General features: G+C 43.2%; 1 protein-coding gene, 1 non-coding gene and 1 pseudogene across 3 annotated transcripts; 1 reads left to right on the top strand and 2 right to left on the bottom strand.

Annotated features, from left to right (window-relative positions):
- Positions 1-16,322: 16,322 nt before the first annotated feature.
- LOC127322611 (protein LSD1) lies at positions 16,323-20,984 on the bottom strand. 2 transcript variants are annotated; one of them, XM_051351164.2, is made up of 6 exons: positions 20,721-20,984; positions 20,388-20,565; positions 17,754-17,867; positions 17,407-17,556; positions 16,777-16,886; positions 16,323-16,654 (listed from the first exon to the last, which is right to left on the bottom strand). In XM_051351164.2, the coding sequence occupies exons 2-6, from the start codon at positions 20,452-20,454 to the stop codon at positions 16,619-16,621; spliced, it is 477 nt and encodes a 158-aa protein (XP_051207124.1). In that variant the 5' UTR covers positions 20,455-20,565; positions 20,721-20,984; the 3' UTR covers positions 16,323-16,618. The 2 variants fall into 2 exon arrangements, with proteins under 2 accessions (XP_051207124.1, XP_051207125.1); XM_051351165.2 differs by having other exon boundaries at positions 17,407-17,520; positions 20,721-20,980.
- A 5,734-nt stretch (positions 20,985-26,718) lies between these two features.
- LOC127322595 (E3 ubiquitin-protein ligase KEG-like) lies at positions 26,719-39,126 on the bottom strand (annotated as a pseudogene).
- A 44-nt stretch (positions 39,127-39,170) lies between these two features.
- On the top strand, positions 39,171-39,242 carry TRNAD-GUC (transfer RNA aspartic acid (anticodon GUC)). The gene has a single exon. It is a non-coding gene; the product is annotated as a tRNA-Asp (tRNA).
- Positions 39,243-55,703: the final 16,461 nt, after the last annotated feature.

The following is a 55,703-nucleotide window of genomic DNA, read 5'->3' as shown; positions in this document are numbered from 1 at the left end:
TGTGGTGGATGGCAGGAGGTGTTGCCGCGGCATGGCCGACGCCGCCCGACTCTTCCTGTTCCACCAGCTGCTCAGCGTCATGTCCCCGCTTGGCTCAAGGGGAGATGTTGCATATGCTTAGCTCCTGGTCACCCTGCTGCTCTTTGTTGTGATCCCTTCAGGTGCCCTCGTTGCCTTGAGAATGGACATCGGGCACGTGATTGTCGTAACGCTTGGCACCCTCTAAGCTCGTTGGCAGGCCCTGTCGCGTCACAGCCCCGTCAAGCGCATGCTCCTCGCCGAGCCTAGGTTGAGGCCTCCCTCCCATCCAATGTGTCTCACCATCGGTCTTGGCATGATAGTTGTTTCTGCTCCTGTTGGCTCTTTGGCCTCGACGGATAGGCAATCCGCTTTGAAGAAGCAGGATGAGTTGTTTCAAGAGGCCTGATGACCCATAGGTATAGGGGATCGCAATAGTCTTCGAGGGAAGTAAAACCCAAATTTATTGATTCGACACAAGGGGAGGTAAAGAATACTTATAAGCCTTAACAACGGACTTATCAATTCAGCTGCACCTAGAAAAACACTAGTAACATGGGTGATATGAAAGCATCAGTAATATGAGAGCAATGACAATAATAACACAACAGCAGTAGCACGGTGAAGATAGCACCAGAAAGTACTCCAGTGCGGAGTTGACTGTAGAGCAATGATGATGACAGAAGGGCCGGGGTTCCCAGCTATCTACACTAGTGGTAACTCTCCAAATAACATGTGTTGGGTGAATAAATTACAGTTGGCAATTGATAATTGTGAAGGCATGACAATGCATGCTATGATAAGATAAAGGTTACTATAGTATTTAATTGGGCATTACAACATAATACATAGACCGTAATTTAACTACGTCTATGACTAATAATCCACCTTCAGGTTATCATCTGAACCTCTTCCAATATTAAGTTGCAAGTAATAGATTATCGCATTAAGCACTGTGTGTAAAGTAAATAATATAATCATCCTTACATAAAACATTGTTGTTTTCTCCCTAGTGGCAACAACACATCTACAATCTTAGAAGTTATTGTCACTCTTTCAGAAAACTAGAGGCATGAACCCACTATCGAGCATAAATACTCCCTCTTGGAGATACATGCAACTACTTGATCAAGGTAACTACAAGTATCGGAGAGCATGCAAGATATTAAATAACAGTAGTATGATAATATGATGAAAAATTTGATCACAATTCCACAATTTATCGGATCCCAACAAACACAACACCGATTACATCATATGGATGTCAATCATGTAAGGCAGCTCATGAGATCATTATATTGAAGTACACGAGAGAGAGTACCAACTAGCTACAGCCGAGAACCCGTAGTCCAAGGGGGAACTACTCAAGACCATCATGGAGTCGAAGTGGAGGCGGTGAAGTCGATGAAGATGGCTCCGGGGGTCAATCCCCGTCCTGACAGGGTGCCAGAACAGGAACTTCTGACCCCCGAAACTCGTCTGGACGATGACGACGGTGACGGAACTTTTCGTGGACGGAGGCTGGATTATTCAGGGTTTTCTCGTCGAAGGGAATTTATAGGCGGAAGGGCGAGGTCGGTGGGCGCCAGGTGGCACCACACCACCCCTAGGCGCGGGCCAAGGCCATGCCGCGCCTAGGGTTGGTCTGGTCGGCTCCTGGCCCCCCCCCCCCCCCCCGTCTCTTCTCTGGACTCCGTCTTCGTTTCGGTAAAATAGCAACTTCGGCTTTTGTTTCATCCGATTCCAAGAATATTTCCTGTACAACTTTTTAAAAATACAAAATAACAGCAAATAGGGAACTAACACTGTGGCATCTTGTCAATAGGTTAGTTCCAAAAAATGTATAAAAGTGCCACGAAGTGTAAGCAAACATATACAAATTGGTGTAAAACAAGCATGGAGCATCAAAATTTATAGATAGGTTTTAGACGTATCAAGGCCATCCGTCCTCTCCACGAGGCTATTGACTTCTTGCACGGATGGTTGCTACTGTTTGGCCATTTTCCAGAGCGGGAAAAAGCTATGTTGGGTAGGCTCTCTTGGACGCCTACCGATCCTTTGGTCCCGCCTGATATTGGTAAAGTGAGTGCAAGCGGAGCGAGCCTTTATGGTTGTTTCTCTCCACACACTAAGGTGGGCTCGGTGGTCAAGGCTCCAGTCATGCAGATCATGCCCGAGCTCTTGGATTTGTGTGGTGATGTGGCGATGCCTTCTTTTGTCACTGAAGCGAGGTCTGACTCACATGAGATCTCGAATGTGGCTCCTTCGAAGAGTCATGCACTTCGCTTTGTGAGTAGTGTTGTTGTTGGAATGTTGGCGATGATGTCTCTCTTTTTCCTCGGATCGACATGCAAGTGCTTGCTATTGGTATTGGGGTTGCTGATATGTCTCAAACGTATCTATAATTCCTTATGTTACATGCTAGTTTTATGACAATACTCACATGTTTTATACACACTTTACATCATGTATATGCATTTTTCGGCACTAACCTATTAACGAGATGCCGAAGCGCCCGTTCCTGTTTTGTGCTGTTTTTGGTTTCAGAAATCCTACACAGGAAATATTCTCGGAATTGGACGAAATTAACGCCTAGGGTCTTATTTTTCCACGGAGTTTCCAGAAGACCGAAGGAGATACGGAGTGGGGCCACGAGGTGGCGACACCACAAGGCGGCGCGGCCAAGGAGGGGCCCGCGCCGCCCTATGGAGTGGGCCCCTCGAGCGCCCCCCGACTCTGTGCCCTTCCGCCTACTTAAACTCTCCATCGCGAAAACCCTATTACCGAGAGCCACGGTACGGAAAAAGTTCCAGAGACGCCGCCGCCGCCAATCCCATCTCGGGGGATTCAGGAGATCGCCTCCGGCACCCTGCCGGAGAGGGGAATCATCACCGGAGGGCTCTACATCACCATGCCCGCCTCCGGATTGATGCGTGAGTATTTCATCCTTGGACTATGGGTCCATAGCAGTAGCTAGATGGTTGTCTTCTCCTCATTGTGATATCATGTTTAGATCTTGTGAGCTGCCTATCATGATCAAGATCATCTATTTGTAATGCTACATGTTGTGTTTGTTGGGATCCGATGAATATTGAATATGTAAGGGTACATTGCCCCTATGTGTGGTTTCGGTAATTAATGACAACCCCTATGGACTAATGTTTTCATTGAGTTTATATGAAGGAATATTCCATAGGTACTACTTGTTCTCCATGTGTTGGATTCAAGTATGGATGCCATGAAGATAAATGTATACCTCGTGTATTGGATCAAGAACATCGTATGAGAAGATACAAGGTTGAGTTGGACAAGTTCAAGATGAGTATCTTGAGTGGATCACATGCTTGAAACTTGTCGTCCATTTGGTGATAATGGACATGTGAAGATGTGCATCAATGGGGCTTTCCCATCATAGTGTATGGGGGAGCATTTGTGAGTCTTCACGAAGCAACATTGGTCAAGTGTGGCATTCCGGCTTGAGTGAAGCTTGAAGAGTTATCATCAAGATCAAGCGGGATGCGCAAGGCAAAGGTATGACCTTGCTAGGTTTTCCTTTTACCGGTCTCAAGGTGGATGTTGGGAGACCGGATTATAGGATAGATAGCCGCACTATTAAGAGGGGCTTTCGGTTGGGTAACTTGATCACATCGTCTTAGGGAGCTCAATCCTTTGCATACTTTGCATATCCTTATTGTTTCTTGGTGTTTCTCTATGTGAGGTTCTTGAGCTTGTTGCTAGCTTTACAACAAGCCCAAGTTCATCGAAAACGGAGTTCGCATGCATCTTCTATTGCGTTTTCGAGGTTGGGTGATTTTACCGGGTATTCATGATATAAGGTTCTACCCTTTTATATTCATGATAAAATCCCCTCCTACAGGTTCTTGAGTTTGCACTTTCTATTGGATAGTATTCGTCGTTATCTTTCCAACAAAATTGGTTTCATGTTAATCGGAGTTCGGGAGCAATAGTTATTAAAGAAAAGGTAAAAGAGAAAAAGAAAAGGAAAAAGAAAAAAAGGGGGGGAGGCGGCCGGTTGCCGCCCGGCCTGCCGGACCGCATGCCGGCCCACCCGGTCGACCGGGCGGCCACCGGCCCAACAGCCGGGCAGCCCAGCCAGCCCTCCGGTCCGACCGGACCATAACCGGGCCGCCGCCCCACTCCGGCCCAGGCGCCGCTGCACCGAGCCGCCGGCCACCTCCGGCCCGGCCAGGGCCTGCTCGGACCGAGCGCCCCTAGCCTTACGCGCCGCCCACGCGCGGTCCACGCGGCCAGCTCGCCCCGCCTGGGCCTGGCGCCTCCACGCGGCCCATGCGCCCCGCCCGATCACTTGCTCAGTCCCGGGCCAGGCCGGCCTGCACCGGCCTGTCCAGCCTGCTGAGTCCGGTCAGCAGTGGGCGCCAGTGGGCTCCGTTCTCTGCCCGTTTTCTTCCTTTTTAATGCGTTTTTCTCTTAGTTTTTCCCCCAACGGTTATTTCTCTTCTTGGACTATAAATAGGTCTTCTTCCACCTTTAGACAATAAGTTCTTCACTCTCTCTCACCTCCATTGTTGCTATTTGAAGAACTCTCTCTCTCCCTTGATTCCTCCAATCAATCTTGCTCATATTTGAGGATTTGAGAGAGGAGATCTAGATCTACACTTCCACCAAACCGTTTCTTCTCTAAGTGAGGGAATCTCTTGGGATCTAGATCTTGGAGTCTTTGGTTGACTTTCCCCCTTGTTCTTCCTCTCCAATCTCATCCTAGCATTTGTTGCTTTGGTGGGATTTGAGTGTGAAGGATTTGAACACCACCGGTGTTCTTGCTTTGCATCATTGCATAGTGTTGAGCTCTCCACCACGATTTGTTCGAGTGAGAGACCGTGAGCTTGTTACTCTTGGAGGGTGACCTCCTAGATGGCTTGGTGATTGATGCTCCGGTGATCTCTTCAAGAAGATTGTGAAGAGGCCGGGCTTCTCCTTCGTGGAGCTTGTGAAGTGGTTGTGGAGCTTGCCATCTCGGAGCGGAGGAAAAGCTAACCATAAGGAAAGGGCCATTATCCTTCGTGGGTGTGGTTCGGAGAATAGGGTGAGCCTTCGTGGCGCGGGGAATCCTTCGTGGGACCTCCACTCCTCCAAACGTGACGTACCTTGTTGCAAAGCAAGGGAACACGGGAATACATCCTCGTCTCTCCGCGTGCCTCGGTTATCTCTATACCCGAGCTCTCTTTCCTTGTGATAGCCATCGTGCTTGAAGTATATATATATATATATCTTGCTATCACTTGTGCTACATATATCTTATGCCTATCTTGCTTAGCCTTGTGCTACATATATCTTGTGCCTATCTTGCTTAGCTCTAGTTGCCATTGTTATACTTAGTTGAGCTTAGCATATTTAGGGTTTGTGCTTGTAAACTAAACGTTAGTTTAATTCCGCATTCTTACAAGACAAATCCGCAAGAGTTTGTAATTGCCTATTCACCCCCCTCTAGGCGACATCTCGATCTTTCAATTGGTATCGAGCAAGGTCTCTCCTTGTTTAAGGCTTCACCGCCTTGAGAGTAAAGATGTCGGCTAGTATAGTGCACAATGACACAATTGTATTTAATGGCACAAATTATCTTTTGTGGCGAAATTGCTTGCTTTGTAATCTTCGGACCTTGTGTCCACATATAGAGCAATTTCTAGATGTTGGTTTTTCTCCTCCGATGGATTCTCAAAATCTATCTTTAGAGGATGAGAAAAACTTACATCTTGAAGCTCAAGTATCTAATGAGCTTTTATTCTCCTTGAGACCCGATTTTCGTAGGTTCTTGATATATATAAAGAGAAAATCGTCTCATGAGATGTGGATCAAGCTTAAGGAAATGTTTGGTGGATCCACTTCTAAATTGGTCGGTGGTGACTCCGAGGAGCTCTCTTCCCCTTCACATCATGAAGAGCTCCAAGTTGCTTCCACCTCCTGCGTGATGATATATCATCTTCTTCCACTTCACCAACGTGTTGCAAGACACAAGGTAATGATATGGTGAGTGGTGAGGGAAATTGCAATGTTGATATTGTGCTCAATAGTGATGACTCTTCATCTCTATCTCATTGCAATGTTTCCTCTTTGGACTTAAACACATCTTGCATTGAAAATAATCTACATGCTTGTGTTGATAGTCCTTGCATATCATGTGTAAATTGCTTACATAGATCTCATGAGGATATGCTTGCCTTGTCTTGCTCCCATAATCAAAATGTTTCTATTTCCTCTAGTTGCTTGTTGACTAACATTGTAGAGGAAACCGAACACTCTATGGATCAAGACATGATTTCAAATGAGGATTCAAGAATATCTTCATCTTCATTCTCCGATATGCACATGTGCCTTATGGCAAATGGATCAAAGGTATCCCCTACTTTGACTCCTAACACTTCCTCTAATGATGAGAGTGATGATGATGATAATGATGAAGAATATAATACCTTGGTGCATAATATGGCAATGATATATGCTTCTCTTCATGGTAATAAAGAAGCTCGTGCTAATCTCGAATACTCTATGGATATCTTGAATAAATATAAGGAAACCATAGTGAAGTTGGAATCCCATGTTGAAAATGAGGAAATGAGATTCACTCTCCTCAAGCATGAGCTAAAAGATGAGAAACATGCTAATTTCATGCTTACACAAAAAGTTGAATCCTATATGCATGAAAATGAGAAAACTATTGTTGATGCTTGTGCTACTAACTCTAATTCTTGTGAAGCATCGACCTTAAAGGAGAATGTTGAGCTAAGGGCTCAACTTGAGTTGCTAACTAGCAATTATAGGGAATTGGAAGAAAGTCATAAAAAGCTCTCAAGCTCTCATGATGAACTTCTAATTTCCTATGATGGGCTAAAGTTAGCTCATGAGGCTAGTATCACTAAGGTAACATCTTGTGAGCCTCATATGGACATTAGCACAATCTCTACTACAAATGCTATATCTTCATGTGCTAGTCCTTGTAATCTATCTAGTCAAACTAGTGATACACCTTGTGTTGGATTACTCACTTTGCCTTGTTGCTCTAACAATGAAGCTTCTACTTCCTCTAGTACTTGTATTTCTACTAACCATGTAGAGGAAATAAAAGAGCTCGAGGCCCAAGTCCTTTCTTTGAAGAAAGACTTGGAAAAGCGTCATGAAGGAAATCCGCACTTGACAAGATGCTAAGTGTGCAACAATCCCCCAATGACAAGAGTGGACTTGGATTCAACTCCAATAACAAGAATAAGTCCAAGAGCAAGAGCAACAAGAAGAAGGGCCAAGACAAAGTCAAGGATTCGGCCAAGTTGGTTTGTTTCAAGTGCAAGGTTGAAGGGCATCATGTTAGATCATGCCCATTGAAGAAGAAGAAGAAGCACTTGAGTGAGAAACAACAAGGGAAACGGCCACAAGGTAAAGGTCAAGCTCATGCTCGACCTCAAGTTGAAGATAGGCCACTTCCCAAGAAGAATCAAGATATTGTTCCCCAAGAGAAGAAATCAATAAAGAAGAGAAAGGGGAACACTTGCTACTTATGCCGTGAGAAGGGGCACTTTGCTTCTTCTTGCTTAGGTGGTACCTTATCTAACCCTATAATTGTTGATAATGATTATTCTCTAGGGAAGGATAAGGATGGCAATGTGTTTGCCAAGTTTGTTGGAACTCAAAGTGGTTTCAAGAAAAGAACCATTTGGGTTGCCAAGCCTATTGTGACTAACCTCCTAGGACCCAACTTGGTTGGGGACCAACAATCTCAAACTTGATCAATAGGTACATGAGGAGGTCATTGGAGACTTGGCTACTTCATGAAGAATTAAGGGATCTTCATATATTATATTTTGACCAAGCCAAGTCATATGGATTATCATCTATATCTTATATCCAATGTTCCTCTTTGCGGTAACTTATACTTCAACTCATCATATTTATTGTAAGTTACTTGCCCCTTTGCATGTTTGGTTTTGTACCAAATATGTGTATGTATGTGTTGTGTCTTACTTGCTTATTTGTGTATTCAAGTATGTTTGTTTGACTCACCATATACTTGTGTATTGCCTTGAGCCTAATGCATCTTGATGATATCTTATTTGGCTCTCTTGAAGTGATTAATGGAACATCCCATTTTGGGGGAGTGATATGCTTTGTGCATCTCTCTTTCTTTAAAATGTGTGTACATGGGTACCACCACTTAGTATTGATATTGCAAGATTATCTAGTCACTATGTGGTGTTCCATACTCATGAGAAATTCAAATTCTAAATATCCATTAATCATCTCTAGTTGAATTTTAGTTGCCTCTTATTTAGAAGAAATGTTTTATCACATTATGGGGGAGTAATATGTTTTGTACATATCACAAGCCTAGAAAATGTGAACATATGAGGTTATGCCACTTAGAGTTGATGCTCTTAATTATTCTTGTTCCTAGGTGGCATGTTTGCTCAAACAAGCTCCACTTCTATTAAAAAGCTTTTATTGGCTCATCTTATGGACTCTTGTTTGATTAAGAAATTCTTGGTACGGTTTTTCCTCAAATACATATCTCTATATCTTATTTGGGACACCGTTTGCTTCAAGTTATTCTAATCATTGCCGTGCGTGATTGTTTGACTAGTTGAAGCTATCAAGAATCTTAATCCGTGCATAGTGCTTAATTCGATATACTTATCCTATGCCTTTTATTGTGAAGTTGATCCTTACTATCATTATAATTTCACCACCGGAAATTATTTCCAATATACTCATTGTCTTTGACAATTGATAACCTTGTATGTGGTTGAATTCATGGATCATCTTCACCTTGGATTGCTTCTTACTTCCTTATTTTATTTCCAAGAAATCTTTATTGTTCCCTTATGTCTTCCTTGTCCCTTTGAAAAATCTTTTGATAAATCCTCTTGATTCATATCAAGTGTTTATTTTGGAATACATACCTTTTCCTTACGGTACATTGTGCCATTGTGAAAAGTGAGGGTTTGGTTTATTTGTTCGAACCTTGCTCTTTTGGGGGAGTTTGCTATCTCATTCCTTCTTGCATATTTTATTAGCTTGAATGAGATAAATCTTTGAGCATGTTTGCTTTATTTCATCCTCTATGCTCAATGGTTTCTTCTTAGTTCACTTGTTGAACTTTGTTGAACAAATCTTTTTGTGATTTGCTTCTTAGATATAACTTGGACAACAAATTTGTTTTGTGGCACCTCTATGCCTTATCTAATTCTTTTGGTGTTTTGTCCAAAGTATATCCTTCTTGGATTGTTAAAGGTTTTGGTGCATGCTTATATGTAATTTGTTTATACTTGTAGTATGCTTGCCTTCTTTTGATCCATTATGTAGGATATACTCCATCAAATCCTAAATGGCTAAGATGTGCATGAAATTCAAACTTCATCTAAATATGCACATGTTTATATGGAGTGTGTCCTATATATTGTGGTTAGTCTAACCATGTTGGACCCAATAAGTTTGGGGACCAAGATGTACTTGAATGATGTTTTAGGTACATTGGAGATGCAATGGAGGCTTGTCTCATCTATAAGGAAGGTGTTGTCACCATATGAGGATTGAGTCAAGCTAGGATGATCGATGAACTCTTATCTACTACATCAAGCCATTGCCATCTCGGTAACAAGTATCTTATTCATGCACTCTCATATAGCATCCAACCTCTTGTAGGTTGTATCTTGGCATGAAATTATTTATTTCGAAAATATTGCGGTTCTTGAAAAACCCATTTAAAGTAAAACTTCTTATTGAACATTTGAGTAATTTGAGAAGATGCATATGATAGGTTATATATATATATCATATTTTATGATTCACCTATCACAAATATGCCCTCTAGCAATTTATTGCGTATCAATTCCTCAAAGAGCTCTTGTGTGCAATATTGATGAATTTGTGAAATAAATCCGTATTTGTGATACTTGTTGCCTTTCTCAAAACACTCCAACTAGCCCTACTTCCTTTATTGTTAGTTGTAATGTTTTTGAGGTTTAACTTAGTTGAAGTTCATTCATATATACCATAAGTGAAAATTGGAGCCATAGGCTATATATGCTTCTTAAGCAAACATCCTTTGGTATATTTTATGACTTCATATTGGATATCTTGTTTTTATCTATTTTGTTAACCTCTTGTGTGTGCATGTTTCTTTATGGATCACTTTGTCCACTTTAGAAACTTATATACATAAGAGTGTTAATCCATCACCTTGATATTCTTGATCTTTGCCGAGCCATCTTTTACCCCTTTTGTTTTTAGTGGGTTGGTAAAGAAAACTTATGAGTGATTGGTTTATTTATTCTCTTCATGCACTCATATCTCGTAATTGTTGGATTAAAGTTGTTCTTGATAAGCATACTCTCTTTATCCTAGTTGTGTTCTAAATGATATATAGGGAGTGAGGATTCCATGTTTGTGCATATTGTATTCAAATGCAAACATGATAAATTGTGCACGAACCTTGGGGAGCTTTCTTATTTTTAGAGCACTATATTTCTCTTATCATGATATCTTTGTTTGTCCAATTGGATCTTTGATTGCTTGCTTTATTTGTTGAAGCTCACTTCACCATGTTATCTTTATGCAATCTTTGATCCTCAATATAGTTTGACTTCCTTCAAGTATTCATCATTGGATATGTGCACTTGATTTCACTCAAATTATGAGAAGTGCACACTTTGGGGAGGAACTCACATTATATTGGCCTTCTAAATTTTTCACCCATTTTGACAATCGATGCCAATGGGGGAGAAGTTTAGAGGGTTTAAGGGAATGGTTTTATACTTAAGTTTGGTTTGTGCTTAAGTGTTTTGCCTCTCATGCATTCCATATTTATATGTCTTGCATGGTTGTATATATATAGTGGAAACTATCCCAAAGGTTAATCTTGACAATATATGCAATGAATTCATGTTCATCACACGTGCATACATTGTGGGGGAGTTTTCTCTATATATATTGGTTCTACTCACATCTCTTGCATTTGTTGTAGTTGTGTGAGTAGAGCCGGTTTTTGATATGGACTAGTAGCTTTGTGTTACTTGACCATATCAAATACAACCTCTTGTATACAACTTATTCTCGGATAAGTTGCGTACTTGTCACTAATATTCATTATATAAACCCTCTTATTGTGGTTGTCATCAATTACCAAAATGGGGGAGATTGTAAGGGTACATTGCCCCTATGTGTGGTTTCGGTAATTAATGACAACCCCTATGGACTAATGTTTTCATTGAGTTTATATGAAGGAATATTCCATAGGTACTACTTGTTCTCCATGTGTTGGATTCAAGTATGGATGCCATGAAGATAAATGTATACCTCGTGTATTGGATCAAGAACATCGTATGAGAAGATACAAGGTTGAGTTGGACAAGTTCAAGATGAGTATCTTGAGTGGATCACATGCTTGAAACTTGTCGTCCATTTGGTGATAATGGACATGTGAAGATGTGCATCAATGGGGCTTTCCCATCATAGTGTATGGGGGAGCATTTGTGAGTCTTCACGAAGCAACATTGGTCAAGTGTGGCATTCCGGCTTGAGTGAAGCTTGAAGAGTTATCATCAAGATCAAGCGGGATGCGCAAGGCAAAGGTATGACCTTGCTAGGTTTTCCTTTTACCGGTCTCAAGGTGGATGTTGGGAGACCGGATTATAGGATAGATAGCCGCACTATTAAGAGGGGCTTTCGGTTGGGTAACTTGATCACATCGTCTTAGGGAGCTCAATCCTTTGCATACTTTGCATATCCTTATTGTTTCTTGGTGTTTCTCTATGTGAGGTTCTTGAGCTTGTTGCTAGCTTTACAACAAGCCCAAGTTCATCGAAAACGGAGTTCGCATGCATCTTCTATTGCGTTTTCGAGGTTGGGTGATTTTCTAGGGTATTCATGATATAAGGTTCTACCCTTTTATATTCATGATAAAATCCCCTCCTACAGGTTCTTGAGTTTGCACTTTCTATTGGATAGTATTAGGTAGCTATCTTTCCAACAAAATTGGTTTCATGTTAATCGGAGTTCGGGAGCAATAGTTATTAAAGAAAAGGTAAAAGAGAAAAAGAAAAGGAAAAAGAAAAAAGGGGGAGGCGGCGGTTGCCGCCCGGCCTGCCGGACCGCATGCCGGCCCACCCGGTCGACCGGGCGGCCACCGGCCCAACAGCCGGCAGCCCAGCCAGCCCTCCGGTCCGACCGGACCGTAACCGGGCCGCCGCCCCACTCCGGCCAGAGCGCCGGCTGCTACCGGGCCGCCCGGCCACCTCCCCGGCCCGACCGGGGCCTGCTCCGGACCGAGCGCCCCTAGCCTTACGCGCCGCCCACGCGCGGTCCACGCGGCCAGCTCGCCCCGCCTGGGCCTGGCGCCTCCACGCGGCCCATGCGCCCCGCCCGATCAGCTCCGGGTGGCCGGCCTATGACCGGCCTGTCCAGGCTGTTGGTCGATCACAGCCGAGTGGGCACTTGGTGAGCCTCCGTTCTGCCCGTTTTTCTTCCTTTTTAATGCGTTTTTCTCTTGGTTTTTCCCCCAACGGTTATTTCTCTTCTTGGACTATAAATAGGTCTTCTTCCACCTTTAGACAATAAGTTCTTCACTCTCTCTCACCTCCATTGTTGCTATTTGAAGAACTCTCTCTCTCCCTTGATTCCTCCAATCAATCTTGCTCATATTTGAGGATTTGAGAGAGGAGATCTAGATCTACACTTCCACCAAACCGTTTCTTCTCTAAGTGAGGGAATCTCTTGGGATCTAGATCTTGGAGTCTTTGGTTGACTTTCCCCCTTGTTCTTCCTCTCCAATCTCATCCTAGCATTTGTTGCTTTGGTGGGATTTGAGTGTGAAGGATTTGAACACCACCGGTGTTCTTGCTTTGCATCATTGCATAGTGTTGAGCTCTCCACCACGATTTGTTCGAGTGAGAGACCGTGAGCTTGTTACTCTTGGAGGGTGACCTCCTAGATGGCTTGGTGATTGATGCTCCGGTGATCTCTTCAAGAAGATTGTGAAGAGGCCCGGGCTTCTCCTTCGTGGAGCTTGTGAAGTGGTTGTGGAGCTTGCCATCTCCGGAGCGGAGGAAAAGCTAACCATAAGGAAAGGGCCATTATCCTTCGTGGGTGTGGTTCGGAGAATAGGGTGAGCCTTCGTGGCGCGGGGAATCCTTCGTGGGACCTCCACTCCTCCAAACGTGACGTACCTTGTTGCAAAGCAAGGGAACACGGGAATACATCCTCGTCTCCGCGTGCCTCGGTTATCTCTATACCCGAGCTCTCTTTCCTTGTGATAGCCATCGTGCTTGAAGTATATATATATATATATCTTGCTATCACTTGTGCTACATATATCTTATGCCTATCTTGCTTAGCCTTGTGCTACATATATCTTGTGCCTATCTTGCTTAGCTCTAGTTGCCATTGTTATACTTAGTTGAGCTTAGCATATTTAGGGTTTGTGCTTGTAAACTAAACGTTAGTTTAATTCCGCATTCTTACAAGACAAATCCGCAAGAGTTTGTAATTGCCTATTCACCCCCCCCCCTCTAGGCGACATCTCGATCTTTCAGAATACTATGTCAAGTTGATTATCAGTCTATCATATATGTGTTGTTTATGTTCTTGCATGCTCTCCGTTGCTAGCAGAGGCTCTGGCCAAGTTGATACTTGTGACTTCAAGAGGGAGTATTTATGCTCGATAGTGGGTTCATGCCTCCATTGAATCTGGAATAGTGACAGAAAGTTCTAAGGTTGTGGATGTGTTGTTGTCACTAGGGACAAAGCATCAATGTTTTGTCTAAGGATATTTGTGTTGATTACATTACGCACCATACTTAATGCAATTGTCTGTTGTTTGCAACTTAATACTGGAAGGGGTGCGGATGCTAACCCGAAGGTGGACTTTTTTGGCATAGATGCATGCTGGATAGCGGTCTATGTACTTTGTCGTAATGCCCTGATTAAATCTCATAGTAGTCATCATGATATATGTATGTGCATCTCTATTTGTCAATTGCCCAACTGTAATTTGTTCACCCAACATGCTATTTATCTTATGGGAGAGACACCACTAGTGAACTGTGGACCCCGATCCATTCTTTTACATCTGAAATACAATCAACTGCAAACTCTGTTCTCTGTTGTTTTCTACAAGCAAACATTATTCTCCACACCATACGTTTAATCCTTTGTTTATAGCAAGCCGGTGAGATTGACAACGTCACTGTTAAGTTGGGGCAAAGTATTTTGATTGTGTTGTGCAGGTTCCACGTTGGCGCCAGAATCCCTGGTGTTGCGCCGCACTACACTCGTTCACCAACAACCTTCACGTGGCCTTCATCTCCTACTGGTTCGATAACCTTGGTTTCTGACTGAGGGAAAACTTGCTGCTGTACGCATCACACCTTCCTCTTGGGGTTCCCAACGGACGTGTGCTTCACGCGTTATCAGTTGCTAAGTATGGATTGTCGGCAGCGCTGCGCAGCTGTGGTCGCTAGAAAGGTTTGCAATTTTCTCGCCACCTTGGTTGCTGCCTACCTTAGATTCGCAGTGGTTTGATGGGTGCCCCAAATGTCATGGCATATCTCTGTTGGTGTGGTGTTGGTGTCGCTTTGTGGTCTTATGAGCTGGCTAGAGTGGGTGTGTGACCTTGACGTTTTGGGTCTTTTTTGCTTTTGTTTTGGATGTGGATGCGTCGGTAGATTTTTGTCTAGTTTTATCCTAAAAACTGGACACTCTCTTTTTAGTTAATGAATGAAGCAAAGCTTTTACCTTCGGTTTTAAAAAGTGTGATATACAAGTAGTAGAATCGATGATCGAGGAATAGACTGCTGGAGGGCTCACGCGTATAGAATCGTGCGGCTGTTTAGGCCATCTAAAATTTCTTTTTGTTGGACTTGGGCCACACAGCACAGCGGAAGTATAGCTGAGCGGTTGTAATGCTTGTTTAATCGAGCTAATAAATCTCTAAAATTACTTACTAGCCCCAGCCAATAAGGAAAAACCCATGCAATTTTTTGGTGTAAAGACAGCCGTCGCCTCTCCAAAACCCTAGCCGCCTCCACTTCAGACTCCTCCATAGATCGGTTCCCCTTCCTTCGGTCGGCTTCACCGGCGTTGGGAGGAGTGGGGAACCCGATCTATGTGTGGAGTTTCCAATAAAAGTAGTATTTTTCAGTTGATTATGTTAGGATTTTGGTAGTCGTCTTCTTGTTGGTTTCCCCTCAATGGAGATAGCATCGTCTGCAATAAGTGATCTTCGAGCTTTCGTTTGACAGCGAGATCTCTTTCCTGACGTCAATGATGGTGTTGAAAGATTACAACCCTCTAGGTATGAGCCTTCAAATCTTGCTTCGTCAGATCGATTTTGGATCTTTTGTCGTTGTTGCCGTGAGGAGGATTATCCTCGCAGTTTTTGTCCCGGCTGCTACGTCCTCAACAATGGTGATTCGTACTCTCGGCTCTCCACCGACGTCGACAAGGCTAGTCGGTTGTTATGACCTGACATACTGGTGTTGGTACTCTTGCCGATGTTTAATGACTGCTTTAATGGTTACGCGCGTGCACGCAACCTTGACATTGTGGCTCAAATTAAAATTACTGGAGAATCTTCGTCGGTATTTACAGGTCTATGGTTCATTATCTATTTTTGGCTACCTTTAGAAGAGTACAAGATTGTGTTCTGCGAGAAGAAAGAATTTAAAGACCTCGAAAATTTGTTACTATATTTTAAACTTTTTTTTGTAATCGTTGGAGTCAGCTCGTGTATCTCTACCATGTACTATTTGTTACTATAAATATATGTGGTATTGATTGTAAAAAAAAAAAGGACGAGCGACCAAACACGCCCCCATACACTGGCAACTGGCAAGTGATGTTTCTGTGCACCACTAAGTGCTGACTCGACTAGACACCACCTATGCCTTTACATCATCGTGTTCTCTGAATTTTCCTCATACCTTTCCTGCCAATAATTGGATCTGCGCTGATAGAGTGATCATAGACTGACAGTCCTTCTCAGTCTCAGATCAGATGCATCACTGCAAATTGTTTGCTGGCTGGGACAGAGGATGGTGCCGGGCGGCCATCGGAGATTCGGAGTTGGACAAGAGTCAGAGAGATGGAGCCCAGCACACACCCAATCCTGTGTCCTCGCAAGCAACACCATTTCTAATTCTACTGCATAGCCATCATTCAACTCTCATCTGATGTGTTTCCACACCCACCTTGTGCAGCATTTGGATTTTTATGTGCTCGTGAGCGGTTCATGATCATTCTGCGGTAATACGGCTCGGTTCAAGAATTGGCACGGCAAAGCATAAAGAAACTAGTTCTTCATATAATCACAAGAAAAAATAAAACACAAGTAAAAGAAGCTAGATATGAACATAAACATGGTGGGTTTATGTATCTGTCTGATCCAGTTATACAGATGATTCGACAAATTTTGAGCACTAAGTATTAGCAAACTTCTTGTTTAGTCTGCAAGCTCGCCAGGTCCAACGAAGGGAGGCGGTGAAGGGAGGAAAAGATTGCTTCTGGGAAGAACTCTATACATGTGCACTCAAAGCATCCTTATTTTGGGAAGCTGCCTTCACAATAATATTGCAGAATTTCAGTTGCTGGGCTTCTGGTCTGTACCAGGTGATGCCTGAAAACGGAAGAAACACATTTCAGGTAGAGTTGCTATGAAACTCAGGCTGCTCAACAGCAATATCAATCAGATGATGTGAAATCTAGGAAAAAGCAAGTGCTCTGATGATGAATACTTACCCCAACTGATGTCACAAAACTGCAGACTGCACATTTGACAGACCTTGCGCCGTACTGGTACATCAGCAGCATTCGGCAATTCCCGCAGTTTACATGCGCAACCTGATTCCCTGCGTTCAAGGACAAGGGAATCATGTTTCATTCAGAGTGTTTGAGATTAGATAAGCACAGATCCACTCATCCTTATGAGTTATGAGTTCTTAGCAAACGTGGAGATTATTCAGAAGTCAGGACTCAATGCTAGCCATATCATTCAATCTTTGTGTTTGTGAATCATCCAGCAACTGTAGGACATGTTTGTCGGACTTAAAATTAGGGGATATTCATCAAACTTTGGTAGATCTAGGACATCCTTGTCAAACCTTTACTTTTCTGAATCACAACAAATGCATACATCCTACTGTCCAATTTCGATGAGTGTGACTTCAGGATAAGCCAATTTTACGATGTTAACAGTTATCGACTGATTGCTAGAGCTTTTCCCACCTCAGAATAGATTCTGTTCAGAATGAGGATTTAACATACACAAATCAACGCCAACATTGTTTCAGAAAGGCAATTGAAACCAGCGGAATACGCCACTTGCAACTGAGGAACGGAAAAAAGATAGAAAAACTTTGGTTAATGTACCTTCCATTGCCAGGTTGACCGTGTGGCAGCAAGAACATTGTACACTTGTCGCGCCACGTATGTACATTAGAAGAGTGTGGCATCCTCCGCAAACTAGCTGCGCCATCTCGGTCCCTGCACCAAATCCGGGTGGAAAATTCATTCGGGCAACTGCACTTTACGATATTGTCCAGTTAATGTTAAGCTTTTTGGGTTGGTTTAAGGGAGTACATAATCGTGAAATCTGCAGCTATATGTCTGTACACTGTACATAGAAAAGAAGCAAAATCCCCCGCCCTTGAAAAACTTCTGAAGTGAAGTGCACAGATTAACCAGAGAACCAATATGAGTTTGATTCAAGTGCATACCGGGAGCCGGCACGGTGGTCACAGTACTGCAAACTGCGCAGCATACTGACGGTGCACCAGCAGGATACATGAGCAGATTCCGGCACCCGGAACAGACAAGTTGGCTTTGAGCCCCTGAAATTGCACAAGCACGGAACCTTAGCTCAGTGGCTGAATCTCACCTACCAATAACCGAAGGTTTCAATTTCAGTAGAGCACTGGAATGGCAAAATCGGCAGAGAAATTTCTGTGGGGAGTGCTCCGGTGTCCCCCCCCTACGCTAATAAAACTCAAGGGGCAAGTTTAGCGAGATACTTATACATGCCCCATAACTTTCAGAAAATAGACAAACAACCCCTCCAGTCAAAACCGAACCCCTGTTTTACATGATGTGGCAGTTAAATAAAAATCAGCCAATGCCACGTTGGACTAGGAGGATTAAAATTCTCCTTCAGCACCATCATCCTTGGCCTCTCCTCGCCCCCTAAATACCCAGAATCCGGCGATCTTGCTCGCTCCTTCGGCGCGGCGACCATGGAGGCGCTCATTCTCGTCGTGTTCCTGACCCCTACTCACCTCTCGCAAATAAACACATTATCCCTCTCTCTGTTCTTGACTATGGAGGGCAGCGCGCATCGACAGCCTCGTCTCCTCTGTCCATAAGAGCATCTCCAACAGAGCCGCGAAATGGCGCACCGTCGCGTTTCAACCGTTTTTTTGCCGTGCGCACCCTCCCGCGCATCTCCAGCGGACGCGTCAAACCGGCGCGGGAAAGGAAACTTTTCCCTCGCGTGCGCTATCGCGGTATCCCGAGCGCCAAACTTGACGCGTCGCTTCGCGCGCGCTATAAAGTGCCGCGTGTGCGCGCAACAAACCGCCACGGAAAGTTCCACCGCTTCGCCTCGCCTCGCCGCTTCCCCGCGCCACGCGTCGCCGCCGCTCTCCTTCGCCTCCTTCGCCTCCGCTCCTTCGTCGTCGGGATGTTGCCGCGCCGCCGCGGAACGTCCGGTTTCCGCGGCATCCGAACGGGACGTTCTACGCGGAGATTCGTGCCGGCGGCTTCCGCCTCACCCTCGACACCTACAACATGCCGGAGCTGGCGGCGCGCGCCTACGACGCGGCCGCGTGGCGATTCCGGCGGCCACGGCGCGACCTCAACTTCCAGGACGTGGATTCGCTGGAGGAGGCGGAGTTCCTAGCGCCCGCACTGTGCGTCGTCAACGAGGAGGACCAACTGGGGCCTGGCGCCACCGGGGAATCTCGCCCGCTACGCAAACAACGGTGAGGGGTCTTCCTCCGGCGCGTCGGGCGGTGCGCTTGGGCCGCCATTCACCGACAGCAGCATCGAGGAGGAGGAGGAGGAGGAGGTGGCGGCACGCATTGTTCTACAGTCGGCGGATTACGTCCTCAACGACGAGGAGGAGGCGATGGCGATCCAACAGGTCGCCGTCATCTCGAAGCCCGAGGTGCGCGCGTGCTTCCGTCGCGAGGAGGCAGAAGTCATCCGTGTCGTGCGCGCGTACGAGGTGGTGCAGAAGGAGGCGGCCGTCCGCCACGTGAAGCAGGAGGTCATCGACCTCGACTCCGAGTAGGCCGCCGACGGCGTCGTCCTCCGCCGCGCGTAGAGTAGGTCGCCAACGGGCGAAATTAGCTTAGTTAGGTGTTGGTCGCCGGCGACCAGACTAAATGTAATCTCTTTTGCGACCGCAACTATGCAAATAAGCAACTATGTAGTTTGAATTTCACTTTTCTAAACTTGTTTGCAATGATCACTTACTGACAAATTTGAATTTGCATTTCTTGGTTTCGAATATGGGTGTTCTGCGCCACCTTCTAAACTGCTCGAAAATTGATTTTCGGAAGACTGAACTTCGTTTTTTCAGTTCGCTCGAATAAGGGCTCTGTTAGAGATGCTCTTATGGACAGAGAAGACCAGGCTGCCGATGCGCGCTGCCCGCCATGGTCAAGAACGGAGAGAGGGAGAATGCATTTATTTGCGAGTGGTGAGCAGGGGTCAGGAACACGACGAGAATGAGCGCCTCCATTGTCGTCGCGCCGAAGGAGCGAGCAAGATCGCCGGATTCTAGGAATTTAGGGGGCGAGGAGAGGCCGAGGATGACAGTGCTGAAGGAGAATTTTAAACCTCCTAGTCGAACGTGGCATTGGCTGTATTTTATTTAACTACCACACCATGTAAAACAGGGGTTCGGTTTTGACTTGAGGGGTTGTTTGTCTATTTTCTAAAAGTTATGGGTTTTCGGTAAACTTGCCCCTTCAATTTTATTGGCATAGGGGGGGACACCGGAGCACTCCCCAATTTCTATGGCTTAATTGATGTCCTGAGCTCACTCCTCTGTATCAGAACTTCAGAGAATATAAAAACAGCAGAAGGAACTGCTATAGAAAACTCCACTTCCTATATTTCTGATCCAAAAATGGAATATAAAACTGGAAGGCTGCTCTTTTGTGTCAAATGAAACTTCAATTCCTATACATCTAGTCCAAAAATCACGAGGAAGCCTGGACGCTTATGCCGTTTACATCTTCATTTTCGGGTGGTTAAGAAGTAAGAAACATCAAATGATTTCTCAAGGAAAATAGAGAACAATTTCCAAATCTGTCTCTTTTCTTGCAGTACCCAGTTGGAGACCATACCGGCATTGGGGGTGGGTGGTGTGAAGGGCACAGGAGGAGTTGGATAAGGGGCAAGGGGAACCGGCATTGCCGTGCCCGCGGCTGCCTTAGCCGACGTCGTCGTTGCTGTCGGCGAGACTCCGCACACTCTGGTGGAAGTCGAGGGCTAAGAACTGATTGCCTTCCCCTGCATGAAATCCTGCAGAGAGCGTCGGAGATTCCGATGAGAACACTTCGGTTTTACAGAAAAAACATCAGCTTCACGGTAAATCGAGCGTCAAGGAAGCAATTAGAGAAACAGAGTGTCTGCCTTGGCACCACTCATTGCGGCAACAAAGTCAAGCACCGAATCACCTGCTCGCTGCTGGACTGTGCTACCGCTACCGACGCTCGTCGCCGCACAGCACTTCTGCCGCGGTCCGCGGACGCTAGTCGCCGTTGAGCCCGAGGAAGAAGGCGGGCTTCAGAGGAAGAGGCGGGTCCGCATGGTGCCACCCCGGGCAGACGAACGCCTCCGGCTTTGGTTGCTTCGCTCGATCTGGTGAAGATTTCCGTTGAGAGAGACAAATAAGTTTTCCCCGCGTAACAAAGGTGAGTTGGGAATGCGGCGGATAATGTAAAGCGCGATACTATGGTTGAGAACGTGGATTCTCTTTCTTATCCTCTTATTATGCCATGTGGACCCATATGAACTTATTGCGCCATCCGGTTGTTTGTAAAATTCATTTTTTGTAGAAACTTCTGTGAACATTTATGTACATTTGTGGTTTTAGAAAGATAAGCAGAAGTTCTATAACAAATATGGTCAAGAGTTTGTGATTTTCTCCTTTTATCGTTTCAAACAGGTTGTTGTAGAATTTTCCTGTGGCTTTCATTTCTCCACTCTCCATATGAATTTATCACCTTTCTAACAAAAAATACTACTACTATGTATTTTTCCAACTCCAATTGACTCAACTTTATGACATGCTCTAATACTTTACCAAGTCATCACCATATTTCAATTGTGGAAGAAAAATTTCAAAATGACCTCTCAAATAGATTTTCACAAAATCTACGACCTTATTTTGCCATGCGCCATTGAACAAATGAATAAATCTTCGTTGGACCACTAGCCAGTCAGCTAAGATGCCAATAATGCAGTATTTCACGTTTCAGATTCAGGAAATAGTGGGTGAGAAGATGCCACGTGAACAATAGAAGTAACCAAGCGTCCAAGCCCATACAAACATATCTGGGCCACGCGCATATTGTGACACAGTGAAACTGATCGAATGTATGTAAGCTGTCCTTGGTAGTATACGTCATAGTGACGTCTGGCATTGGTAATGCTTGTGCATAATAATTCAGGAAGAAGGAAAGATTTGTATGTAGTTAATCAGTATCCTATAAGCATGCAAAAATGCAACGCTAAATTATTTGATTCCAGGCTACAAAATGATAAAGTCTAATAAATTTTGGTGTTTCGAAATATGCACTACTCACTACACATATCCATACATTTTTCTTGTAAATTTTTTGAACTCGTAAACATGAATTCCAATTTGGAAAATTAAGATATGATCGGAGCTCAAGAGCCAGAAATCCCTGCCCACTCGCGGAAAATTATATGTCTGAGTAGCAACTAACATGGAACTTTATTAAAAATCAAGGTAATTAAGGATGAAACTTCATAATTAATTTGTAAGCATGGGCGTGGTAATTTATTCTACCCCTAAAATAGCATATATAATTGTTATTTTCAAATAAAAAATTCAGATGTATTGTGCTTGCACTCGACATATAGTGCAAAATCACATATATTTGAACAAATAAGTAATTTAGATTTTTCAATTTTCATACGAACAATCCTAGTTTTCATGCCATATCACATGATGAATATGCAAGCAACGGAAACTTTAGGTAGTCTCAGGGCGTGTTTGGTAACCAGTATGACCCTAGCATCACTATCTCTCCCCATACATGCTGAGGGAATATAATTTGTTGCTTGAGAGCGAAGACGTTTTTTTGCTAGTATGTGTGTGTTGAGATATGTCTAGGTTTGGTTACCTCCTTACTAAAATGGCGAATATACCACCACAATTATGGAATGCCATAACCATTTCTGCACAAGTATTTGAAATATATAAAAAACATATTTGTACAACATTCCAACAATGTCTCTAATCAGAACAACTTTATTTGCAAACTAGATTGCTGGTATTAAATAAAAATATAGTCTGAAGATTGTAGTCCTGATTTCTTGGAACAGTAGCAGAAACAACCAGCAGGCGGCGGAAAAGCTACAAAATCCATCTAGGGTTCCGTCCTCCTCGCCGGTGATACCGCTGGCCCGCTCAGCCTCCGGTGGCCTCGGGGTCTTGGAGGTGTGGCGGCAAGGTAGTCAGAATCCCGATCCTACTACCGGAATCCTACGATTTGACGATCTTACATCACTATATCGATCCAAATCCCACTATGAATCCCAATCAGGTAGAATCCATGTTGAGTCCCGATCTAAATCGTACAATCCTTTACAATAATGTAGAATCTCGATCCTTTTTATGGATATTTCGATTCTACTGACTCTTTATTTTTTCCATCCGCTAAGCCTACAGGGATACTACTTAAACATCCCAAGCCCTTTTCACTTGCTTCAGTACCCTTTATTTACCTACCAAATCTCAAATGATCTATGGCTAGAATATTATTGCTAGAAAATTTATGGATTATTATTTTTATCTCCATTATACTATTAAAAAAACTTTTTTGCTTGATAAAAATATCTTCTCTGAGTAAGTATGGTAGGATCCCAGATTTTACGATTAGATACTACGACTCGATTCTACCCGACAGAAATCGACTAAACTCTCAATCCCGACTCTGAATACCTTGTGTGGCGGACCATGGCCGCTCACCGGCGGGGAGTTTCCGTCCTTAATTTAGTTTGCTTTTTCAATCTCTTTTTTGGGATGGTGAGGCGGCGGCTACATACTTAAATCAGAGTAAGATCCTCCCCGCCATATCCTCGCTCCGGTGGTGCATCTAGCGCTAACGGAGGGCGCGCTGGAGTTGTGTGCCCGTTGGATCTCCTGGTTTTCGTGTTCGTTGGTGTGGTTTCATGTCAGTCTCTTTCGATCTACATTTGTCATCATTGCCGACTTCCCGTCTGTCTACTACAACAAGCTTTGCCTGACTTCGGATATGGAGGGGTGAGGACATCGGCGCATCTTCGGCTCGTGCTAGTGTCTATAGTTATCGCTAGGTGGTCCGAGTACCATTTTGTAATTTTATTTACTTTTGGGCTATTTGTACTACTATTGATGATTATTAATAGATCGTTAGATTTTTCTCAAAAAAAAATAAAATATTAAAACACAACATTAACAAATAGATCCTCCAAGTAAAAAATGCAAGCTAGTATACAAGTTTCTTACACTAATGACCTCGAGTAGAAAAAAATTAAGAGGAATCAAGTCCTCGGCCATGGTCCGCTCACGTGCAGCAAGGTGTTGGACGATGGTGATGAGGCCATCGAGAGGAGCACGTTGAGCTTATCTATCGAGGTTGCGGGGTGGAGCTGTAAGCGGATGCGGCGCCGTCGAGAGGAGCACGCGGGCTCCAATAGTGGAGAGCTCAACTCTGGCATTGGGGTTGAGATGTGAGGCTGTGGGGAGGAGCTACGGAAAAAAGACATCGACATTGTTGCATATCTAACGGGACGAGAAGAAGCTATACATGAGGGAGAGAGGGGTGTGCGGGGGGTGGGGGGAGGTTTTCGGAGGGTGACCATAGCGAGCCTCCGGGTCACAGGGAAAATTTTGGGCAAGACCGGTGATGCCAACAATATGTGTGTAGCAATTCGCTGGGACTCCAAGTGCAGAGTGTTGTAGCAAGCGTATTTTCTCGCAAGGGTGACTCGATGGTTTATATTAAACTCTTGGGGAATTGGCTTAGAAGTTGTCTTCTTTCTCTCCTCTTCAACCTACAAAATAAAGTTCTTGCCTTGTGTCTCCAACTCTACCGTGTGGTTGTCAAACACAAGGGTTTGTATTAGCAATAAGAAATACAAATAAGAAATAAATAAAGTAAAGTAAATAACTCAAGTAAACTAAGTAAAAACAAGTAAAGGCTAAGGGTATTTGGGTTTTGTGTGTGTGTGAAGATAGTATTTTTGGTATTTTTGGATTAAATAATAGTAGAAAATGTAAAGCAAGGTAAAAATATTGGAAAGGTATTTCTAGTGATTTAAATTTGACCGGGGTTAATGGGTTCACTTGTCTATTCTCTTTTTAAGTTGTAGTGGATACTAACAATTCATTAATTGCATAATATTGGTGGAACTTTAATGTGTGTTTGATAAGCATTCATATGGGCATTAGGTCCTAACATGATGATGCAACACATCTCTCTTATACTTCTCGAGAAAAGGAAAACTCCAAGCAATCTTGAATTAAGAATCAACAGAGTATAGCCTTAAGCAATATGACATACTGTTTGAATATCAAATATGCTACCTTGAACTAACAAAATTATCACTATGTCACATGATAAACAAACCATATGTATTCACTCTATCTCTAGTGAGGCAGCGAAAGAAAGGTAAATACCATAGTAGATCATGAATTTGGTGTCACTATTCAATCACCACCACCATGCTACTCCATCTAATACATACTTCTCTCCACACATGTTTTTGCATACAAGTTGGATCAGAACAAGCACTTAAGAACGAGGTACATGATATGCATCTACCAATGCATCTTACACGTAATAGGTTCCAATCTCATATATCAATATCAGGTTCCAATCTATCTATCTGGTTTCAATCTCATATATCAATATCAGGTTCCAATCTCATATATCAATATCATAGAATAAAGATCCATCACATAGAAATTACATATATAACCATAATCATGTTGGGCAGCTCATATGGTACTACAATCTATGAAGAACAAGAGAGAGAGATAGATCAAGATACTGCCACAAACCCATAGTCCAGAGGTGGACTACTCTCACTTCATCATGGCGATGACGGTGGAGATGTTGGAGAAGGTGGAGATCTCTTCGGCGGCGGCTCTGGCGGAGTTTTCCCCTCCAATCTTCGTTGGTTCTAAGTCTGTTTCAGTGTTTCTCTATTTTCATCGCGCTCTCCTCGAGGATGCCTCGGAAGCCATATATATAAGGGTTTTTAGGTCAAACGAAATCCGTGGGAGAAAAAATCAGGCGAATCGGATGCCCGGGGAGGGTAGGAGGGGTGGTGGCACACCCTCGCGCCACCAGGCCTCTTTTAGCCTTCTCGACCCATCTCGTGAGCTCCAAGTGCTCTAGATGGTTCTTTTGATGAAATATCTCTCACGCCAACTGCACCAAGCGCCCCAGCGTCCTTCGCCGCCTCCTCGTCCACAAGCTCGATCCCGAGCTCGGCAACTCATCATCCTCCGCAGCGCCCCACAAGCAGGCCACTCACAGCTGGTTTCTTTTGGCTTCCACGCCCCATGCGCCCAACGCCAGTTCCACACGCTGCGCGCATGTCGCTTGTCCCGCAGTTTGCGGCTGGAATCGTGGCCTTTGCTGCTGCCGCAAGGTGGGTGCTGCGAGGGGCGGCCTTGCTACAATGGCCTTACGGGGTTGCTACATTGGGCGGGCCGCCTTGCTATGATCGACGGCCAACCTAGCTACGATGGGCGGAAGTTGGGTGTTGCGAAGGCCAGACCTTGCTACCATGGGCGGTTGGGCTTGCTACAAAGGGAGACCTGCCTTGCTACATGGAGCTCGTGGGCGGCGGCATTTCTGCCAGCGGTTGCCAGCATTGCTACAGACGCACATTGACGTTGCTCCCTGTGTGTGATGGGTGTTGCTACAAACACTTACAATGTTGTTGCTGCATTGACGATGCAGTGTCAAGTTCTCCATCAATGGTCATGGCCAACGGAGGAGCGACACCAGCGTGCACAGATGGGGAAGGCAAAGCCGTGAAGAGGCCTGCTACATCGGCGCGACGGAGGTTCTAAGGCAGCGCCGCACCGGAGATTCTGGCGACGCTGCGACGGGTACTCTGGCAACAGTCGTGGCTGCAGGAATATCGGCGCCGGTGTACACATGGTGGGGAGAGGGGGCAGCGCAAGCGCCATGTGCAGGGCAGTGATGATGTAGAGATAAGTTTCCTCGTTGACTTTTCATCAAACGGTCATGCAAGCCTCCATCGGACGGTCTGGAAGGCGGGGATCCCCGGGGGACGCTCAGCAGGTCCATTACCAGAAACCAAACTCGCTCTAGAAGTCTCCGTTCTGCCTAAACAAAACATTCGTTCCAAGGCTTCGGTGCACGTGCCTCACCAACAAGCCGACCACCAGATACGAGCTGAGACTGAATGGACGATGCGATGAGAATACTAGCTAGGCATCCATTGTAATATTCTTAAGAGCCTCGAATACACAGATGTTACTGCATCCAGGTATATACATGTGTCCGTCCAGACGTGCCACGCTAATACTCCATCGGACACACTACTTGTGGCTTCCTAAAGGAGTTACTCAGTTCAGGAAATCAAGTCTTTGCACAGCAGGAGAAACACCTGCCTAATGCCTTCGACTGATTTCCTTGCAACACCCGAACATTGGCTTAGCTTTAGTGCTCCGACATGTCTTGAGTGACTTCATAGCTTCCCTGCACGTTCCAAGGAGAAGCATCAGAGGTTTGGAATAGCATAACTGTGCCTGACACGTAATTCTTTATGCGCCTTTGCATGACAGTATATTCCTAACCAGTAAGATCTTATCGCATACTACAAAGTTACTAATAATACATGTTACATGTTAGGTAAATTAGAGATGGCATTGGCATGGATAACAGTGCAAAGTGTCATCTTAAATTGTTAACAAACTCATCAGTACTTCACACTGAAGGTTTTGCCCAGGCTCCAGATGTTGGCCAGCTCTGTCACTGAACATGCTTGCAGCGTGCCTGAGGTGTTCAATATATAGCTAATGACGTGTGTGAGATGTGCTGAATCACTTCCAGTCAGCTACCAATATGCAAGATCATCGTCAAAAGACAGCATAACTGAAGAGGCTGGGTTACCGTAGTGCATCCTCAATCTCAGCGTTAACTGGGTCCAACTTGAGTCCATCCAAGAACCGTCCGCTTGCACCCTCATAATCCTGATGATATAAGACCACGTGAACAATCATAAAAAAAATATAGATCAAGAAAAAACAGCTAACAATATTCTATATGTAACCTTCAGTAACATCAGAGCTGCACCCTGCCGGTAACAGGATATTGGCCAGTCAGGCCGGATTTTTCTACATTTATTAGCATCTCGCAAAGCCTTGTCTCCAGCACCCATTTGAAGCCAGCAAAGGCTCCTGTTTGAGAGCAAAATCGCATCACCAGGATCAAGATCCAGTGCCTACATCCAACAAGAAAAATAAACAACCAAGCTTACTGAGATTTTTTTAACTACAGTTGAATTAATTAACTGAATAAGAAAAAATAAGCTAGAGATTTGTCAACACTCAAACAAGAAATCTGCACACTGCTGCAGAGAGATCTATACTAGTCTGCATAAAATACGAATTAGCAGGTCTGGAAAACATTTACTAAATATAGCACAATGTTTTCTATCAGCCTATCCGTTTAGTCTAGTCCTCCCTACGTTTTTAGCCAAGTGCAGCAAAGAAGCAACTCCAAAACAACAGTATATGACAAAAGAATCACAGAAATCCTGATCGCAACCTCAGTGAAAGTACAAGAATATCTCATTTCCCTTCTTCATTATCAAAAAATGAGTATTACGCACCAAATACTGAAAAGAGACATGACCAAAGAAACGAAAATAAAGACTCATAATACAGTCAATTGAGCCCTATTCTTGACAACTCTGATGAAGTTACTGAAAATAACAAATCCGAAGTCTAGGCCCTGGCCCCTGGGTGAGGGCCTAACCTGAGGTAGAAGGAGGCTGCAGGGAGAAACTCTCTCAGCTTAGGGTTACAGAGATAGAAGCACCTTATATAGGTCAGGACTGGGCTGGGCCAGATGGGCCACAACAGAGAACAAGAAGACACCCCAACAGATACACCAACAGTTATCCAACACTCCCCCTCAAGATGGGTGTAAATGTCAATCATCCCCATCTTGGCACAGGCAAGATTACACTCCTTCGATCCTAGTCCTTTTGTTAAGCAATCTGCCACTTGTTGTCCTGATCTCACATAAGCCAATGAGATAATCCCTGCATCAATCTTTTCTTTAATAAAGAATCTGTCTATCTCCACATGTTTAGTTCGCTCATGCTGGACAGGGTTGTTTGCTACGTTTATGGCAGACATATTATCACACCACACTTTCAAGCTTCCTCGCCTTAAAATTTTCAGCTCTCTTAGAAGGTTTCATACCAACAACATTTCACCCAGGCCCTGTGACATAGCTCTGTACTCTGCTTCGGCTGTTGATTTCGAGACAACAGATTGCTTCTTACTTCTCCATGACACCAAATTTCCTCCAACAAAAACACAATACCCTGAGGTGGATCTTCGATCATCTAAGCAGCTAGCCCAATCTGCATCACAATATCCATCTACATTTAGGTGTCCATTACTTTTAAACCACAATCCTTTTCCCGGAGTGCCCTTCAAGTATCTCAAGATTCTTTGAGCTGCTTCCAAGTGTCCATCCCTCGGATCATGCATATAGCGACTCACTACACTCACTGCAAATGATATATCTGGTCTCGTGTGGCATAAGTATATTAGCCTTCCAACAAGTCTTTGATATTTTTCCTTGTCTATGGGTTCTCCAGACTCTGCTGTGATTTTATTATTTTGGTCAATAGGTGTTGAAGCCACTCTGCACCCCAGCATGCCCATATCATCTAAGAGATCCAATGTATACTTTCTTTGAGATAGTGATATCCCTTTTGACGATCTTGCAACTTCTATTCCAAGGAAGTATTTAAGTTTTTCCAAATCTTTCACCTCAAAGGCTTGACTCAAGCATCCTTTCAGTTTTGCGATTTCCGCATCATCATCTCCCGTGATAATAATATCATCAACATACACAGCAAGGATACTGATTTTCTGCTCAGAATGTTTGTAAAATACGGTATGATCTTCATTGCATTGACCATATCCCATGCCACACACCACTTGTCTAAACCTATCAAACCAGGTCCGTGGAGATTGTTTGAGACCATATAGAGATTTCTTGAGTCTACATACCTTCCCTTTAGTTTCAGGTCTGACAAATCCTGGGGGCATCTCCATATACACCTTCTCTCGAAGATCACCATGCAGAAATGCATTTTTGACATCAAGTTGATGCAAGGGTCATCCGAAATTTGCTGCACAAGAGGTCAATATTCTGACAGTGCTCATTTTTGCCACTGGTGCAAACGTCTCATCATAGTCAATGCCATAAGTCTGACTATATCCTCTTGCCACAAGTCTTGCCTTATATCTCTCCACTTTTCCTTCTGCATTTTGTTTTACAGAATAGATCCACTTACAGCCTGTATTCTTTCCTTTAGGGAGATCTGTCAACTCCCATGTTTTATTCTTCTTCAAGGCCTCTAATTCTTCCATCATAGCATTGCACCATCTCGGGTCCAACCTGGCTGCCTTCCAATCCTTAGGAACAGATATAGTTTGCAGTGAAGCAACAAAAGCCCGAAAAGAGGGTGACAATGCCTCGTAAGAAATATAATTTCCTACATCATAGTCATCATAACTCAGTCGCTTTGGGGGGGCAACTTTCCTTATCCCTTTCCTTATTGCAATTGGCAAGTCTAGGCTATTATTGGACTCAGTCTGAGATTGCTCCTCAGCAGAATCTACACTTGTGCTTCCTTGATTTTCATGGCCAATGGGTTGCTCCCCCTGCCCCTGGTCTTGTTGCTCCTCCAGTGCATCTACTTGTTCCCTTTGTACTTGTCTTCTAGAGTACACAAGTGGATTCTGCAGTTATATTTGTGTTGGTACGGGTAGGTGTATCAGGAATTGCAGGAATCTCCGCAACAATAGGAATTTGTTGATGCTGCCGTTGGTCATCATCTTGCTGCTCTTGATCACCATCTTGTTGTTGCTCCCCCTTTTGAGCATCACCAAGATGGTCAAGCCCCTGGAACAAGCCACTAAGATCACTCTCACCGTCATAAAATGGTTCTGACTCGCGAAATGTAACATCCATGCTTACAAATGTCCTCCTGTCAGTGGGACTCCAACACTTGTAACCCTTCTGTCTGGAGGAATAGTCAATAAAGATACATTTGATAGCCCGATGATCTAGCTTGCCAACAGATGGTCTGTGATCCCTTACAAAACATGTACAGCCAAAGAGTTTGGGTGGTACAACAAAGTCATTGTTATTTAGAAGGAGTTGGCAAGGAGACTGCATACCTAGAATCTTTGAAGGCATTCTGTTGATCAAATACGTAGCAGTCATAACTGTCTCACTCCATAAGAATTTGGGAACATTCATGGTAAACATAATAGATCGAGCCACTTCAAGATTGTGCCTATTCTTCCGCTCAGCAACTCCATTGTGTGGAGGAGTGTCAGGACATGAAATCTGGTGCAGTATACCTTGCGAAGATAAGAAAGCAGCAAAAGATTTGTTGATATATTCAGTACCATTAAACATTGAATTGGTTTTTCACATAGGCACAAAAACTCTGAAAACAAGTGAACACTTCATCTTTGTGACGCATAAGATAAATCCAAGTCATTCTGGAATAGCAGTCAATAAAAGTCACAAAGTACTTCATGCCACTTACTGACACAACAGGACACGTCCATACATCAGAGTGCACTAACACAAATGGGGATACACTTCTGATCCCTCTACTAACATAAGAGGTTCGCGTATGCTTAGCATATTCGCAGGCATCACAACATAACTTGGTTTTGTCCACTCCATTCATTACATCAGGAAAAACTCGAAACATTTTATCAAACGCCATGTGGCCCAATCGACAATGATGAACTAGTGCCATACTCTCCTTTCCTCCAACAATCGCAGCAAGCACAGAACTAGCATCATGCCCCATCTTGTCACGATCTATGTGCCAAAGACCTCTATGCCTGGTTGCAGTCCCAATCTTTTTGCTGCTCTCCCTTTCCTGAATGAAAAACATATATCTATCAACTGTTATACGGTAGTCCTGCTGATCAATCAGGGCACTTAGGGATAGCAGATTTACTGGAAAAGCAGGAACATGTAGAACTGATGACAATTTTATGTTGGGTGTACATTGCACCGACCCTTCCCCTTTTATAGATTGTGTTGTGCCATCTGCTGTTTGGATAGTGCCTCTATGTGTGGGAGGATACTGAGTATAAGAGTCAAACTCACTAATGTTCCCAGTAACATGTTTGGATGCTCCAGAATCAAGAATCCAATCTGAATTAGCATTATGAGTGGCTATAGAAACTCGATCAATATTACCTTCATCTTTGTAGACATAGTGAGCAAAGTTCCCAAAGGTTGCTTCATTTTGTCCTTCTTCCTTTGATTGTCTCTGAGGTACTGGTAGTTGGCTCTGAAGCTGCTGCCATATGTGCCTTGGATGATATAGCGTGCTGCTGTCCACCACCCCTGCCATACTGTTGTCCATATGGTTGTCCACCACCCCTGTCATACTGATGTCCATATGGTTGTCCACCACCTTGTCCACCACCTCTTCCATACTGTCCACCACCTCTGCCATCACCTCTTCCTCTGTAGCTTCCTCTGCCATATGTGTATCCTCCTCTCCCCCTACTGGGTGTAGCAAAGGAGGTACACTGATGCTTCAAGTGTCTCTTCTGTCCACAACTATATCAGTCTCTCATCTCTTGTCTCTGGGTAGTGTAGAAGGTCGAATGAGGGACAGAATCGCTTCCCTTTGTCATATTCAGACGCACTTCCTCTCTGGACATAGCTGCAATGGCTTCTTTGAGAGAAGGAGTAGTGGTTTGATGCAGTAAAGCGGCCCTTCTTCCCTCAAAATCTTGATTAAGACCTTTCAAGAACTTCATGACTCGCCGACGTTCAATCCAGCTTGCAGCAGCACTCACACATTCCCCAAGTTCCAGAGGATCAACATGATCTAAATCTCCCCAAAGATGCTGCAACTCAGCCACATATGCCATCACAGTTTTGTTTCCTTGTAGCAAGTCATGCACTTTATCCTCAATCTCAGCAATCAACATAATGTTGCCCTTTCCAGAATAGAGATTTGATAGGGTGTCCCATACCTCTGAAGCTTCCAGATCGGCAGTCCTTCCCGCCGTTGCCCTCACTGCCCCTTGCTCTGATACCATGTGGGCAGAGGTGAGGGCCTAACCTGAGGTAGAAGGAGGCTGCAGGGAGGAACTCTCTCAGCTTAGAAGCACCTTATATAGGTCAGGACTGGGCTGGACCAGATGGGCCACAACAGAGAACAAGAAGACAGCCAAACAGATACACCAACAGTTATCCAACAGACCTTCCTATGACTCAAAATCTTTGATAAAAGCCACCCAGCTCAATGTGAAACTCCTGGTATTTTGGCATATTTTTGCCCAAAATTATAGTTCGGACTATGTGAAATAAGGACACAATCCTTCTGAAAACATATATGCAGTTATGAATCTTAACTTTCATACTGAGAGGTAGGCAAGCCACTACAATGCATGCAACAAAAACTGAAATGTCAGAATTGCTAGATGCGGCAAGAAATATATATGGTGCTTTAATATACCTGACTGAAGAATCCTGCCGCAAGACGATAATCCTTTTTCCTTAAAGAGTCCATGCCTAGTGACATAAGCCCTCCTGTTCTAATTTCCCGTTTAACCATAGGCTCATCCTGAATCATATAGAGTACCAACTAAATCAATACTATGCAGGAGGTATGCATGAAAATATAGACAAAATCTAAACAAATTACTTCAAAATATGCTGTGAAGATATGGGGTAAAAGGATTTAATTACATAAACATATAATTATTATTTTCTCATATTTCTATGACTGCACAAGCATGATGTTTCGAGAACTGGACATAATTTCGTAACATCCATATCAGCGTGGCAATAATACAGATGACTTCCCAGCCTCAGTGCCTCAACCCACCTATGGGAATGGCAGAATGTCATATTTATCAACAACATGATGGTTATTTTCTTTCACCTCACACACATTCTTAGAACTATACTTGCATGAGTGGCGAAGAGGTAAATCTCACATCAATACAAACATCATGATCGGCACCAGCGTCCTCCATCATGCATTTGAAAAAGTTACTTGAAACAACTTTTCTCTCATGGAGAGTTTTTGCAGCATATGCTAAAGCTCCCTTCAAATCTGCACCAGCCTATCACAGAAATAAATGTCACAGATCTGATTAGAGATTGCATGGGTAGCATTTCATAATTTTTGCACTTTCAGGAATGAATGTGACCTTAATGCCACTACCTATGAATACTCTACTGGGTTATTTGGTTTGGCTTGTTATCACCATGCTTGTAGCAACCAAATAGATGGTCACAAGTTTAAAAAAAAGTGGCTCAGAAAGTGTCCAGAACAAAGGGCCACAAATCGCAGTGTCCCACAACTGTTGCCAGTGTTCAAACCAAATGGCAAAAAAGTAAGTAAAAAGAACAATCTCAGTGTGGAAACTAAACATAGAAAACAAAGTGCCAACAAAATTCAAGGATTTGACCAAGCTAAGATGAACGTACAATACCTTAACTAGGAGCATCATACATTCCATTGACTTTGAGCAGCACATGTAGCAGCAATGAGAGGTGTCTCGCCATTTACCATCTTGTTGTACTGATTGGAAACATGAAGATATGAGCTCCAATGGTCAATACAAAGAAAATTGCTTTGGTACATCCTCTAAATGGCACTTTCATACTTTATAGTGCTAAGATTATATGGGTAATTAGACCCTAACGCCATCAAGCACATGTAGTGATCCTGTATTCTAAAGAGAATGCCATGATTACCACCACATAGCACTTATTTGTGATTGTTCAGATGGAATGCAAGCAGCGTGCAGCCTTGGATGACATATTGACCTTTCCTGCTAATATGAATCTGATGCAAAATACACATTAACAATATTAATGGACAATAAGATCCCGTTCTAGTTTATAGATCCAGTCTGTTTCGCTTCAACAAAGATTTGATCATTGGGATCTCGAATTCCAACAGAAACAATGCAGCCATCAAAAAGAAAAATTATTACGACTTGAAATATGGCTCCGGCAAACAGCAAGGAAGAAGATGATGTATGGCTCCGGCAGCGAGAACGATTTTGGAGGCAACAGTCAAACAACTGATTTGGGTAAACTGGACGAGTAGCCACGGAAAAAAATTCCAGATGCAAGATCAAATTGGGTGCATGAAATAGACAGTACTGCCTTTACAACCAAAGGGGTGAGCTTTAGTTTTGACTACTAATCTGAATCAGAAGTCGTTAATCCTTTTAGAGGGGATGTGCCGAAGCAAGCCTCTTCAGTAAAAATTAAAGAGCTCGCATAGCGTACAAAAATACACAATCACATTTTCAATATATAGTTCCGGAACCTTGTAGCTGACTATCAAACAGGTCTAGTAAATATGCAAAAGAACGATTGGATAAAGTAGTTTCATACATGAAAACTGATACTGAAGGAACCAGGAATGACAAGATGTGTGGTATTATCTTGCTTGCATTCCAACAATGGAATTATTTTCGTATAGACCATAGATTTGATAGTATAGCACTATGAATGTAAATGGAATCTCGCATTTTCCAGGAAGTACTTCTATACTTATTACCAAGACACTGTTGAAGAATAGCATTAGAACTACAACATAACTAAGGGCATGAAGAAGCGGAGAAAAATGTACCAAAAATTTTAACAGTTAACTATGCTGAACAAACACCAACACAGGATAGCAACCATACAACAACCAATGAAATGGAGCATGACAACAAGACAGCTGAGGGGAAAAAATGCAGGACACAAGAAATTAAAGTTAAAACGCTGTATGTTAAGCAGTCTGACGGGCAGTACTTCAACTTACATCTGCATTGTAGTCCAATAAAATCTTCATAGTACCATAATGCCCTTCACTAGCAGCAAAATGAAGTGGTGTCCCACAATCAGCTACCGGGTCAACATCAGCTCCTTTTGCAAGGAGTAGTTCTACCATTTGACAATTGTCTGGGAAAAAAACACGAGAACTATTACATAAGAGAAGAGGTCTTTTCCCTCTCAAATGCTCAAGTTTTAGCTTTTGTTTGTTGTGTGATGTAAGGCTTGCTAGTATTTGCTTTGAGCTTGGCTCAATTTACTTTTGTACTAGGTGTAAAATCTGTTTCTGAACATCCGTATGATGCTGTGGTTTCGTTCTAGGAATGGAACCAGGGAGACGGCTCCCTGTCGATCAGAAAAAAAAATCCGGCAATCTTTTGTAAAAAGAGTACACGAGCTTATTACGTAAGATAATAGGTATTTTTATGACTATCTCTTCCATTCATGGAGTCTCCTGGACCTGAGTTTGCCTTGATCCTGTGCTACAAATAAAACCAATAAGGTAGAAAGGAATTAAGGTCAAATCCTTCAGTGGCTAGAGAATTAAGGTAACATTTAATACCAATCTGAAGCGACTGGGCCTTATCACATAGCTTTTGATCCACAGTTCATCAAGTTCTCAGTTGATTACTTTCCAAAAGAGTGATTTTGGGATATACCTCTCCAGTTCAGTAATAGGAGATTAGTGCACAAACCCAGCAACTCCAAATTGATGGATCTAATATACCCCCTCCGATCCATAAACTGTCTCTAATACGAATGTATCTATACATATTTTAGGTCTAGATACATCCATACTAACGACAAGTAATATGAATCGGAGGGAGTACATGCAACAACAAACCCTAGACGCCGCCTAGGGCTTCCCCAAGCACGCAGGCACGCCGGTCCCCCTCCTCCCCTCTGTCCAGCAGCCACGCCGGCGGCCAGAGGAGTAGGGACCTGCTATCTTTCTTTGTTTTCTCTTGTAGGTCATGTTGCCTTTGGTTTTGGTCTCCCTAACGGTGTCAGCAAGGTGGAGGTGGCAATGGCGCGTTGGAATAAGGTCTCTCCGGCCTCTCCCTACCTCAAGGGCCTCTGTTTCAGCGTCAACCAAGGGCCCAAGACGGTTAGCATCGCCAGATCGGTTGGTTCTCTTCAGATCTTGGCAGTTGGTGTGTCTATAGAGGGAAATAGTTGGATGGTTTTTGGAGTGGTGACTTTGACCTCTTCTTTCGCTGTGTTCTGCAGCAAGATCCGGTTTCTTCTACCCTCTGGGTTAGTGGTGAAGGATTGCAAGCCTGTGCGCTGGGTGATGCGCCAAGCAATGTTCGATCAACAACTACTAGATCTTTAGTTCGCGGTGACTGGCTATTGTGGTCTTCAAAGCCTTGTATGACGTGCGTTTGCAGGTGTCCCTGTCCCTTTCTGCTTGTTGAGTGCACTTTTCATTCTCCGGAGGACGAAGAGCGGCCAGTATGATTTTCTATGTAATTTTATTTGTTATTGGTCGTTTTGCATCTTGTTGTCTGTCGCTTGTACTATCTTCTGTTTTCCTTAATAAAGATGCCCTTTGGGTGTCTTTTCTTAAAAAAGAAATAAACCACAGAGTATCATGAGGAAAAGATTCCTGCATAGTGGTATGCATTAAGTTATTCAAATGAGATTCCCTCTATATTCACAATTAGGTGACATTTTCAGGACATTGGGCAAAAATATAAGTGTTGCTTGAATGGCCACTATACCAATGTTAACTATTCAAAAATGTGTTTCTACTTCCTAGTGTTGCAATACATGCATCACACAGTAATGCTTGGCTAATGACTGCACATAAATATATCGATGACTTTTGACTACAAAAAACATGTGCAAGAGTATTACAGCTAAGGGTATTATCTTAATACTACCAAACGTTCTAGTTGGAAACCCAATATGTCATACAATCTCAAACAAGCCACTGAGTCTAAAACAGCATGCACTTCCGAACAGAAGGACTTGTCAGGAAACTTAACTGTCGGAGTCGGATTGAATATAATTTATTAACACAAGCAAAATGCTAGAAAAAACGAAAATAGGTCCAAGATATTAATACCACATCACACAATAACACAGTTTTCAAATTGAGAAGATATTTAAAAAAATTGCATTGCACAGATGCACACCAGAGATGTGTGTTCATAGAGGTAGACCTGATAGTGCAGCAGAATGTAACAGGGAAAGCCCATCATGACTGACTTTGTCTTGATTAGCCCCATGATTAAGAAGATACTTGGCAGTACCCACATCGTTACTGTGTATTGCGAAAAACAGAGGTGTTCTACCTATCAAGCAGACAAGCATAACCATAATTAGATTATATCAAAGCACTTCTGGGCATAGCAAAGAAATAAGACCTTTTCAATATCAAAGCATGTCTTGTCTCCAAAACCATACAACCAGAGAAGTTCCGTAACACTGCTCTGAGAGCATCAAATTTAGAAATATCTCTCAGCGAACATATACAAAGTAGACCTATGGGATTTACATACAATATGGAGTGGGATGTCAGAACAATGCTTCAAATTTCGATATAAGACTGCCAAAAATATGAATAATGAGACGAATACTCGGAATTGGAGCATACATATGCAGATTTGCAGCTAAGTAAATAACCAAACAATCCTGAAATGAAGAATAGTTTCACCTCCAGGGGTAGCCTAATTATATGGGACATTCTTACGTAGAGTATTACCATTTATATCAAAATTAAGCCTGGGTGATTTCACATGATAAATCAGAATTCTATCAAAACTAATCCCAAGTGATTTCATATAAAGCTACACGATCGTGAGTTAGCACAACAGAATGTGATAAATCACAGTTCTATTCTGTGTGGTAAATAGTAATGCTACATTGTTTCATACCAACGTGGATAATTTTCGCAAGCACAAATCGATCATATATTCGTATAATTGACCTACAGATCTAGGAATCGATGTAAAGAAAAAAATTAGGCGATGCGTGAAAAAAAAACATTAATTCCAGCATTGAACTCACCACAAATGTACAATACCATTTTGTAAACTTTGACAAACCTACGAAGAATGTGTGTGAGTGATCCTAAAGCAAGAAATTGGAGTTCCAAAGTGAGATGGACCTTTCTTGTCGACCACATCCACGTCCACCAGCAGCTCCTCGACCAGGTACTTGCACACATCCAGGCCCCCACCTTTGGCTGCGGCGTGCAGCGCACTGAAACCTTCCAGCTCTCCGGCATCTTCCACCCTCAGCGCCTCAATCGCCTCCTTGGGGCGGCCCCTGCCCATGTCCAGCATCACCACCAGCGCTGCAACGGATTGGACCCAAAATAAAAATCCAGCACTCAGGTGTCACGACGGCGTCGTCAGGATCGGGTCGTCACAATCAGGCACCAGGACGGAAATCTGGGACGGGGGAGGGGGAACCGTACCCTTGAAGATGGGGAGGTCGCCGTCGCAGGCCGCCTGGAACACCTTGTTCAGCATCGGGCCACCGACTGCGGCAGGAGGGGGGCGGAGTTGGGATTTGGGTCGGGATTACGGGTAGGGAATGGGCTGTGGAGAGAGGCGCTTACCGTTGTAGTGGACATGGGGCTGGGAGCACGCCGACGCCATGGCGCCGGTAGAAGGCGAGGAGATTGTAGGGTTTTGGGCGGGGAGAAGGCAGGGTGGGACGGAACCGAAAAGAGCAGCGATGAAGATGAAACGAGAGCCTGTGTCTTGTGTTTTCGTTTCTTTTGATGAAATTAGGACAATTAAGAATGTTTACAACAAAGTCGTTGTAGTATAGTGGTAAGTATTCCCGCCTGTCACGCGGGTGACCCGGGTTCGATCCCCGGCAACGGCGATTTTTTCTTTTTTGTTTTCGTTTTCTCTGTTTCGAACATCGCATTTCGGTTTCATTTAGGGCATCTCCAACCGGCTGACTCAAACGGACACGCTGGGTCGTCCGTTTTGAGCCGTTTGCGTGGCCATCCGGACACGCGGACAACGCCCCGCGTCCGCGTGTCCGTTTGGGTCGCACGCGGCGCCCAACGCGGCGACCCAAAGAGACGCCATGTGGTTCGTCTTCGTTGCGCGGCGCTGCGCCATGGCAGGCCTCGACGGGACAGCCATGGTGGGCGGTGGAACGCGCGGGAAAGATCCCGCGCGCACCAAGGTTCCCGCGCGCGCGAAAACGCCATTGGCACGCGCTCGCGCCCAAGTTTCCCGCCAGACCGCCGGCTATAAAAGACGGCGGCGGTCTCACACAGACCGCATCACCTTCATCTCCCACTCCACCTTCTCCGGCAGCCACTCCACCTTCTCCGTCGCCATGCCGCGCACCCTGCAGGCCACGTGGGCCAAGCTCTCCCTCGCCGTCCGGGCCAGGTTCCCGCGGACGGAGGAGGAGGAGCGCGCGGACTCGCGGTGGGTCGCCGGCGACGAGCGCTCCGCGTCGCTGCCGAGGCGGCGGCAAAGAAGGCAGGCGACGCCGAGATGGTGGAGGCGGCCGCGGACGGGCGGCACGAGACCGCGGACGGGCCGGTACGAGGCCGCCGAGGAGGGCGGCCGCCGCGGAGGAGCCCGTCGATGAGGAGGACCTCGCGGCGGCGAATATCAACGCCGCCATCGAGGAGCGTCTCGCCGATCTCACGCGCGTGACGAAGGAGCACGAGGCCACCGGCGGGCCGGCCGCCGCCGATTAGGCGACCTCCTCGACGTAAGAACGAGCCGATCGCTATGCGAGCAGCTCGTCACCTCATCCGTGATGCCCTCGCCCGAGCGGCGCGCCCGGGAGGATGTCGCGTCGGCGGAGCGCGGCCGGCAAGAGCGCATGCGCCGACGGCGAGAGAACCACGAGGCCCAGGGCCCCCGCTCGCGTCCGCTGGAGGCGCGCACCGCCGTGGAACGCGCCGCCTGCAGAGCTTGAGGTATGCGGGAAGCGGATGGTTCCGCGCACCGAGAGCGGAGCGCGAGCGCGCCCGAGGTGCGCGGCGAAAGGAGGAGGATGAAGGCCTCCGCCGAAGCCGCCGCCGCCGCCGCGCCACCCGGCCGGTAGCCGAGTGGAATCCTCACGCGTACAGGCCACCCGCGTCGAGTGAAATCCACGGCCCCGACGGCGAGTCGGCGAGGAGACGCCGGCGAGGCCGCCGGCCCCGTACGTAGTAGGATAGAAGTAGTAGTTAAAAAAAATTGTAATTGGGTTCTTTTTAATGAAAAAAACGTTTATGTCTATGACACGCGGGCCAGGGGCGGACAAGGGGCGGACGCGAGCGACCAGCCTTTCGCGTCCGCGGCCACGCAAACCCGGCCCAGATTTGGGCCGGGTTTGCGTCGTTCCGGATGCCGCGGCCATCCGTTTTAGGGATGGGTCCGCGCGCTGGGCCGGGTTTTTGTCCGTCTAGACCCATCCGGACGCGCGGGCGCGGGATGGGTCGCCCCGTTGGATGGAGATGCCCTTATGTAACCAAACTTGCGATGGTGTCCCTGCTGCCACCACGATCGTGCTAATGATCCTAAGTGAGAGATGTCCGGGACAGTTTTCAGCAGAAACGACAAACAGTTCAAGATCATAATTTCATCTCGCGGTATTTGACACTTCGGTTGGAAATTGGAATCTCATGTCGTCTCGTCTAAATGGTCATCTTGTGATAGCGAGTTCAAACTTCAAACAGTTGGTCCTAGCATCTCCGAAAAATATTCATTCAGTCTTGCTCTGGGGGAAGTAACGGCGGGAGCTGTACGAGACTATACTGCCTATGCTACAGACATCTGCGACTACAACTGTGCAAGTACACAGTAGTAGTGAATACTGCACAGTAATAGAACTGATGCGGGATAATATCCAGTCAGAATTACTGAATGTGAGACCTCCAGAGATCAACCTAGTGAGTGTTCAATTCTAAAAAAATTATAAGGCGACTCGACTTAATTCTTATTTTGAATTCGACGATCCAATTGAAAATCCTTCAGAAGTGCCGTCTCGCATATATAAATGGACCTGCAAGCTATGGATACGCCGTCAGTACAGTTTTAATGTTGGTCCCGAGACCGGACTCCCGGGCTAGCTAGTTTCTTCTCCATAGTGCCATCCTTCTTTGATCATGGTCGAGACAGCCTAATCCTTGCCCGAGATTCTACTGTCTCCTCGCCTCTTGTTTCAGTTCGTGGTTAATGTCACTGCCACACGATCAGCTAGCCTGCCACCTCGACGCCGTATCCTGTTCATAACATAAATGGGAGACGTCGTGTACTAGCCACGGAACATCAAGCCCGAAGCAGCACTAGCAAGTACCGGTGCCGCTTCATCGTGCTTCGCCGTAAATTCAAGATCGATCTGCAGACTGCTTAGTACTGCTGCTACGATGTTGAGTGCAGGCAAATCTCCAGCCATTATAGACGGCGATGCAGTGTGATGGTACATTGTATCTTTTTACTTAATTGGTCTGGTCCAGTGGCTAGCTGCACAATGTCTGAATTTATGGAGATGCAGGAGTTCTTCCTCCTTCTAGTAGTATCTCCTCTCCTCTCCTAGCACTGCATTGATCTGATTTCATAGATGACAGATCGCACGGCCCTGGGCAATATAACTCGGTAGACTGCTCTTCTGAACACTGAGCTACATCATGATCTCTGTTTCTTTGCCGATTGCCATTAGTTTCTGGGATATCTTGGCTCTGTCTCATGGACTCATGGATTTCATCACGATCCAGCTTATGCCTCCTGTGCTGAACCGCTGCAGGGTTTTGGAAATTGCCCATGCTTATGTTTTCTAGTGAAAACCTGACAAAATCAGTCAAGCAGGCTTGTATGTGAATTTTCCCAATTCGCCTTCTCACTCATTATATGCTTCTGCGGTGGTACTGGTTAGTTGTTTTAATCTGTCATTTTGTAGAACAAGTGAACATGGTGGCAGCTAGACAGGCTGAAGAGTAGGTCTCAAGCCTCCTAATTTCCTAAAGCACTTTGTTGGAAAGAAAAGTTTAAGTACTCGCTCAAAGACTAGATGGACTGATTGATGCTAGCATACCAGTGCAGTATGTGCCTTGGTACTTTGTTAATATCACAGTGGGAGTGACACCTAGTCCTCTTAGCATACCAGTGCACCATCTTGCTTTAGTTCAAGAACAAATGTCACACCCCTACTACTCTTTCATCAGTAAATATGAGCTGATGATGCATGCTGCTGTGTAGGGTCAATGCTCGGTGGGACTTGTGTCCGTGGACCCCAACTGTGGATGTTGGATAATATAGGAAATTTTCAGACATGATAGAGATCTCTGTTCCTCCAGGGACCATGGGGCATGGATGGGCCGAGTGGAAACAGCAGGAAGCAGCTTAAAATACAGCACACTTTAGGGTTGATATACTTAACAGAGTAGGTGGTGCTTTGTGGTGGCTAAGCACCTTAAAATTATTTCCCTAGATTCCTGCTATGTACTTTTGTTCTTCTTTAGTACGTACTAAATAAATAAACACTTGGGCAGTTGTGCTTACCACACTCAAATATTGCCATGTCATTTCCTGTTTTCCAAAAGCATATCCTTAATTAAGATCATATAAGAGAAATGGCTGATGATTTCCTTTTTGATTTATTATAAGCAATGGTAAGAAAATTGGTAATCATTACCCGCTCGGTCGGCCAGAAAGTAGCGATCAATCGAAATTCAAACAATTAACTGATTTATTCGGTTAAATCGGTGCAACCTACACAAATTAGCGTTTAAAACAATATATATAAGAAAGAAATAGTATATGATGCCCGATCCTACTTCTCTAGATCCCAAAAGCCTAAAATATGTACGCTTCTCTTTTTTTTACCTAATCTCCAAGGTCAAGCGACTTAGAATCCACCAACGGACACCATGTTTCTACCTACCACTTCTCCTCCTCTAACCTTCGAAGTTTCTCTTCTTCCACCACCTACCTAAGGTATAATCTCTCTTACACCTCAACAACCTATCCAATTGAAGGTGGCCTCGAGCTCCCGGACAAGCTCCTCAAAGTGGTTCATCTCCTGTATTTGGGGTTTGGTTGGCAACAACGAGGAACTGGTTCAGCGAGGGCAAGGCATTGGTTAGCGACGGCGGGAATCAAGTTGCTGGAGGTGAGAATCAAGGGGGAGCTTCACTTACAAATATGTTGGTTTCGGTTGGTTTTACCAAAGTTACTTAGAATTAGCGATTTAGAAAAGAAGAAAGAAAAAAGGGCAATGTGAAGTGAAGCTTCTTCGCCCACACTTTCTCCCCTGATTGCTGTACGATAAAGACCACGAAAGCAAAGCTCCCAAAGAGCACACACGCATGTGACATGTTCCGTTCCATAATTGGAACTCACGATCATAACCCACCAAAGACGCTACTCTGGCATAGTGCACCCTCTCTCGACCGACGGAAACACGCCACCAGCAAACACGTCAGCTACAATGCCCACTCACGTACGTACACGCATCAGGCATCACGCATAGGAACACTACTGCTACGAGACAATCCATTCCGGGCCAACACCTTCGGTTACGATCCTTCGCCATCTCTCCCCGTGCGACGCGATGGTTGTAAGGTGAATCATGGCGGCCTGCCTTTTCCACGTCCGCCCATCGATCTCGACGTGAGTTTGGGGGAACATAATGATCCATGCACCCGAGAGCAAAATGATGGCGACGACGCACGTCTTCGATCGGCGTCTTCCCTCTCCCGAACTTGACCCCATTTTGCCACGTTCTCCCTAGAGGATCGAACGAGGATGTGGGAGCATCGATGTGTACTGGAGTGGAGCTACATGTCGGCAGTCTCTCAGGCCCCGATTCGTCGCTTTTAGTTTGTGAAGAAGCTAAGCAAGTGAGCTCCGTGTCATTCGGCGGTTTTGGTTAAATTAAAAACAATGTTCCAATCAGGGTCTCACTCTTTTTAATTACAGAGTACAAGATGTTCAAAATATTGTAATGTGAACTGAAATGTACGTGAGTGGCTATTTAAACTGAAATAAGTGAATAGACACGCTGAAATGCGTCTAGATACAATGATACACACTACGGAACCAGTCAAGGTGCCGACGGCCAGATCCTGTGCCGACGGCAAAATATCGGGGCCGTTGGCACAAGACTCATTCTGGCCAGGTCAGCAGGTCAGCCGTCGGCACATGAAGGTCTGTGCCGACGGCAACCGTCGGCACAGTTTCGACCGTCGGCACAGCCTCTCCGCCGTGACGGCGAGCTAACAGTGTCAGGCTTATGCCGACGACTTTGCCGTCGGCATATATTTCAGCCCTGTGCAGACGGCAAAGCCGTCGGCATAGCTATTTTCCATTTTACCACATTAATCTTAAAAAAACATAACTAAATCATTATAATTCAGAAAAATACAAATAATATATCAAAATTTTCAGAAAAATAAGTTCTATCTTGAAAAAATATCAAACTTGAAATATTTAAAATGAAAAAGATCTTCATGCCCGCCGTTTTGAATATAGTTTGAAACGGGTATAAAAAATTCGAAAACGATCCAAACAATGTGAAACCTTCGCGTGGTGTCATATTATGTGTCATAGTTGCAAGAAAAAATATTAAAGTTGGAAAATTACGAACATCACAAAAAATCCTTCACAAAATGAGCTATCATGTTCGAGGTTTCAAGACATTTAGGTCAAACGACCATGTTATGGATAGAATCGCTGCATAGTTTGTGGTAATATTCCCATATTGTGCTTATATGTGCATATTGGGATGTCTTACAATATTGCAGGAGGAAGTTTTCCATTTCATCGCACGAAAAATCCATTTTCCATTTTTAAGGTGCCAAAAACAGGGTGTTTTGTGAAGCAACCACCAAATTAAAGATTCACATTGGTACCAACACATTTAAAAAAAATACTAGACCAACTAAGATGCAAAATTTATCAATCGGTGTATCTGAAACCTTTCTGTCCACCCCTCATGAAAAATACAAATTTCTGCCGAATCGGCAGGAGGCCGACCAGATTTGAACTAAATGTACATGATATATTGCTCAAGATTTTTTGTAAAAATCATTTTTAGATTCACAACATGCTATTTCATCAGAGATCCGGTGCAAGTTTTGTAGAGATTCGTTGCATAGAAAACAAAAAAATTCCTACCGCGAGAACGCAATCCAAGCCAAGATGCAATCTAGAAGATGGGAGAAACGAGGGGATGAACGAGACTAACCCTTGAAGATTTCCAAAGCCTATAAGAATAGGCTCTTATTGCTGCGGTAGACGATCACTTGCCGCTTGCAAAATCGCGTAGAAGATCTTGATCACGGTGCCACGATCGGGCAGCACCTCCGTACTCGGTCACACGTTCGGTGTTGATGACGACGTCCTTCTCCCCGTTCCAGCGGGCAGCGGAAGTAGTAGATCCTCCTCGGAATCCCGGCAGCACGACGGCGTGGTGGCGGTGTCGATGGAGATCTCCGGCGGAGCTTCGCTAAGCATATGCGGGAGAAGTAGTGGAGGAGGGGTGCTAGGGTTTGGGGAGAGGGGGTGCCATGGGCGCCGGCCTCAAGGGGGCAGGGGTGGTGCGGCCAAGCCATGGGCTTCCCCCTCCCTCTCCTCCTCATTATATAGGTGGAACCCCAAGGGTTTGCCCAAAGTCTTCGAATAAGACCCCAACAGAAAAACTGCCTTATGGACGAAACCTAGAGGGACAGGGACTCTCCCCTTTCCCCCTTTTCTTGGCCGGCCAAGGAGGTGGAGTCCACCATGGACTCCACCCTCCCACTTGGTTGGCTGGTTAGGGTTTGTGGAGTCCCTCCGGGACTCCTCCTTCCATAGTGATTTATTTCCGGATAATTTCTAGAAACCACCTCCATAAATTCACCGGATCATTTCCAAACTTGGAAAGTGACTTCCTATATATGAATCTTATTCTCCGGACCATTCCGGAACTCCTCGTGATGTCCTGGATCCCATCCGAGACTCCAAACAAAACTTCGAACTCCATTCCATATTCCATATCTACTTAAACGACATCAAACCTTAAGTGTGTCACCCTACGGTTCGCGAACTATGTAGACATGGTTGAGACTTCTCTCCGACCAATAACCAATAGCGGGATCTGGAGATCCATAATGGCTCCCACATATTCAACGATGACTTAGTGATCGAATGAACCATTCACATACGATACCAATTCCCTTTGTCACGCGATATTTTACTTGTCCGAGGTTTGATCATCGGTATCACTCTATACCTTGTTCAACCTCGTCTCCTGACAAGTACGCTTTACTCGTACCGTGGTATGTGGTCTCTTATGAACTTATTAATATGCTTGCAAGACATTAGACGACATTCCACCGAGAGGGCCCAGAGTATATCTATCCGTCATCGGGATGGACAAATCCCACTGTTGATCCATATGCCTCAACTCATACTTTCTGGATACTTAATCCCACCTTTATAACCACCCATTTACGCAGTGGCGTTTGATGTAATCAAAGTACCTTTCCGGTATAAGTGATTTACATGATCTCATGGTCATAAGGACTAGGTAACTTTGTATCGAAAGCTTATAGCAAATAACTTAATGACGTGATCTTATGCTACGCTTAATTGGGTGTGTCCATTACATCATTCATATAATGACATAACCTTGTTATTAATAACATCCAATGTTCATGATCACGAAACCATGATCATCTATTAATCAACAAGCTAGTTATACAAGAGACTTACTAGGGACTCTTTGTTGTTTACATAACACACATGTATCAATGTTTCGGTTAATACAATTATAGCATGGTATGTAAACATTATCATAAACACAAAGATATATTATAATAACCATTTTATTATTGCCTCTTGGGCATATCTCCAACAGTCTCCCACTTGCACTAGAGTCAATAATCTAGTTTACATTTGTAAAGATATAACACCTTGGCCTTCCGGTGCTCTATCATGTTTTGCTCACGGGAGAGGTTTTAGTCAACGGATCTGACATACTCAGAAACGTATGTATTTTGCAATTCATTTGCGTCTCAACGCATCACTCGTTTCCAAATGAGTCGGCATTTAAATATGTTTGGTCTTCTGGTGGAACCTTAATTCCGCGGTCTGAAATATGTCACTAATATTGTCACACACAATATAGCTTCAAAGTTCTGACTCTGTCGGAACTACACCAAGTTCTCAAAGAACCTTTTGACTTAACATCCTTTGTCATTGTCAAAACAATGACATACTCTGCCTTCTTTTGTAGAATCCGTCACAATATTTAGAACTCTTCTAAATCTAGCATAGACAACTTCTAGCTCATTGTGCTACCTTTTAAACAATAATTTAGTCTAATTTGAGATTGAAATTTTATTTTCATATGTGACAAAACAAATATCGGTGCAACACCTTACAACGATTTGTTTATTATTTCTCCATACAAAACTATATATATATATCCTTGGTTCTTCTTAAGTACTCAAGAATATTCTTTACTGTTTTTCAATGATCATCACATGAATCATTCTAGTATATGCTCATAACATTTTTTAAGAACACATGATATCTGATTGTGTACATATTATTTGTGATCTATAATCACTCATGTGTTTTTACTCATTGAGTGTCAGATACACTCAAGTCTTGTTTAAACCTTCACATGACAAGAACATTTTCTTAATATTTCTATATTGAACTACTTCAATATCCATTCTATGTACTTTGACTTAAACTTATTATGTGTTTCAATCTATCTTCATAGGTCTTGACACTAAATATGTTTCAGTCCATATCCTTTCATTGAAGTTAATTTCTCAATGAAATCTTTTAATCAAGTATATAATTACATCATTTATAACCAACTATATGTCATCTACATAAAGCATTATAAATATGTCTTAGCGCTCCCACTTAATTTCTTGCAAATGCAAGCCTCTTCATCGTCTCTGATGAAATCAAAAACTCTTTGACTATTTCATCTGGTGAAGATTCCAACTCCGTGATACTTACTTCATCCAATTGAAGTTTGTATACCTATCTAGTATTCCATGGTCCAGCAAAACTCTTGGTTGTATCTTGTGTACACATTTAATACATACTTCTGATAAGTAATGTATTTTACCATCCTACTAGCATATCTCATAAAAGAAATATGTAGTGATTACTAGAATAATCCACATAGACTATAAGCATTGCTACGGAAAATCTAATTTATCGTAGTCAACTCTTTGAACTTTGTCGTAAACAACTTTTTGACAAGTTGAGCTTCTTCAAGGATACTTCATCCAAGTCCATCTATTTCATAGATCCATTTACTTTCAAAAAATATTCATCTATCATGGATTTCATGGCGCATGGCCATTTTAACGGAGTCAGGGCACATCATAACTTCTTTGTTTGTAGTTGGTTTATCATTGTTCAAAATCAATCCTTTATCCACAAATCATTTATTTGATCACAAAGTAAACCATACCTACAAGGTTCAATAAGTACTTCGATCTCCATGGCTAAAACACTTTGTAGTCATGGGAGCCATGATTGTCGTGGCCGCTTCCGGAACCAATTCCGATGCTGCGCTACTCTGATCATTATGCTCAGGTTCATAAACCTTATCAAGTTCTATTGTCCTCCCACTCAAATATTTTGCTAGAAACAATTTCTTGGAAATAAGAAATTTTGACAAACACTTTTGTCTTTGTTTACATAGTGGGAAGAATTCCCAATCAATTCTCTGGGATAACCAACAAAGACATTCATCCGATTTTGGTTGTAAACTTATTTACTTATGCTATGCATACCAAAATTTTAAGAAAAGACTTAGGATTCATACCCATGCCATAACTCGTATGGTGTCATTTCAACGGATCATGATGATGCTCTATTAAGTGTAAAAGCGGTAGTCACTAAAGCATAATCCACAAAAATTATAATGGCATCAATATTTTATCTCATCATTGATCCAACAAGGTTTGGATACATCTCTCGGATACTATATCATCATTATGATACTCCAAGAAATGTGAGTTTTAGAACAATTTCATGACTCTCTTAGATGTTCGCTAAAACTCGTAATTCAAATATTTCCTCAATGATCCAATCATAAATATTTGCTTTTTCTATTACTATGATTTCCACTTCATGCTGAAATTTATTTGAATCCATTCAAATGTTTCAAATTTCTTCCTTATCGAATATATCCACATATATATACTCAATTTATTGTTGGAAGTTTTCATGAAGTAGAAGAATCTCCCGCACACAACTATGCCTAGTGAACCACATATATCATCATGTATGTTTTCACTAAGTTAGTTGCCCGTTCAACTCTTGGCCTATGAACGGTATTTTAATCATTCTCTTTAGAAAAGATTTGCAAGCGCCAAATGATTCAAAAATCAAATGACTCCAAAAATCCATTTGCATGGAGTTCCTTCATGTGTTCCTTTCTAACATGACCTAAATGGCGGTTCCACAAATAATTGGAATTCAAATCATTTGCCGTATGGCATTTTAGCGTCAGTGTTATGTATGTCTGTTTCACCATTTATAATAACTTATCCATCGTATATGGAGTAATGTCATAATTTGAACAACTCATTGTTTTCATTTGACCAGAGCAAAATAACAATTATTAAGTTCTTTATTATAAATTCTAAGGGCTAGATAGAATGCTAATGACGAACATAATAACACTTTATTTTGTTCCAGTCGTGCATTCCTATCATATTCCTTGTCAGTCACTTAGGCCATTGTATTCTTGTATTGCGTTGTTTTGTATGACACTTCATACCAACCAATATTGTACAAATACCCAAGAATTTCATTGTGTGACCTAACTAGGAATATAACCATAACATGTATATCATTTATATACACCTGAGCTAGACATTCTAGTCTTTTCTTTCTTTCTGCCAATAATCTTTTGTAGTTTCTCTTTTAGCTTTCCTCATTATTCAGAAAAACACATCAACTTCAATAACTTCTTGGTTTGTTAGTCAAATACCAATAACCTTGAGGTTCTTAATTTGAAGTTGATCATCATATGACAAGTGTTCCGGATTTCACTATTAGTAACCTTGTAATATGATGAACAATTTCACTCATAATTTTATCCATTGTATCATGATGACTTTCTGAGACCATGTCTGTACATGCTAGGCTCATAAAGTGTTAACCTTGGTATTCGCATGTGCAAATCTGGCTTGCACCCGTTGTATGCACACGTAGAATCTATAACACCCGGTCATCACGTGATGGTTCGATACGACGAGTCTTAGCAACGGTGCATACTAAGGATGTGTAATATCCCAGGTAATGGGGTTACAAAAATAGAGGAAACAGATGTGTGCATTGCATTCATGCATAAGAAAATCTGGGGAATTTTCGCGCTTTAAAGTAAAACAGTCACAGTAACTGAAGTTTCACTTGATCTTGGTGGAATTGAAGTAGCTCATCAAGTCAAGCGCTATAAACCTCAATGTGACTTTGGTTAAAACATTGTTTTGGGTAGAGATGATTTGATCTAAGGGGTTAGATCAAATGGAACTAATAATCAACACACCAACACTTTACTCAATAATCAACCACTTGATCTTATTAAAGATCACAACACGATATTCCTTGCCATAACATATGAACATCCATTTAATTGGAAATCAAGTAACAATAACTGGAGAAACTATTCTTCACTTATCTTCTCCATGTCTCAAACTAATCCATGCTCTTATCATCAAACCTTTGATATCCATTCTACTTTATCCTTGGAAACCAGACAAGGAGATCCAACTCAAGAAGTATAAATTCTTCTCTATTCCAAATAGTTAAGAATCAAACCTAGAGAGGTGAGAGTTCTATTATAATTATTAGAGAAGCATTAACAAACCTTGAGCCAAACCTTGGATATACATCCAAGTATTCAAATCATCATCTTTAAGAGGAACCTAGGATATTATTCAAGACATGCCTAGTCAGAGAAACCATTTATGTTAAACATAGATATCGATGATCACATCAATCCCTATGGAGCCTAACCTTAAGTTAGTACTAAAGTCCTTTCCAAAATGAGAGAGACCAATCATACAAAACATAGCTTTATCTATTTAAGAATAAAAGACAACCATTGAACTAGAGTATTAGGAGTACACCATAACCTAGAATAATCCAATCTTGAGGGATCAATTATGGTGTTACACTCAAGTTAGTTGAGGCAACACTTGAGTTTGAGGGAGAGAACTACCCATATACCTAGATGATAATATCATCATTGATTAAGTAGAACCCTAACATAATATCTCAGGCATTCTCCTGGGATATAAACTAAAGAGACAATCATAGTAGACCCATACAAGAAGGTTAATTAGAAGTGCTATACCTTGATTGATCTAGACAATGCTTGATCATGGAAGTGAGAACCCCATTTAATGAGAGATCCTTAGGAAGCCAAACCTTGATCATTATAAATTGAGTGATGATCATAAACCCTAAGAACTTGAGGTAAAGATATTAAGAACAAGTTGATCATGTCTAATCCATGATCATGCTCTTGAGGTATGTGAGGATCAGTAAATCCTAATAGGATTAGTAGATGTTATTTACCACATGAAATCATAGGGAGATCACTAGTAAGCAACCCTAGACTTATATCCCAACCTTTACTTGTGAACCACCTGGTGATCATAAGTAGAATCCTACTACCTTTACATTCCACTTATCTTTCACTTCAGAACCACAAGAAAACCTTTAGAGTAAAACTCTATACTTTATATGGTGAGAAACCATCCATCCATATGACCAAAGTTAACTATAAAAAGAACTATAACCACTTTAGTTACTTTAATGATTTATTGAGAATACTAATAGAAGTTAATTGGTAGAAGATGAAACCAATTCCCAAATTCTTAGTCATTAGAGAAGCACATGAAATATTAAGCAAGTAATCACCTTGTCATGGTTAGGGGAGATTAACTTTAGCACATGCAAAATGGTGTCATCTCATCCACAACCTAGAATTAAACCTCAACCCTAGTTCATGCATTACTTGGGTGATCATAACTAAAACCTAAGCCATATTTGAGATTCAAACCATGTGCAATTAGAAGAATACGATTAGAACCCTAATTGTCCATTAATTAAAACCCATGCTTCAATTTATTAAACATGAGATACACCTAATGCCAAGTCCTATACTTAAACCCATGTGTGGTGATCAACTACTTATTATTATAACCAAGACCAAACCATATAGAGAGTAGCATCTACTTTAGGTATTTCAAGGTATTATTAAAATAAGGTACAAGTATTAACCTTGAAATAGGGTTATAATCAAACCTGCAAGACCTTAATAAAGAAGTACTCACATAAAATCATGTGCAAGTAACAAATTCCTCAAATAGAAACCAAGCACTAATAACAATCCATGAGATACTCTGAGTTAAATGTATTAACTCTAATCATTCCAAAAGTTTTGATCTCTAAGGAAATGGAAATTTAAATAAGAAAATAAACTCATGCCCATTAGCTATTTTGAATAATCCTACATGTATTAAATTTAATCAAATATAAAATACTTTCTACAAATAAGAAAGTGGTGAAATAGTTATCGTACTACATCCTCATTGAAATAACACAACTGAGACACCTGCCAAAAATAACAGAATTCAAATATGAGTTCAATTTGGTTAATTATAAAACAGAAAATGAAAACAGAAAATGAAAAGGAGGAGAAAAACCTTACCTAGCTCACCTGGCCGTGGCAGCCCACCAGCAGCCCACCTCGGCAGCCCAACGCACGGCCCAGGTCCAGCCCAAACCCAACACAATCAAGTCCACGTACCGATTCGTTCCGGATAAATACGAGGAGGGGGTCTTCGTCTTCGTCTCTGCCTGCTCGACGCGCGGGAGAACGCCACGGCGCCGGCCAGCCTCCACGTCCTGCATTCGCCGCCGATGTTGACTGCCAGCACACACCGGAGAAGCTTTAAAACGCGCGGGAGCCCTCCACTTCTTCCTCTTCTGCCCAAATTTCATCCGAGACGAAACCCTAGCCGTCGGCCACCATACCACCCCACCGTTACCGACCACCCCGGAGCCTGCCGACGAGCTCAGGAGGAGCGCCACGCTGTCCTCGTCCATCTGGTGCAATCACGCGTTAAGAGAAGTTCGGGGGAGGGAGAATTCGACCATTCCCTTCCGCGGTACTGCGAAGGAAATGGCGACCACCGCATCGTCTCCGTCCTCAATCGTCCCCAGCGACCGTCTGGGAAGCATCCTGGTGAGCACGCGCTTCTCGAGAGCCCCTTATTGCCTCCTGGTTCGCATCGTAGCTCGCTTGCATCATCAGCCGCCGTACGCCGCCGCTGTTTGCGCTCGCCGGCGCTACTCCGGCGACCATTAAAGGGCGGCGTCACCACCATATGGCTCAGCACAGCCCCGCGCACCTATCTAGCAACTCAGCATAGCCGCGGGGGGAGCCAAACGCCGTCGCCGCCGCTCACTGCCGGCCGGCCGTAGTGCTTTTGGCCACGTCACCGATTTGGACTTGGTCAAAGCTTATGTGGCTGGTGACATGGCCACTGGCCCACTGATCAGTGACTCCGTGGGTAGGTTAGCCCGAGTAGATTTAGCAGTTTTTTTGTTTTATTTCAAATTCAATAATTGCTGAAACTTCCAATAAATTTAGAAAATCCAATTTGAGTCAGAAAAATATAAATGAGATATTAAAATTCTCAGAAAAGAAAACTCTATCCAATAAAAATATAAAATGAAATTTTTATTTTTTAATAAAAATTCAATTGTTTAATACTTGTTATTTAAGCCTTTAATTTTAATTCTAAATTCAATTAAAATTCAATAATTAGGAAAAAGGTATAAAATAAATAAAAACCAGTAAAGTAAATAAGGAAAACAATAAATTAATTTTCCTTCTCTATTAATTTATTAAATCCTTATTAGGAGGATTTAAAACCCTAATTAATAATTACCTAATTATTAATTAATTAAAACAAATAAAATACCAAATTAAATATTATTTTAATTTTAAAGTTACTAATAACTTCAAGTTTACCATGAAGTTATTAATCATAGAACCATAGGGTAAATAGCAAACCCTAATTCAATACGGAATGATATTACAACCCTATCATTTCATGTGAAACCTAAAACCCTAATTCAATTGGGACACCTAGCTCCATTATTACATGTGAACCCTAAATTGTTTCCAAACCTAAACCTAAGTTAGAACAAATGATCATGGTACCTTCTTTCAAAACATAGAACCATAGTAGCAACTAAATACTCTTCTTGGCCACATAAAATGTAGAAGACCTATCACTAATATATGGGTATCCCATGTGTTTATCCTCATCAGACCTAACTAATCAAGTAGGGTTAACCAAGTGTAAACCCTAGATCCTATTACCAAAACAATCATCCTTAATTATCCATGCTTAGCATCACACCATGGTGATGAACCCTAATAGTAACCATACCTATTATTTTGCGCTACATACCCTGTTCCACTAAACCTTGCTAGTATGAGATAATTATTAAGCATCCTATTTAGGAAACCACCATTCCTATTTTAGTGGATCCAATAATAAACCCTAGATAACCTCAACTCTAATTGAGATACTTCTTATTACTTAAGAAGTATGTTCTTCAAAAATTATTCTTTTGAAGTAAATAAGGAGTAGCCATCAAACCTGCTTCATAGGATCTATAAACCCTAGCCAACTATCACCAATAAGATATACCACCTTGATAGCAACTATTGGTAATCAAGATGTTTAGACTTAATTCAACCATACAAGCCTAATAGATGATGAATCCAATCAGGTTGTGATCCATCTAATACTTACTCCAGAAAATAGTTGAAACCATAGTAAACCATAGAACTCCACAACCTTAATTATCATACTTGTTCTTTATTAAAGAACATGTTCTTCAAAAGTTATTCTTTTTAAGTATATGATAATTAACCATGCCATGTAGTGCTAAAACCAACCACTATTCATTACATGTTAGGATTATACCAAATGTTATAGTGGTGTGCTATTAATATTATTGTGATGATCTATTGCAGCACCTGTTTATGATACCATGTAACCACACCTTAATAAGAACCTTGTTTGTAAATCACTCTGAAAGTGCAACACACCCTGAATCAATCATTACAACTCACTGATCCTAAATCATCAGGGTTAGGTCACGCTTAGAGTGATTGCATCTCATTCTTATGCATTATTGCATCCTTGCCAATCTTTTAAACATCGTCCTTACCGGACGATGATGCTATTTCAGAATTTGGAGTTATTGCGTATCGAAGACCTTGCCTGCATAATCTTGCAGTCAAGAAAGGCAAGTTCATCACTTGCTCATGTCA

The sequence above is a fragment of the Lolium perenne genome, chromosome 1, assembly GCF_019359855.2.
Source record: "Lolium perenne isolate Kyuss_39 chromosome 1, Kyuss_2.0, whole genome shotgun sequence".
Classification (NCBI taxonomy): domain Eukaryota; kingdom Viridiplantae; phylum Streptophyta; class Magnoliopsida; order Poales; family Poaceae; genus Lolium; species Lolium perenne.
This window is presented reverse-complemented; position numbering and strand designations above follow the sequence as displayed.

Excerpts from the sequence above, each read along its gene's own strand:
- LOC127322611 (XM_051351164.2), bottom strand. The coding sequence starts at position 20,454 with ATGCCGGTTCCCCTTGCCCCTTATCCAACTCCTCCTGTGCCCTTCACA. Across the intron at positions 16,887-17,406 it reads GGTCAACCTGGCAATGGAAG|GGAATCAGGTTGCGCATGTA; the intron begins GTACATTAACCA and ends CCTTGAACGCAG. Across the intron at positions 16,655-16,776 it reads GTTTTGTGACATCAGTTGGG|GCATCACCTGGTACAGACCA; the intron begins GTAAGTATTCAT and ends TTCCGTTTTCAG.